At 46.4% G+C, this 60,362-nt stretch overlaps 4 protein-coding genes across 12 annotated transcripts in view; 1 reads left to right on the forward strand and 3 right to left on the reverse strand.

Moving 5' to 3' along the window:
- The window catches only part of SCAMP2 (secretory carrier membrane protein 2), a 22,586-nt gene extending 21,120 nt beyond the window's left edge, over positions 1-1,466 (reverse strand). For both annotated transcript variants that reach the window (XM_034993774.1, XM_034993775.1), the window contains exon 1: positions 1,308-1,466. In XM_034993774.1, the coding sequence (XP_034849665.1) occupies positions 1,308-1,364 (57 nt within the window). In that variant the 5' untranslated portion in view covers positions 1,365-1,466. The remainder of the gene's footprint in view (positions 1-1,307) is intronic.
- Positions 1,467-4,764: 3,298 nt separating this feature from the next.
- Positions 4,765-12,629, forward strand: MPI (mannose phosphate isomerase). Of its 4 annotated transcripts, none has more exons than XM_034993576.1 (8): positions 4,765-4,852; positions 5,340-5,467; positions 6,573-6,773; positions 7,485-7,626; positions 7,970-8,152; positions 10,146-10,319; positions 11,340-11,542; positions 11,900-12,629. In XM_034993576.1, exons 1-8 carry the CDS (start codon positions 4,837-4,839, stop codon positions 12,116-12,118), a joined length of 1,266 nt encoding a protein of 421 aa, XP_034849467.1. In that variant the 5' UTR covers positions 4,765-4,836; the 3' UTR covers positions 12,119-12,629. The 4 variants fall into 4 exon arrangements, with proteins under 4 accessions (XP_034849467.1, XP_034849469.1, XP_034849470.1 ...); XM_034993578.1 differs by having other exon boundaries at positions 8,000-8,152; XM_034993577.1 differs by having other exon boundaries at positions 4,805-4,852; positions 5,361-5,467.
- A 1,024-nt stretch (positions 12,630-13,653) lies between these two features.
- On the reverse strand, positions 13,654-21,809 carry FAM219B (family with sequence similarity 219 member B). Of its 5 annotated transcripts, none has more exons than XM_034993583.1 (5): positions 19,452-20,733; positions 19,155-19,242; positions 18,372-18,449; positions 17,914-17,962; positions 13,654-16,228 (listed from the first exon to the last, which is right to left on the reverse strand). In XM_034993583.1, exons 1-5 carry the CDS (start codon positions 19,663-19,665, stop codon positions 16,064-16,066), a joined length of 594 nt encoding a protein of 197 aa, XP_034849474.1. In that variant the 5' UTR covers positions 19,666-20,733; the 3' UTR covers positions 13,654-16,063. The 5 variants fall into 5 exon arrangements, with proteins under 5 accessions (XP_034849474.1, XP_034849473.1, XP_034849472.1 ...); XM_034993582.1 differs by having other exon boundaries at positions 13,654-16,231; positions 19,452-20,732; XM_034993581.1 differs by having other exon boundaries at positions 16,040-16,231; positions 17,760-17,962; positions 19,452-21,809.
- An 11,301-nt stretch (positions 21,810-33,110) lies between these two features.
- On the reverse strand, positions 33,111-48,462 carry LOC118003100 (cytochrome c oxidase subunit 5A, mitochondrial). The gene is made up of 5 exons (XM_034993856.1): positions 48,239-48,462; positions 39,898-40,014; positions 38,325-38,446; positions 35,522-35,644; positions 33,111-33,277 (listed from the first exon to the last, which is right to left on the reverse strand). The coding sequence occupies exons 1-4, from the start codon at positions 48,342-48,344 to the stop codon at positions 35,531-35,533; spliced, it is 459 nt and encodes a 152-aa protein (XP_034849747.1). The 5' UTR covers positions 48,345-48,462; the 3' UTR covers positions 33,111-33,277; positions 35,522-35,530.
- Positions 48,463-60,362: the final 11,900 nt, after the last annotated feature.

Raw genomic sequence — 60,362 nt, forward strand, 5'->3', positions numbered from 1 at the left:
GTTCAGGATGTTACAAAGACCAAGCTACTAAAATTTGCCCTGAGGGCTCCCTTTGACTAAATATCTTGAGACCAAGAAAGAGGCATAAAATGTTCACTTGGACAGTACACAATTATTCCCTGCTAGTCTCCTTTGTCTTTGCTCTGACCCTTGAAGGAATTCAAGGTGAGAAAGCTCATACTGTGAGTTGCAGGAAGGACCCCTCTAAGTACTTCCCCCCCACCTGCAGGAAACTTCGCAGCTGCCAATGACCAGAATAAAATACAAGCAGGATGAGTTAATGCGCCTGGTGACATCCTGACAGAGCAGAAACCTCGGAGCTCATAAATCACCAGTCAGCACAATTAAGCTTCCCTAGAACTGGTTTTGAGCAGACATGAAACAAGAGGCACAAGAGATCTGGAGCTAACAGGAGCCCCAGCCCTTCATTGTGGAAAAAGAATACCCCTGTACCCTCAGCTAAAAGGCAGAAAGGTTTCGGCTTTAAGTAGGAAGACTTCTTCCGCTATCCTTTGCTCAAAAGATCAGGCCAGCTCACAGGTCAACACATCTCAACTACCCTGCCAACACACACAGGTCCATCAGACCACACTTCTTGTGCTTCACGTCCCGCAGAGCCCCCTCACTTCTCCCTCCCTAACCTGGGCTCTCTCTCCCATCTAGCCAAATCCCAGGCCAAACTAGACCCGTGGCCAAGGTGTGGAATTCTCATAAAGTCCATATTTCAGCGTGCGTTGGCTACCTCCCCACCCTCTCCCAACCTTCCTTTCCTAGCAAATCTCAGTGGGTCTCCTAACCTTGTAGGCTAGTTTGGCTGTTCGGGGGGTGAGGGGAGAGCTGAACTTGGGATCTTCCCACATTTCTCCTTCCCACTAGAGGCTTCCACCTCTTCATTACGTTGTTGTCACCCCCTTTCCTAACGTGACTCAAGGCAGATGTCTCCCCAAGACTGCGGGATGGGGTAGCCACACTTCCCCCTCACTTGAAGTCGCTTCTCTCCCCGACGCTGGGGGTCTCCCTAACCGCGTCTGCTTCAGTCCCCTCCCCTAGCAGGGTCCAGCCAGAGGGGCGACATCCGGGGAGCTAGAGGGTCCCACCACCTCTCCCCAAGCTACAGCGCCCCGCCCCCTCCGCAGTTCCACCTGCTGCTAGTCCCGCCCCCCAAACACTACTATAGGCCAGCCCTCAGAACCCATTCTCCCATTGGGCAGACAGCCCGTCTCTCCTACGCCACGTCTCCCCGCTCCAGCGAAAGAGGCCGGGACCGCGGCCTTCGGCACTAGAGAGAACTGAGTTGGGGGCTCTACCTGGAAGGGGTTTACGTCCACTGGGTCTGCGAAGGGGTTGGTGTCGAAGGACGACATGGCGGTCGGGGGCTGACGAGCGAGCTCCGCGAGCGCTTCTGCCTCCGGGCACCCAGACCCAGCGGCGCTCTCCGTGCAGACCCTCCACTTCCGGGAGCGAGGCAGCCGTTCTGGCGCAGGCGCAGCGCCCTCCTAGGAGGGCGTGGCCCTTGACGTCACAGAGGTCCGTCCCGCCCTCCTGCCCAACCCACTACAGAGCGGCGGGCGGGCGTTCGGCTTCCATCCGCTCCTTACCTATATTTGCACTTCGGGACTAGGGGCGGCGCCCAGGCGAGAGGGAAGTGGAGACGTTCCCAGCAGTCTGAGAGCTTCCAACTTGTGCTGGAAAATTCTCAAGTAAACTCCGCTAAGTGGAGTCGGAAAGTTAACCCTTTCATTTCCCTGGAGGGCAAGTTTGGGAAGTCGCACTGGTCCAGGCAGGAGACTGGAGTCTGAGCCTATTTCGGCGGGAGTGGGGGACGGAGTTCCTGACCCAAGAGGACTTCGCTGAGCTAGGCGAGGGTTCTGGTGGTAGAGCCGAGCAGAGTTCTTCTCGGAAGAACCGACCGTGCAGCTGTCCCACACACGTGCTGAGCCCTGATTTTTTTAGGAGTTGCCCCCTGCTGTCAAGTTTTATCGTTTTAGTGATGAGGATCCCTGAGCCCAGACAGGTTTAGGGCCTGAGCTGGGATTTGAATCTGGACATCAATTATTTGTTAAGGGAATGAGGGATTTCAACAATGCGGTTGATGGCTGCTCCCCACTACCCTTATTTCTTCATGTCTTTCTGCTCTGCTCATTTCTGCTGCCACCGAATCCAGCCACTGCCATTCTTTACCCTGCTCTCGTACAGGGCTGCTAATTGGTCCATTGTTGTTTATGTTGTAAACAGAAATCGCTTTAAAGGGGACAAAATACTATAAAATATAACAATATCGATCGTTTAAAATATTATTATAAAGTAATATGACATTTTATTTTTTTAAACCTTACTGCTTAAAGTCTTTCAATTATTTTCCATAAAGACCCGAATTCTTGTATGGCCTCTAGGTCCTGTAGGATCTGCCCCACCTATCCAGCCCTCCTAGTGGCTTTTCAGTTCCTCAAACTTCCCTTGTTCCCTCCCACCTGGGGGCCTTTGCCCATGAAGTCCCCTCTTCCTGGTGTGCTTTTAGCCTATGCCCTCATCAACCCTAGTTAACCCCTACTTATCCTTTTATCCAAGCTCAGATGCTCCCTCTTCAGGAGTGGCCTCTCCACTCTATAGGTTAGATCACAGCCTTCTACCACAACAAATGCTTATATTACCTTGTAGTTTTGCTTCATAATAGGTATTGTAGATTGTAATTATACACTTGTATTGGTGGTTATTTGTTTATGTCTGTCTCACTCACTAGACTGTAAGCTCCACAAGGGCAGGAGTAGGGTCTGTTTTGCTCATTGTTTTATTTCTGGCCCTAACATAGTACCAAGCACATGATGGGCAATAAGTAAATATTTATTGTTTACCTCATCCACTTTTCTTACCTTCCTCTTTCCTGTCTAAATTCCAACTTCTCCCAGAAGGTTCATATGGCTAGGGGAGTGGGGATGAGGAGAAGGAGAAGTATTCAAAGGTAGCAGGTATGTGAAATGTGCTGTTTGTAGGATTCTTGTATTTTCCATTTTATTATTCCTTAGTGTAGGGTGAAGCTTCCTTTGAAGTGCAGGCTGATTTATCTGGGCCAGGGGACCCTGGGGTAGGTGGATGTCCACAGCCGGGCAGAACATTACAGAGGAAACCACCCCTTCTATCCCCTCGGCATGTGAGGTAGAGACTGTGGGAATTGGGGAAGGGGGAGGGAAGCAGAGTCAGGACTGTAGGCCCTCATTCCACGTGCTTCAGCTGGCTGCCCTCCTGGGCTGCTGACTGAGGTCCGGATGTAAGGGCCTATTTCCAGAGGATTAAGCAAGATTACTCCACAAACAAGGCCCAGCCCAGCCTTCAGCATGCAGAGCTCCAGGTGATTCTCCCTGACTTCTGTGTGTGACATGTGAGCAGCTCAGCCTGGAGGAGCGACTGGGTTTGTGTCTGCAGTACTTAGGGCAGGGAGGATCAGAGGAGCACCGAGCACTGACTGCCTTCCTGCACCTCACACCATCCCATCTCACTCTCCCACACACCTGTCAGGCTGACATTGTTATCTCCATTTTATAGAGGAAGAAACTGAAGCTGAGGTGGTTAAGGGCCTTGCATGTGACATTTGCCATCATCAAGCATCAGTGAGTCCCTACTTAGGTCACAGCAATTCTGGGGCGCCGGGGTGGCTCAGTGGTTAAGCATCTGCCTTCGGCTCAGGTCATGATCACAGGGAGTCCCATATCGGCATTGGGTTCCCTGCTTGGCGGGAGGCCTGCTTCTCCCTCTCCCACTCTCCCTGCTTGTGTTCCCTCTCTCGCTGTCTCTCTGTGTCAAATAAATAAATAAATAAATAAATAAATAAATAAAATATTTTTTAAAATTTTTTTAAAAAGATCACAGCAATTCTTTGCTACTGACTGAGCTACTCAGTAAAAGCTGAAGTTCTCACAACAGCCTGCAAAGTTCTACCCACTGCCTTTCCTTTCTGACCACCTCACGTGTACCCCGCCTCCACACACACGCTCACTCTGCTCCAGCCACATCGGCCTCTCTGCTATTTACTCCAGAATAGGACAAACACATTCCCACGTTCCCACCGTAGAGTCTTTGCTCAAACTATTTCTTTTTATTTTTTTTAAGATTTTATTTATTTATTTGAGAGAGAGAATGAGATAGAGAGCATGAGAGGGGGGAGGGTCAGAGGGAGAAGCAGACTCCCCGCTGAGCAGGGAGCCCGATGCGGGACTCGATCCTGAGACTCCAGGATCATGACCTGAGCCTAAGGCAGTCGCTTAACCAACTGAGCCACCCAGGCGCCCTCAAACTATTTCTTGTGCCAGAACATTCCTCCTCACCTCCAAGTCTGTGCTCAAGCCTCCCCTCCTCGATGAGACTTACCGAGACATTTAAAATTCGGCAAACTGCTTCCCACTCCCACCCACCCATCCTTACTTTTCGTGGAACTTATCTTCCAACATACTATATGATTTACTTATTTATTATACTTATTTGCCCGTCTTCCCTTCATCAGAATGTACGCTCTATAAAGGCAAAGGGATCTTGTTCTCGGATGTATCACCAGCCCGCGACATTTTGCCAGTGCTCAGTAAATCTATGTCCCGTGAAGGAAGGAACGAATGAATACTGAGACCCAGGATTGCGGGCCGGAAGCCTCTGGGCTGCTGGAGGCTCCTCGTGACAGCTGGAGGGTGGCAGAGGCATGAAGAGTCCGAGGAGTGTCGGCACAAGGCGCACGGGCCTCCAAGGAGGCGCTGGAGGAACTACATTTCCCATGAAGCTCTGGGGGCAGAGGGGCCGCGGGTGCTGCCGGGAAGGGCGTACGAGCCAGAAGCCTGGTCCGGTACCGGGAGGATGGCCGTTCAGCAAGGTGGGCTGTCACCTGGGGGCCGAGGAAGGTGGGGGGGGGTCGCGTCGCGGGGACCCTTCCAGACCTGATATGCCAGGTGGGACCCAGGCTTGCGACTCCGCGGAAAGACAGATGGGCTCTGGACAGAGGAGGGGGCACCTGCGATGGGGATTGAGCCGTTTTTTCAGCGCTCGCCGGAGGGTCTTGAGGGGAGGAGCCGCGCGTGGATCACTTCGAGACGGGGTGTCGTGTAATAGGTTCCTCCCGCTCCCTCCCCGTCCCTCCACGCAACTATCTCCCTCACGTCTACGGAGAAGCCTTACTGCCCGCTTTACAGATGGGAATATCGAGGCCTGCGGAGAACTGTCTCAACAACCTACATACTACTTATTTGACTTCGTCCCCCAGACAGAACCCTCAGCTCGTGTCTAGTTTTCCCAAGACCGTAGGGTCAGGCCTCAGGAGTGCAGTGGAAGCTGACCCACGGTCTCTGCCCTCCTGCCCCCAGTATTCCCACTTTCCTGTGCAGTGCAGCACTATGCCTGGGGGAAGATGGGTTCCAACAGTGAAGTGGCTCGGCTGCTGGCCAGCAGTGACCCACAGGCCCGGATCTCAGAAGACAAGCCATATGCAGAGGTGAGACCTGGGTTGGATTTCATTTTATATATTTTTTAAAGACTTTATTTATTTATTAGTGCAGAGCGAGAGAGAGCAAGACTTGAGGGGAGAGGCAGAGGGAGAGAAGCAGACTCCCCGCCGAGTAGGGAGCCCAACATGGGGCTCTATCCCAGGCGAAGACAGATGCTCAACAGGCTGAGCCACCCAGGCGCCCCTGCATTTCACTTTAACAGCAGGTGAGAGGAAAGGATTCCTCCACTCAGAGGGCCTGGGGCAAGTCCTGTGGATCAGCTGGGAGAGGGAGGCCGCAAAGAGGGAGGAGGCCCTCTTGGCTCTTCAGATCCCATCAGGTGATGAATCCAGATGGTAGCACTGAAAGAAGAGAGGTTTTGTCATACTAGGCTGGGATTTCCGGTACCCTCTTTACCCCCAAGAACTCTCAGCATTTACTGAATTTTAATTCAACACTTTTTTTTTTTTTGTAAGATTTTATTTACTTATTTGACAGAGAGAGAGACAGCTAGAGACGGAATATAAGCAGGGGGAGTGCGAGAGGGAGAAGCAGGCTTCCTGCCGAGCAGGGAGCCTGATGTGGGACTCGATCCCAGGACCCCTAGATCATGACCTGAGCTGAAGGCAGACACTTAACGACTGAGCCACCCAGGTGCCCCTAATTCAACCCTCTTTGACAACTAAAACTTTTACTTTGACTAGCTTTTACATTTTAATAGCCTAATATATGTATTTTTCCTGCCCATTTAGGTGAGATAAAGCCAAAGCATAGCAAGGGCTCTACTTCTGAGATTGGAATAAGTGAATATTAACTCTTCTCAGAGCCATTTGAGAGAGCTTTTTAGTGACCTTGACAGTGCAGTTGTCATTCTCATTGGACAGATGAGAAAATCGAGACCAAGTGACCAGAAATAACTAGCCCAGGCCTCCACGGCTGGCTGGAGGCAGAGCCTGAAGTGGGTCTCCAGACTACTGGTGTTCTGGGGTCTGCTGCCTTCCTATATGTCTGTGATGGCATGAGCATTTATACCCAGGCCTGAGAGGCCCATCTCAGGATTCAGGCTGGTGGTGCCAGGTTCTTCTTTCCCTCCCAAGTTTCCTGTTTTTCCAGCTGTGGATGGGGTCCCACCCCCGGGGAGATGCCAAGATCCTTGACAATCGCATCTCACAGAAGACCCTAGGCCAGTGGATTGCCGAGAACCAGGACTGCTTGGGCTCAAAGGTCAAGGACACCTTTAATGGCAAGCTGCCCTTCCTCTTCAAAGTGCTCTCGGTTGAAACGGCCCTGTCCATCCAGGCACACCCTAACAAGGTACAGGATCAGAGTGGGATGGAGAGGTCAAAGTACAGAAGAACTCACGTCAAGGCCCTCCCACTACTTTTACTGCTGCTTTTTACCCCACCCACGCCGCACTCCAGCCCAAAACTAAATCCAGGCCTGACAACTCCCAATTTAGCTCAGGAAGGCTAGATGCTGGTGACACATGCTGGCAGCCAAATCTCAGTGGACAGCTGACCAGTCTGTGCCGAAGGAGCTTCTCCTGGGTTCCCCTCATCCAGCCCAGGACTACTCATATCTACTGTTTCCCCCGCTGGCTCTCTGGGAGAGTTCACCTTCCAGAGCAGAGCAGGCATCTTAGCTGTTGCCTCAGCTCCTAGGCATTTGTCTGTCCAAACTTCTCATTTCTAGAAGGCAGAGTAAGACCCAGAGAAGACAGGGATGTAGCCAAAGTCACACAGCTTGTTCGTGTCCGAGCTTGGTTTGGTGTTTGGGCTTCCTGATCCCCAGTCCGGGCCTCTTAAAGTCTCCGCCAGGTTTGGCCTGTGTTCCTGCCCTGGGTTGGCTAAACCCTGAGTTTCTGCATTATGCCCTGACTGGGCCCATTGCCAAAAGTATGAAGCCACTGCTGTCTGGCGACTGGGGAGGGGAGAGAGCAAGGGCCGGGTGGGACTGGTGTCCTACTAGCCTGCTAGGTGGTGACTGCACCTTGACCGTCCTCCTCTTCCCCTGGCCATCCCACAGGAGCTGGCAGAGAAACTGCACCTCCAGGCTCCACAGCACTACCCTGATGCCAACCATAAGCCAGAGATGGCCATCGCCCTCACCTCCTTCCAGGGTTTATGTGGTTTCCGGCCCATTGAGGAAATTGTGACGTTTCTGACAAGTAAGGTTGGGCAAAATGCTGAGAACATGCATACTGGGCCTACGATGCATGGGCAACCCCAGGCAGAGCTGGAGCAGCGGCAGAGAACAGAGGCTAAGCGTCACAGGAACTGGGGGCCTGGTTGGCCTGATGACTTCTTGAAGTCACTGGGGCGGGCCTGTGAGACCAGGCCCAGGTGTGGTTGCTGAGGCTGGTGGTGAGCAGTTGGTTTTCACCTCAGAGTTTGCTTAGCATTGCCTGGCTCCTTGGTTAGGGGAGGGAGAGGGAGGCCTCCTCCAACTTCCCGCTTCTTCGCGTTCCATCTTGCCCTTCCTGATATGGGCCCTGGCCTGGCCTTCTGCAGAGGTGCCTGAGTTCCGGTTTCTGATTGGAGATACTGCAGCAACACAGCTGAAGCAGAGCATGAACAGTGACTCCCAGTCTGTGGCCTCTGCTCTGCAGAGCTGTTTCTCCCACCTGATGAAGAGTGAGAAGAAGGTGGTGGTGGAGCAGCTCAACCTGTTGGTGAAGCGGATCTCCCAGCAAGGTGGGTGTTGTGCGCCTGGGTGCGGCGCCCTGTCCTGCCTTTTGCCCCAGCACAGACACTAGTCCGTGAGGACAGGCCTCTCAACCCTTTGGCGCAGGCGGAACACCAAAATGGGCCCTTAGATGACTTAGATGGCCTATTAGCAACTGAGCATTTCTTTCTGTCTTTGTGGAGCAGGGCCCTAGGTTGAGTGCTGCTTCCTGACTGGCTCTTTTCTCTAGAGGGCTGGAGACAGATGGGCCTGGACGACTATTAGGAGGTCTTCCACCTAGGCATTCTGAGACTTCCCCAGCCCTACAGTTGCTCCCCATGAATGGATTTGTACTTTTTTTTTTTTAAAGATTTTATTTATTTATTCATAAGAGACAGAGAGAGAGAGAGGCAGGCTCCCCGCTGAGCAGGGAGCCCGATGCGGGACTCGATCCCAGGACCCTGGGATCATGACCTGAGCCGAAGGCAGATCCTTAACCATCTGAGCCACCCAGGCACCCTGGATTTGTACTTTTGGCCTAGAGAGCAGGAAGAGGATAAGGGGATCCTCATCTCCTTTTCTCAAAAGGCCTGAAGCCCAGAAGCCCAGGACTTTGAATCAGTAGATCTCCCCGCCCTTTTTTTTGTTAATACACACACACACACACACACACACGTTTCCTTAAATACCTGCTCTGTGCCCAACCTTGTGCTAACTAAGGAGAGTTCAGGAAATGACTGTGATGGGTGTGGTTGTCACATTTGGGTTGGGAGGTCAGTACAAGCAGTATAAAACAAGGCAGAATGGACTCCAGGTATGAGCTTACGGGGCACATGTGATGAGGCCCCAGCCCCTTCTCTAGGAGACCCTGGAGCTCTTCTGGTTCTCTCTACACATTTCCCCTGCTACCTCTGAGCCACAGAGAATTATTTTATCCAAGCATATCCTTTGTTTTCTTTGTTTTTTTTTTGTTTTGTTTAGTTTTTGGTGTTGTCTCTGCTTGCATGCCTCCCCTTTGGGGCTTCTTGCACTTTTGACAGAACAGATTACTCTTGCCGGGAGTTCCCAGAACCCCCTGTTCCTAAGTGAGGTAGAGCCTTTAGCACCTGTGAGTCTATATCATCCCATGCACACTTGTGAAAACCAGGGTTTTCTCCAGGTCACAGACCTGGCTCTTTGACCTTTATATTCCCAGTGCTTAGCACAGAGCGGGTATTCACGTCTTTGTACGAAGACTCAGAACCACTCTCCAATCCAGACCAGCTGGTTTCTTCACTTTGGCACTGACACATTCAGCTTTCACTTACTCATGCCCTCCCCTCTTCTCTGCACACTCACGAAATTTGAGCTCACCACCCTGCCCTCCCCTAATTTCCAAAGCCTTCCCCCACTACTCTAGCCCAGGCTGAGGACACATTTTTGGTCCTGGGCGTATTCTGCCTCTTGCTCTCTGGGGTGACCAACCAACTCGGTTTGCCTGGAACTTAATGATTTTCTGAGACACAGTACTTTCAGGGCTAAAAAAGGGAAGGGCCTGGGCTGTCTGGGACAGTTGGTCACCCCATATGGAACTCTTGGGTTATGCCCTAAATAGATTGAGCTCTATAGCAGTGGTTCTCAACCAGGGGACACTGGCAATTGTCTAGAGAGACATTTTTTGTTTCCAAACATGGGTTGGGGGTGCTATCTTTTGGGTGGAGACCAAAGATGCTGCTAAACATCCTACAGTACACAGGACAGCCCCCATAACAAAGGATTATCTGGCCCCAAACTTTAGCCCTTTTAGTGGCTGGAATAATGCTGGGCACATAGACAATCAGAATGGGGAAAATGGTATCTGTATGGGCTGGAAGATCAAGGAAGGCTGGCCCCCAAAGGGTGGGGTTGTGGCTAGGAGAACACACCTACCCGTTTCTGGATTCCTGGGGGCAGGGATTTGCCCACGACTTGCTGGCCAAGGTGGGGCTGTGAACACCACTGAGTGTGTTCCTAAGTGGCCTTGGGCTGCTCTGTGACCCTCAGTGGCTGCTGGAAACAACATGGAAGACATCTATGGGGAGCTCTTACTGCAGCTGCACCAGCAGTATCCAGGTGATATTGGATGCTTTGCCATTTACTTCCTGAACCTGCTCGCCCTGAAGCCGGGAGAGGCCATGTTTCTGGAGGCTAATGTGCCCCATGCCTACCTGAAAGGAGGTGAGCCACGTTTTTTTGTTGGTGGTGGGGTTTTTTTTAAGATTTTAAGTAATCTCTGTAACCAGTGTGGGGCTTGAACTCACAACCTCAAGATCAACAAGAGTCGCATGCTCCTCTGACTGAGGCAGCCAGGTAACCCAAGGTGAGCCACGTTTTAACAGTGAGCCCCATTACCAAGCCTTGCTTCCTCATCTAGATAAAAGGGGGAGGGGTCAAAGAGAGACCTTTAAGGTCCCGCCGGCTCTGACCTCCCAGGGTTCCTGGGGTGGGCCGGGTAGTGGCCAGTAGGGATGAAGAATGCCAGCTTAGTGTTAGACACTGCTTGAATCTTCACACGGACCCTGTGAGGTCACGGTACTCTCATGCTCCCCTGTCTGCATGTGTGGGAACAGTCTGAACCCAGGCTACACTGGAGCAAGGCTGTTGTTCTCTCCCCTGCCTCACACTACCTTTGCCTGTCTGTCCTATCTATCCAGAAATTTTTGTGAGAAAATACATTGCCACAGAGAGGTGTCACATTTTTTTTCTTTTTAAAGATTTTATTTATTTGAGACAGAGAGAATGAGAGAGAGAGAGAGCACATGAGAGGGGGGAGGGTCAGAGGGAGAAGCAGGCTCCCTGCCGAGCAGGGGGCCCGATGTGGGACTCCATCCTGGGACTCCAGGATCATGACCTGAGCCGAAGGCAGTCGCTCAACCAACTGAGCCACCCAGGCGCCCAAGGTGTCACATTTTGACTGTTGGCTATTTATCCACTCACGGACAGGATTCTGTGGTAGAATAAAGTCTGGGGAGGGTTGGGGCTCCCCCAGGGGCTAACATGACACCCCCTGACAAAAGTGGGTGACCTGCCACCTGTTTGTGGTATCTCTTAGCCCATTCTCCCAGATTATGCATTTCACACATTTTTGCCTAACTCTGCAGGGGGTTCATGGCCCTCGGGTTAGGAGGCCCAGCCCTGGTGAGCCAAACTCCAAGACATCCTTCATCAGGTTAGCACATGACACCTGTCTGTCCCCAGACTGTGTGGAGTGCATGGCGTGTTCAGACAACACTGTTCGTGCTGGCCTGACACCCAAGTTCATCGATGTGCCAACCCTGTGTGAAATGCTCAGCTATATCCCCAGCAAGGACAGGCTCTTTCTTCCAACACGGAGCCTGGAAGACCCCTACCTCTCTATCTATGACCCCCCCGTGCCAGACTTCACTGTCATGAGGATGGAGGTGAGTGGGGGTGGCGGCGGCTATGGTGGTGGGTGTCTTTCGTATGGCAGGAAAAAGCCTGGCAAGGGCCACAATGTGGAGTACACCTGGAGCTGGGTTCCCTTTCTTTTACGCACTTAAAGGAGGTGGCGGGGGGGGGGGCGGGCCCACACATGTCACAGCCGCAGCCGCGGGGCCTACCCATTCCTCTTTGTACCAGGGACCAGACATGGGCCTCCATGCTGACAGGAGCCTGAGCAGTGGGGGAGAAGGTGGGCGAGCTCTCCCTCTCGCTGCCCCTGAGGTTGTCCTGGCTCCCCCGTGAGCAGACAGGCACAGAAAACGAGCTGCATCATCCTGTTGTTTCTTTCTGCCCAGGTCCCTGGCTCCATCACTGAATACAAGGTCTTGGCAGTGGACTCTGCCAGCATTGTCCTGGTGGTCCAGGGGAGAGTGACAGCCAGCAGTCCTACAGCCCAGACGCCGATCCCCCTGCAGCGTGGTGGGGTGCTTTTCATTGGGGCCAATGAGAGCGTCTCACTGAAGCTCACTGCGCCCGATGACCTACTGATGTTCCGTGCCTGCTGCCTGCTGTAGAGACCATAGCCTTCCTGGCTCTCCTCTGACGGTTACCCTAAATCCTGGCCAGCCTCTTCTCAGGCCCAGCTCTGACCCCATCCCTGCTCTCGACTTGAGTATGCCCTGGAAGAGCGGGGGTAGTGAGCTTGAAGGTTGTGACTCCAGAGCAAGCCTCGGACAAACCATCTTTCTCTTGGGAGGAGGACCCTGGTGAGGACTAAGACCTGACACTCCCTTCGTATCCTCACCATACCTGAGCCAGGCTCTCCTCAAGGCAGGAGGCGGCAGCTCTGTTCCAGCCGACAGCATTAGGCAGGCTGGTAAAAATCTGTGATTAGCTCAGCATCACTCACAGCAAGAGGGTAGGTAATTTCTACGAACAGCGTTTTGGCCTTGGGACTGCCCATTTCCTCAGCTGCAAAGGAGGGGGAAGGAGTAGGCCTGTGGACTAATGTTACTCATTGTCACCCTCTGGCTCTGTCAAAGCAATTAAAGGTCACTTGTGTTGGGCTGCGAGGTAGAGCAGTCAGCCTTCAGCGTTCCAGTCCTTGAAAAGTGGGCTGATCAAGCCCTTCCTGGATGTCAGTTTTTGCTTTAATTGCTGCTTCCAACGGCTCCCCGGGGTGGGTCTGTATGGAGCCTTTTATAGGAACACACGGGAGGGGCAGCCAGCTTCAGATTTAGCGCGGAGCTTGCAGGCTGACCTCGGGTCCTACAGATGTGGAAGGTGAATCTAAAGACAGGTAGTCAGGGCAAGATTCCTAAGTGTTCTCAGGTGGCCTCAGGGCAGGGATCAGCAAGCTAAGGCCAGCAGGCTGGATCGAGCCACAGCCATCATTTACATTCTGTCCCGCAGCTTTCAGGCTGCAGTGGCAAAATGTTACAGATGCACTGGCCCTTCACAGAGAAAGTTTGTCAGCCACTTCTTTAGAACACGTTCAGTCATTATACATACGGGGATTCGGGGACAGGACGACCCCATTTGTGTTGTGAAGAGAAACCTAGCTACATTTTCTAAAATGGCAGAAAGTATATAGGACATCTACTCGCCCTGTGCCTACCCTTTAGACATGGATACACCTCCGTAGGAGGTGGCACAGCTGTCTGAGATCCTGTTACCCCAGACTAAGCAGAGCCGCAGGCTGTTCACTCCTTCCTGTGGAGTAAGGGTTTAGACTGGCACAAAAGGATCTTTCCGGGCTGCTGCCCATTCTAGACCCCCTGCACAAGGGAAATCCAGGAAACTACCTTCAAAAAAGTTCTGGCCAATCTGTTCTGGGTTTTTTTTTTGGCCTCCAAATTTTGTTCAGCTAAAAAACAAAAGATGACCTGGAAAAGCAAAGGGTCTGCCAAAAGGAATGCCATCTAAGAGAAATGCTAAAGGTGTGCTCCCTCCAATGATGCAGGCCTGAAAATGATGCCCACTGGGAATAGCAGGGAGCGGGAGATCCTAGGAGGAATGGCCACAGCTGGGGCTGTTAGGCTTTTCATTTCAGAATCAGAGGGCTGTGGTCTAGGCCTTGCTTAAAATCCTATTGCAACACAGAGACAGCTCAACTAGCATGATTGTATTTATTCTTAGAAACTTCCAGAGCTGTAGAAGCCTAAGCCAAGAGTTCTGTACTCTGTAAACACCATACACATACTCCCCTCTGTGAGGTTAACTGTGAATACACCCCTCTCTCCCCAGGACACTGTCACCTGCAGAATACCTAGCACTCTGAATTAAGGCACTTCGGCCCTAGGCACCTTGATGCCTTTACTGGTGACATTTTAGCCTGGGACCTCTCGCCCCAAACAACAGACCATTCCTACCCTGCCTAGCTGCCCTGTTCCTCCAAATTTCCCCATGAAGATAATGCCTTCCGCACGGAGTCAGCCAGTCCTGGAACATCCTCTCCAGGATCAGTGTTTACTTAAAGTAACAACCATCTGGGGGCCTCGGTCTTGGGGTCCTGCTGCCACCTTCACCCACAGCTGCTGCTAAATGCTCAGGCTGTTCTGTCCTGTCCAATTCCCCCACACATAACGTGGCCCCATGCGGCTTCCTGCTACCACCGCCGTCTCTCTACACTGCCCCGCATCTGTGCCCTCTCTTCGTGTGCACTTCGGCACCTCTGCAGAAACCAGAAAGGCCTGAAAATAGTCTCTATGGAGGGGCGAGGGGTTCAGGATGAAGACGTTCTTCTGTCCTCCCTGCCTGCAGGCATGGGCACCAGGTGCTCGGCAGGTGAGGCACCCGTGTGGCACTGCAGAGTCCCACTCCTGGAACAGTGTGCATCCCTGATTCCCCAGACCCCAACCTGAGGTGCCCGTGGCCTCTGTCCCGTCTCCCTCCTGTGATGCCGCTAGATTCTAAAATGTTAACCACAGCCCCCTGGGTGCCATATATTCTTAACTTTTAGATTTGACAGCAGCACCAAGACAGAGGCCAGTCAAGCACCGACACATTACCCTCGTCGTCTGACAAGGTCTTTCTAACGGACCTTCTCAGCCTCCCAGTCACCTCACTGGGTAAAACAAGAGTCCATGTGATCCCTCATTCCTCTAGAGGCCACAGGACATCAAATAAATCACCAGATCAGGCACTTCCCATGTGGGGCCCACACCCCAATCCTAACTACCACGCCCCTTAGGCTGGGAACCGTGTCCACACTCCTCCAGTCCTCGCCACGGCTCTAGGTGAGGCCAAAAAAAGGAACCGCTGAAAACAATTCTAGAGAGGACTGGAAGAGCAAGATACCATCGGAGGTGGGGTGAACTAGCATGGTCCCTGGGGAGATGATGCCTGTCTCAGCTGTGTTCACGCTGAGGGCTGAGGCTGGGCTGCCCCACAGGGTTACCGTAAAGCCCAATCCTCAGTATCTGCGGGGAGGCCCTTGCTGGAGTGAAGAGAAGCCCTCTGCAGTGGGCGATTATCTCCTCAGGCAGGGGCCCTGGGAGCTGGCACACGTCCCTCCTCCCCATGCTGGCATCCTGACACGTAGGATGTACAGCCCACACCGCTGTGCCATACACTTCTCACCCATCGCTATTCTCAAGTTTCAAAAGCTAAATAGGAAGGCACCTGACCGCTCCCTGCAGCTCCCTCTGCTGGTCACCCAAACCTGCAGGCTTCTGGGGCGAACTCCAGTCCCTTCACCCAAACTTTACACTCAAAGACTGGGTGTTGAACTAGCTAAGACCAAGACAAGGAATGGTAACCAAGGAAAGACAAATAAATAAATATGTACATAGTGGAGCAATTTTTCTCTAACTAGGGGTGGGCTGACCACAGTCACTAAACCCACCCAGTTTGAGCCAGTTGGGGATGCTCTGGGTCCAGGGATTCTGGAAGCCTTGATCCTGCTGTGCCATCAAGCAGCGGGCTGTATTCCCTGCCAGGGCCAAACAGGTGCAAGGGGAAGAGAGCCAAAGGGCCTTGCTTTATGCATTCTTGAGGGTCCCATTGTAGAGCCAGGAAGACGGAGCATTATGGAATTTCTTAAACTGGTCCCAAATAGTTCAGCTAGTTTCCAAAGACTCCCAGCTGCGAGCCATAAAGTGCTATTTTCTGCTTCCATACAACACCGTCCAGCATAGCCCGGGCACAAAAGCTCTTTCTCCCTCCATTGAGCAGGACAAATACCAGTCAAGGTGTCTGCAAGATTTCCTTAGCCAACTCTGTCACCACAAGCATCAGGATTCCTCTGTTCCTGCCCTTATTAAAGTGGTTTTTCCAAACTCTGCTCTAATAGCAGAGGAAAACTGCAGAATTCCACCTGTCACCCTATGGCCCAGATGGGGGCCTCTGGCCTGAGAAGCACCAGGTAAGGCATAACTGCAGGTCATTGACCTTCCCAGAGAGTCAGTGCCGCCAGTGATTCTGGGGCTCACAGCAGTCCTCACTGCACTCTGTGACCTAAGAAGGGCCAACAGCGCTCTGCAGGCATGGTGAGCAGGGCCCATCTTAGGGGGTTATGTCTACTGGAGGGTACAGAAGGAAGAGTCCCCAAGACAGCACCAGCAGCAGGAGCACGTTGAAGAGGCCATAGGCTTGGGAGGAATGAGGTCCAAGTCCTCATCATCTGGAATCTCATCCAGGTGATACCCATCCTGGAGCAGCTGCCGGCTCACATCCTGGTTCACCTGCTAAGAGCAGAAGAGGAGAGAACTATAAGCCAGGTGGCAAAGCAGAAATAACTGCTGCCCAAAGGGCAGACCTACATTCCCTTACCAGAGCTTCCTGTTCACGCTCCACCCTCAGGCCAACTCCACACATCACTGGACTACATGAGGAAGTGCCCCCACCCAGCAATGAGGGGCCCCAAGCAGCCCGAGCCAGTACTGTCCAGGCTGCAGTGTCACTAACCCCCAGGGGAGCTGTTCTCACTAAAGAATCCTAAGGCATCTGATGTAAATATCAGATTCCAGATTACATTTGAAAGTCAATGGCCTGACCCACTGGTCCCTGTAAAGGCTGAAGAATATGGGACAACGATACCAGAACAATGGGGTAGAAGATGAGTTATGTAGGAACAGAGTGGGGAGCAGCTTTGTCCGCACTGCCGGTTAAACACGTTAGCCTTTATGCCAGCAGAGCTTGCTCCCTGCAAAGTGGAACCTGTCAGCCTCGCTTTACCAGTTCCGCTGAGCAGAAGAAACAGGAGATTGGGAATACCATATGACTTTCTCTGGCTCTTGGCTAATTTTTCTTTTCTTAGTTTTAACAATCTCAGGCACCCAGATATTCAAGGAGGATAAAATTTACAAACTGCTTCTATTCTCTTTGGCAGACACTCGGGGTGTGGCCAAGGGTTTCCAGAACAAGGAAAAAATACCAGTGGCGTACAGTCATGTCTCCAGCACTCTGCCTCTATCTAAGGCAGTAAGCTGCACATGACAGATCTTTCCGTCCCTGTGTCTCTGTCTGGGACCGTCACTCTGGAAATGTGTGCAAAAGGCCAGCCCACTGGTATCTCAGTCTGAGCTCTCATTGATGGAACAACTGAAGGAACACAAGTTGTTTGGCCTGGAAGAAAGCAAGCTTGGTGGAGAATGGCCAGGGGAGAGACAGGAATGCTGATCTCAGATAAAAGGCAATCAAAGGGGGCGCCTGGGTGGCTCAGATGGTTAAGCGTCTGCCTTCGGCTCAGGTCATGATCTCAGGGTCCTGGGATCGAGTCCCGCATCGGGCTCCCTGCTCCTTGGGAGCCTGCTTCTCCCTTTGCCTTTCTCTCTCGCTCTCTCATGAATAAAAAAAAAAAAAATCTTTAAAAAAAATTAAAAAAAAAAAAAAGGCAATCAAAGGAAGGGACACTAGAATTACTGGGTGACACTGGAGGGCAGGCCTAGGACCACTGAGTCCATCCTGTAGGAGACATTTCAAATTAATAAGGAAGACTTCTCTAAGAGCTACCTGACGAAGGAATTTGTGTGTGTGTGTGTGTGTGTGTGTGTGTGTTGGAATAAGGGTAGGCAGCAGGGCTTCTTGGAGGGCGTGAGTACCCAGTTACAAGAAGCATTCAAGCAAGCAGAGGCTGGTAAACACTTAGGTGGGATTTTTCAAGAGGATTCCTTTTCTAAGTGGTCACCTGGGCTAGAAGACTTATGAGGTCCTTTCAGCCCTAAGGGTCTATGGTCTCTTGGATTTTCGACAGCTTTCCTCAGACACCTATACCTCTGCTGGGGGAGTAGGGCAGAATAGAAGATTGGAGAACAGACCGGAAGTCTGGCACAGTGCCGTGCATACAGCAGGCACAAGACAAGCATTTGGCAGTGGCGGTGACGCTGCCTGCAGCCTGGCCCCGTGCAGAAAGGCGCTCTGGACTTGCCTCTGCAGAGGAATACCCGGAGGAGTATCTGGATTCCAGCTCCCCATCACTAGGAGAAGAGGAAAACAGTCAGTTCAGGGGGATGCCTGTGAAGCCCAGCTGCAAATGGCAAGGTGGAGAGCATGCAAGGGGGTCTGGAGGACTTGGGAAACAAAGACCATCACAGAACTCAAGCCCAGAATCTGTCATGAGTACCACTGACTCGTTCTATTGGCTCTAGCAGGGACGGGGTCACTGTCACTAACAGTGAAGATATAACAGGGGAGGAGGATTCCCCCACACAAGGTTAGTGTTCCAAATCGAAGAGCAGCATGATCACCTGAGTCCTCTAACCAAGCTATCCTGGGAAGGGATAATGCTCTGAAGACAGCTCTGGAACATGCATGAAGGGTCTTGGAAGAGATCTGCAGTTTTACCCAAGTCACTCCCCAAGGGATATTTTCCAGGAGAGCACTCACCTGTCAGAGTCGAGGGACACCAGGTTTTCATCTGGACTCTGACTAAGGGCAGTATAGCCCTTGTTAAACTTCACTGACCTGAGAGGAGATGGGGAAGAGACCAAGCATAGATAAAGCAACATTTCACAGGGAAAGCCAGAGTTCTTGCTCTTATGGAAAAAGAACTGACTGTAGTACTCCTGTCTTGCCTTCTACCTGTCACACAGCCACCGCTGCCTGCCCTGTATCTGGCTACAGCCCCTGGGAATATGCACTTTCCCACACCACTCCCCCTACTGCTCCTGACGAAACACCTACTCTTTCGAGTAAGGGAAAGCTCCCCCACTTCACCTTACTTTAACCAGAGAACAGAAAAACTGCAAGTCCTGGGGCAAATCTCTTCTTCACCTCTCTTGAGTTTGAGCTCTTATCTATAAGAGGCGCTGGATAAGGTCCTATCCAGCCCTCAGAGTTTACCATTCTGTTGAAAAAGAAACACAGCACTGGCTGTTCCCACACTGCTTTCTATCCTCACTCCTAGGGAAACCAGCCATTGTGCTGCTCCCAGAGGATGATCCCATGCACTGACAAAGCTGTTATTCCAAAGCCCTTTCCTTGACATCATTACATCCTTAAAGGCAAAGAAAAGGTCATTCCTCTTCCCATTTTAAACTAGCGAAAAAGACGGGTTGGCGTCAGGTGAATCACTAGCTCGGTCTTAAAACGTGAGAACTCTTGTCTCCCAGCCCGAGGACCAAGGCCTTTTCTGGAAACTGCTTGCACAGAGGTGGCGCCTGCTGAGACCTTTTCGCTGAAGAGTCGCGGCGGTTCGGCGAGGCCCCCAGCATGCCTTTTCTCCGCAGAACAGCCTTGGCCAGGTCCCGGTGCTTCTCTGGAAGTCAAAGGGCCCGGGTCAGCGGGGTCTTCCCCACTCCGCCGTGTCTCCCAAACGCCAGGAGCCCCCTCTCTCCGAACAGATTTTCGGGGACGCGAGCGGGCTGCAGCTGCCCCTTCGGGGTCGCCCCGGCAGGGCTCCGGAGCCTGCCCAGGGGACCAGGTAGCCCGCCCAGGCAGAGACACCCCCCATCGGGCCGCACTCACGCAGCTTGGCCTGAATGGAAGGCGCGCGCGTCACCATGTACGGTCCCCTCTTCTCCACAACCGCCGGGGGCCGCTCCCCCAAAAGGGGGACTCCACTGCCGCTTCGCCCGAAGGGCAGCCCCGCAGCTCCCGCTGCGCAGTCCGGGGTCCCGCCGGGCCGGGGTCCCGGGGTAGACGTCCGCACCCCGGGCCCGCTGGAATCCGCGGTCGCCATGCTCCCGCGACGGCCCGCCGCGACGCAGAGCCCCGCCTCTTGGCTTACGAGTCGTGGGCGGGGAGGGAGGCGGTCTCTTCCGAGAAAGATGGAGACGCGCAGGCGCGGGCCTCATCCGTCCAAGCTTTCCGGCCCCGCCTGCCGTGGGGATAGCACAATTGTTCCGCACTCCCTGGGTCTGGGTACTTTCAGTTCCGGATTTTGAGATACACCGCTGTACTTATAGTCGGCCGGAACCTGGGCATGTCGAGGCCAGTGCTGGCTCCAGTGTAAAGAAAATATCGATATTTATGCATGTGCGCGCGCTGGGCGGAGCCCTTTCCCCCCACCCCCCGCGGCGCGCACTCGCTCTCCGCATGGGTCAACTCGCCACATCCCGAGCTCCCAAAGGCGAGCCCTGGAGAACCTGGGTTGAACCCAAAAGAGCTGTATGAGGAAAGGAGATATTAAGCGCCCTTCTCCAGAAAAAGAAACAGGTCGGAGAGGTTCAAGGCCTTTGAGCCGGTCAGACACTAGAGGCATTGCCTGGGCTGATCCATCTAACGTCAAACCCCCGTTACTTTCAACACTATTTGGTGCGCGACTCTCTCTAGCCTTCAAGTTTGCACATTTTAAAATGGAGCCAACATCACTGCCCGCCGTATAGCGAAAAATAAGTGCAAAATAGGCTGTGGAAAGAAGGATGAAAGTGCACTGAGTCTGTGTGTGGCAGGGCACGGAGATGTCATGGCTCTTGACTTCTCTGGCCCCCAAGGGATGTGCTTGTGACTGGCTGGAAAGAAGCTCCAGATCCTTGTAGGAATTGCCGAATCTCATGAGGCCGCCAGGGGCTAATTGACTGGCCTCCACAGGGTAGATCAACAATATGCAATTTTGAGTCCCCAGGGCCACCCAAACAGTTGAGCAGTACTATGCCTTAAGCAGGATAAGAAAAAAAATTTAAGACTGGAAAAATCAGAAGCACAGAGGAACGTTAACTATTTTGGTGGATTCCACCCTTTAAAAAAAATTGTTTATTTTAGATAGAGCACGAGCACGAGGGGCAGAGGGAGAGGGAGAACCCCAAGTAGACTCCCTGCTGAGCGCAGAGTGAGAAGCAGGCCGATCCCACAACCCTGAGATCATGATCGAGTGGAAACCAAGAGTCCTTCGCTTAACCGACTGTACCACCCAGGCGCCCGGACCCCCGTTTTAGACGTCCAGAAACAGCAATTTCATATGGCTCAACTTTTTTTTTTGAAAGTAGGCTCCAGGCCTAGGGTGGAGCGCATCTAGGGGTTTGAACTCAGGACCCTGAGACAAAGACCTGAACCGAAATCAAGACTCCACCCCCCTTAATGGACTGAGCCACCCAGGTGCCCCCATTTGGCTCAACTTTATATTGAATCCTCATGACTTCCCAGTGTAGCCGGTTGTTATTCCTATTAGGCAAGTGAGGCTTTGACTTGGTCAAATTCACCAGTTAAGTGGGAACCCTGGGATTTGAATCCAGCTCCCTGTGGACTCCAAAGACATGTTTTTCTCATGGTTATGCTGCCTGTTAAACTGATGGGGACTTCACCAAGGGTCAAAGAAAATGTGACCAGAACCCACACGATGTCACAAAGTCTCCAGGAACTTGTAGCAAGAGTGTGAGTGCCCTCATTCATGCCCCTCCTAGATCTCCCATCATTAATGCTCAGTTAATTACTATGTGATTGAACAGGTTCTGTCACTTACTAGCCAGGTATTTAAGTTCTTTATATCTCCATTTCTTTAGCAGAGAAATGGAGATAATAATAGTACCTATCCAACAGAATTGTGAGGCTAAATTGTAAAGTGCTCGGAATGGCACCTTGCATATAAGAGCTCAAGATATTTAACTTTAATGGGGGAACATGCAACTCTTGATCTCAGGGTTGTAAATTCAAGCCCCTGGGTGGGTGCAGAGATTACTTAAAATCTTTAGAAAAAAAAAAGTAACCTTACAAAACTTAGAGTGTTCTAGGAACTTAGTGTTTATTCTCACTTGGCTTTACGCTTCCCAAGGGCGGACTGCCTTGTTTATTTTGTAACTCTAGTTTTGATCCCTTTTACCTATTTGCCACACCCTGGCAACCACCAATCTGTATCCATGAGCTTGGTGTTTTTGTTTGTTGTTTTTATTTATTTTTAAAGATTTTATTTGAGAGAGAGAGCATGAGCTGGAGGAGGGGCAGAGGGAGAAGCAGATTCCCCACTGAGTGGGGAGCCCAATGCGGGGCTCAATTCCAGGACCCTGGGATCATGACCTGGGCCAAAGGGAGACCCTTCACTGACTGAGCCACCCAGGCTATTTTTATTTTTTTAAGTAATCTCTGCACCCAATGTGGGGCTCAAACTTAGCACCCTGAGATCAAGAGTCACATGCTCTACTAAGCTAGTCTAGTGCCCGTTTGTTTTTTAATTCCACATATGAGATCATACAATATTTGTCTCTCGGTCCAACTTATTTCACTTAGCATAATGCCCTCTCAGGGCTCCATCCATGTTGTTGCAAATGGCAAGATTTCATTCTTTTTATGACTGAATAGTATTCTATTCTATATATATGCCATTTTTTCTTTATCCATTCATCCATCGATGGACACTTAGGTTGTTTCCATATCTTGGCTATTATAAATAATGCTGCGGTGAACATGGGGGGGGGTGCATATATCTTTTCAGATTAGTGTTTTCATTGTCTTTGGATAAATACCCAGAAGTGGAATTGCTGGATCATACAGGAGTTCTATTTTTAATTTTTTGAGGAAAACTCTATACTGTTCTTCATAGTGGCTGCACCAGTTTGCATCCCCACACGAGGGTTCTTTTCTCCACATCCTTGCCAACACTTGTTATTTCTTGTCTTTTTGAGAATAGCCATTCTAACAGGTGTAAGGTGGAAATCTCTCTACGGTTTTGATTTGCATTTCCCTGATTAGTGATTTGAGCACCTTTTCATGTGCCTATTGGCCATCTGTATGCCTTCTTTGGAAAATTGTCTATTAGGGTCCTCTACCCATTTTTTAATTAGAGAGAGTGTGAATGGGAGGGGAGGGGCAGGGGGAGAAGGAGAGAGAGAATCTCAAGCAGGCTCCTAGCTCAACGTGGAGCCCAACACAGGGCTCGATCCCTCTGCCTTCTGCTCTGCCTATCTGTGCTGTCAAATAAATAAATAAAATAAATAATAAAAAAAAAAGAGTTGGACACTTAACCTAGTCACCCAGGGACCCCATTTTCTGTCCACTTTTATTTTTTATTAAAGATTTTATTTGTTTATTTGACAGAGACACAGCGAGAGAAGGAACACAAACAGGGAGAGTGGGAGAGGGAGAAGCAGGCTTCCTGCGGAGCAGGGAGCCTGATGCGGGGCTTGATCCCAGGACCCTGGGATCATGACCTGAGCTGAAGGCAGACGCTTAACGACTGAGCCACCCAGGCGCCCCTGTTCAGCTATTTTAAAAAGTTTTTTTTTTTTTTTAATTTTAGAGAGCACACACACACCCATGAGCAGGAGGAGGGGCAGAGGGAGAGGGAGAGAATGTCAAGCAGACTCCCTGCTGAGCGTGGAGCCCAACGCAGGGCTCAATCTCACGATCCTGAGATCATGACCCAAGCCGAAATCAAGAGTCAGATGCCTGACTGAGCCACCCAGGCACCCGCTGTTCTGCTTTTTAGTTTGATGTAGTTCCATTTATTTTTGCTTTTGTTGCCTTTGCTTTTGGTGTCAGATCCAAAAATCATCAACAAGACCAGTGTCAAGGAGCTTACTGCCAATGTTTTCTTCTATGAGTTTTATAGTTTTAGGTCTTACATTCAAGGCTTTAATCCATTTTGAGTTAATTTTTGTGTATGGTGTAAGATAGTGGTCTGGTTTCATTCTTTTGAGTGTGGCTGTCCGGTTTTTCTCAACACCATTTATTGAAGAGACTGTCCTTTCCTCACAGTATATTCTTGTCTCCTTTGTTGTAAATTAGTTGACCATACATATGTGGGTTTATTTCTGGGCTCTCTATTGTGTTCTATTGACCTAAAATGTTTTTATGCCAATACCATACTGTTTTGATTACTACAGCTTTGAAATATAGTTTGAAATCAGGGAGCAGGTTGCCACCAACTTTGTTCTTTCTCAAGATTGCTTCAGCTGGGGCGCCTGGATGGCTCAGTCGTTAAGCGTCTGCCTTTGGCTCAGGTCATGATCCCAGGGTCCTGGGATTGAGCCCCGCATTGGGCTCCCTGCTCTGTGGAAAGGCTGCTTCTCCCTCTCCCACTCCCTCTGCTTGTATTCCCTCTCTTGCTGTGTCTCTCTCTGTCAAATAAATAAATAAAATCTTAAAAAAAAAAAAAAAAGATTGCTTTAGCCATTCAGGGTCTTTTGTGGTTTCATACTTATTTTAAGATGCTTTGTTCTATTTCTGTGAAAAATGCTGTTGGGATCTTGGGAGGGATTGCATTGAATCTATAGATTGCTTTGGGTAGTATGTACATTTTAACAATATTCTTTCAATCCATGAGCATGGTATATCTTTCCATTTGTGTCTTATTCAATTTCTTTCGTTAAAGTCTTACAGTTTTCAGAAAGTTTTCACCTCCTTTATTCCTAGGTATTTTGTTTTTGAAGCAATTGTAAACGGGATTGTTTTCTTTCTGATAGTTGTTAGTGTATAGAAACAACAGATTTTTGTATATTGATTTTGTATCCTGCAACTTTACCAAAATCATTCATTAGTTCTAGCAGATTTTGTTGGGAGTCTTTAGGATTATCTATATATAATAGATCATCTTAAAATAGTGACAGTTTTACTTCTACTTTCCCATATGGAGGCCTTTTATTATTGGTCTGGCTAGGACTTCCAATACTGTGTTGAATAAAAGTAGAGTGGACATCCTTGTCTTGTTCCTGATCTTACTTTCAGTTTTTCACTTTTGAGTGTGATGTTAGCTGCAGGCTTGTCATCTATGGCCTTTATTATGTTGAGATACGTTCACGCTAGACACACTTTGTTGAGGTTTTATCATATATAGATCTTGAATTTTGCCAGATGCTTTTCCTGCATCTGTTGAGATGATCACATAATTTTTATCCTTAATTTGTTACTGTGGTGTATCAGGTTGATTGTAATTTGCAGACGTCGAATCTCCTTGCATCCCTGGAATAAATCTCACTTGATCATGGAACATGATCCTTTTAATGTATTCTTAAATTCAGTTTGCTAATATTTTGTTGAGGATTTCTGCATCATGTTCATCGAGAGTTAATTTTTCCATCCGTGAGCATGGTATATCTTTCCATTGTGTCTTATTCAATTCAATCCTGCTACTTCCCTCTGAAACTCTTTTCACATCTCACAGGTTTCATACTCTAACCTTTGACTTCTCCCATTATTGGTAGAGCAGATAACTACATGAATCTGCGGGTCTTTTGTGAGGTCCCAGGTCACCAGCTTCTTTCACCCCCACATTAATTCATGTCACTTCCTTCCAGGGAAGATTTATTTCCCAATCCTCACAACATCCTTATGTGGCACTATCATACCCATTTCACATATGTGTAAGGAAAGTGAAGTGAGGGTGACAGGGATTAACCGATCTGCCGAAGACCACAAAGTTGTAGAGGTGAGGGTTGAATCCTTATCTGCTTCAAAAGCCTGTCCTGTTTTTGTACTAGTCAGGTGTGTGCGTTTAATGTTATAGACTGAATTTTATCCAACCCCAACCCCCATTCATATGTTTAAGCTCTAACCCCCCAGTGTAACAGTTGAGAGATAAAGCCTTTAAGTGATTAAATGAGGTCATAAGGGTGGGGCCCTAATCCAATAGGAATAGTATCCTTATTAGGAAGACACACCAGGGATGTACGCACAGAGAAAAAAGCCCCATTTCTTCATTTTATTATTACATTATTGTCTCCCATCAGCTGATGGGTAAATATACAAAGATGCTAGGACATACTGACATCACATCCATCTTGAGGGGATCTAACTGGAATTTCACATCATCTGTGTAGTATTCTTTATAATTTTTATTTATTTTTTAAAAAAGGTTTTATTTGAGAGACAGCACGAGCAGAGGGAGGGGAAAAGGGAGAGGGAGAAGCACACTCCCCGCTGAGTGTGGAGCCCAAGGCAGGGCTGAATCCCAGGGCCCTAAGATCATGATCTGGGCTGAAGTCAGACACCACCACCCAGGCGCCCCTTAATTTTTAATTTTTTAAAGTAATCTCTACACCTAATGTGGGGCTCAAACTCACAACCCTGAGAGTCACACATTACTGACTGAGCCAGCCAGGCACCCCTCATCTGTGTAATATTCTTGCCAAAAATGTTTAACTGGATTTTAATCATGAGGAAACAAGAGTGCAGACTGTAAGGCATTCTACACCACTGGCCTGGACTCTTCAGAAAAACTGACTGTATATATCTTATGGCAAACTTCTTGAAATATATTAACAGTATTGTGGTAATGTAGGAAGAGAAAGTCCTTATTTTAAGATATCTGCTTAAGTATTTAGGGGTAAAATGCCATGTCTGCAATTTACTTTCAAATGGTTGAGGAAGGGGCGCCTGGGTGTCTCAGTTGTTAAGCATCTGCCTTCGGCTCAGGTCATGATCCCAGGGTCCTGGGATCGAGCCCCGCATCGGGCTCCCTGCTCAGTGGAGGGCCTGCTTTTCCCTCTCCCACTCCCCCTGCTTGTGTTCCCTCTCACGTTGTCTCTGTCAAATAAATAAATAAAATCTTAAAAAAAAAATGGTTGAGGAAAAAAGTGTATATATACTAGGAATAAAACAAATGTAACAAACTATTAATTAGTTTTTAATTTTTAAAAATAAGAGAATAAGGAAAGAAAAAGCTCGAGACCCCATTCTGTTAGGGTAGAAGCCCCTTCCATCATCAAGGTTTGGAAGCATATTTTTCTTTAAATTGTGAACATTAATTATCATCTACTTCTTTTAGGTAGAACTAGGGTCCATTAAGCTAAAAGATAACCTATTTTCTCCAGCATAGTAATCAATCAAATTTGACTTATAGACAGTGGGGGAATTGACATGACAAAACAGGCATTTGATAGGAATAAGAGATTTATTAGATTTAGTCACCTCTGCCTCTTAGTAATAGTCCTATGATTCAGAAGTTTGCTTGCTTTGAAAATAATTTCCATTATTTTAGAATAGGGGTTGACAAACTTTTCCTGTAAATGGTCAGATAGAAAATTTTGACTTTGTGGACTTGTGGATATCTATCCCACCTACTCAGCTCTGCCACAGTACTGCAAAAGCAGCCATAGAGACTGCACAATGCAAATGTACTTAATGCCACTGAACTACACACTTAAAAATGGTTAAGATGGCAAATTTTATGTATTGTGTTTTTAGCCACAATTTTTTAAAAACTCAAAAAAACAGGGGTGCCTGGGTGGTGCAGTCGGTTAGGCATCTGACTTCTGGTTTCAGCTCAGGTTGTGATTTCAGAATCCTGAGATCAAGCACCATGCTCAGCATGGAATCTGCCTTAAGACTCCCTCTGCTCCTCCCCGCTGCACTTGCACATGCACTCCACTCTCTCTCAAATAAGTAAATCTTAAAAAAAAAACACAAAAACTTAATGGGATGCCTCGGTGGCTCAGTTGGTTAAGCGTCTGCCTTTAGCTGAGGTCATGATCTCTGCTCAGTGGGGAGTCTGCTTCTCTCTCTGGCGGCCGCTCCCCCTGCTTGTGTGTTCTCTCTCTCTCTCTGATAGATAGATAGATAGATAGATAGATAGATAGATAGATAGATAGATAGATAGATAGATAAATAAATCTTTTTTTTTTTTTAAGATTTTATTTAGGGGCGCCTGGGTGGCTCAGTCATTAAGCCGGCCGCTCCCCCTGCTTGTGTGCTCTCTCTCTGACAAAATCAATCAATCAATCAATCTTTTTTTTTTTTTTTAAAGATTTTATTTAGGGGCGCCTGGGTGGCTCAGTCGCTGAGCCTTTGGCTCAGGTCATGATCCCAGGGTCCTGGGATCGAGCCCCACATCGGGCTCCCTGCTCCACGGGAAGCCTGCTTCTCCCTCTCCCACTCCCTCTGCTTGTGTTTTCTCTTGCTGTCTCTCTGTCAAATAAATAAAATCTTTTTTTTTTTAGATTTATTTATTTATTTATTTATTTACTTGACAGAGGAGAGAGAGAGAGAGAGAACACAAGCAGGGGGAGCAGCAGGCAGAGGGAGAGGGAAAAGCAGGCTCCCCACTGAGCAGAGAGCCTGATACGGGGCTCGATCCCAGGACCCCGGGATCATGACCTGAGCCGAAGGCAGACACTTAACGACTGAGCCACCCAGGCGCCCCTAAATAAATCTTAAAAAAAACTTAAAAAATAAAAACTCAAAAAGCAGCCATAGATAATATGCAAATGAGTATGTGGCAGTGTTCCAACAAAACCTTGCTTACAGGCAATGAATTTTGAATTTCATATAATTTCCTGTCACAAAATCTTTTTACTGATTTCCAACCATTTAAAAATGTACAAAACAACTCTTAGCTTGTGGGCAGGAGAAAGACAAGTGATGGCCTTTGGCCCAAGAGCTATATAGTTTGCCACCCTTATCTTGGAGATAAAGGAGATACACAGTGAGAGCAATTTATTTTTTTTAAAAAAAGATTTTATTTATTTATTTGACAGAGAGAGGGCACAAGCAGGGGGAGCAGCAGAGGGAGAGGGAGAAGGAGGCTCCCTGCTCAGCAGGGAGCCCAATGCGGGGCTGGATCCCAGGACCCTGGGATCATGCCCTGAGCCAAAGGCAGATGCTTAACCAACTGAGCCATCCAGGCGCCCCATTGAGAGCAATTTAAAAGGCAGTGCTCATTTCTGCAGTCTAAGGTACTGTTGTAACAAACTTTAAGGGGTCTAAAAGTTAGCATTTACAATAAACTTCGAGCACCCATCTGTTTCTAGTAGCACAAATGACTTACTTAGGCAAAAACAAAATTTAGAAATCTCAACAGAACTTAAGATGTAAAGAAAACAGGGGCGCCTGGGTGGCTCAGTTGTTAAGTGTCTGCCTTCGGCTCAGGTCATGATCCCAAGGTCCTGGGATCGAGCCCCACATCAGGCTCCCTGCTCAGCGGGAGGCCTGCTTCCCCCTCTCCCACTACCCCTGCTTGTGTTCCTGCTTTAGCTGTCTCTGTCAAATAAATAAATAAAATTTTCCAAAAAAAAAGATGTAAAGAAAACAGTAACTTCCAGCTAGCTACCAATTCTTTCCAGCTCCATACGAAATCTCCAGTGTGTTAAAGAAATGCCAACATTTTCTTTTTTCTTTTCCTTTTTTTTTAAGATTTTATTTATTTATTTGAGAGAGAGAATGAGAGAGAGAGAGCACGAGAGGGGGGAGGGTCAGAGGGAGAAGCAGACTCCCTGCCGAGCAGGGAGCCCAATGTGGGACTCGATCCCGGCACTCCAGGATCATGACCTGAGCTGAAGGCAGTCACCCAACCAACTGAGCCACCCAGGCGCCCCCAACACTTTCTTTACCACCATCTTTCCAATTACCCTCTTGTGACTTTTTTTTTTTTCCTTAAGATTTTTGTCTGTCAGGGTGCCTGGGTGGCTCAGTTGGTTAAGCGACTGCCTTCGGCTCAGGTCATGATCCTGGAGTCCCTGGATTGAGTCCTGCATCGGGCTCCCTGCTCAGCGAGGAGCCTACTTCTCCCTCTAACCCTCCCCCCTCTCATGTATTCTCTCTCTCTCAAATAATCTTTAAAAAAAAAAAAAAAAAAGATTTTTGTCTGTCAGAGAGAGCAAGAGTGAGCAAGCACATGCAGGGGGATCAGCAGGCAGAGGGAGAAACAGGCTCCCCGCTGAGCAAGGAGCCCATTGTGGGACTCGATCCCAGGACCCTGGGATCACGACATGAGCCTAAGGCAGACACTTAACCAACTGAGCCACCCAGGTGTCCCAGGACTCAATTATCAGGACTCCTCCCTCCTGCCTCAATTTCCTAGAATCCCTTCTTCATCACCTCTAATTCAGCCACAAGTTCATTATAAAAGTCATCACCCAAGCTCAAACACCCAAACCATGGAATATTATGCCCCATTAAAAAGCAGGAGACAGATGTGTATTAATTGATACAGAGAACTGTCTACAATAGTATAGACCTAGCAAAGGGGAGATAAACAGGTTTGTAAAACAGCATGCAAAGTATTACACATGCACAAAGGAGAAACATCTGGAAAGATGGGTCATCAGAATACTAGTAGTAGTTGTAACTGGGTGGGGAATTTCAGGTGTTTTATTCTTGTACTTTTATTGTTTCATGAACGTGTATCATCTTTAAAATGAGAAAACCCAGGAGCGCCTGGGTGGTTCAGTCAGTTAAACATCCGCTCTTGATTTTGGCTTGGGTCACGATCTCAGGGTTGTGGGATCCAGCCCCACGTCGGCTCAGCGCTGGGCCTGCTTGAGATTCTCTCTCCCTCACCCCGGACTTGTGTATTGTCTCTCGTGCTCTCCCTCTTCTCTCAAAAATAAATAAACAAACACATACATACATACACACACAAATAAAATAGAGAAAACCGAGTAAAGATATATATACATATATATATATATATATTTTAAAGATTTTATTTATTTATTTGACAGAGAGAGAGATAGCGAGAGCAGGAACACAAGCAGGGGGAGTGGGAGAGGGAGAAGCAGGCTTCCCGCCAAGCAGGGAGCCCGATGTGGGACTCGATCCCAGGACCCTGGGATCATGACCTGAGCTGAAGGCAGACGCTTAACGACTGGAACCACCCAGGCGCCCAAGATATTTTTATTTTAAGGAAAAAAGACCACCACCAAAAATTCCTTAAAAAAAAAAAGTTTAAGACTTTATTGCAGTTGTGCCTAAATATACTTTGGAGATACTCCAAAATATTTATTTACAGATGAAATGACATGATACCTGAGATTTGATTCAAAATATTTGGAGGGGCGCCTGGGTGGCTCAGTTGGTTAAGCTGCTGACTCTTGATTTTGGCTCAGGTCATGATCTCAGGGTTTTGAGACTGAGCCCTCCATCGGGCTCTGCACTCAGCAGGGAGCCTGCTTGAAGATTCTTTCTCCCTCTGCTCCCCCTACCCACTCTCTCTCTCTAATAAATAAATAGATCTTCAAAATATTTGGAGTGGCGGTAAATGAGGATATAGATGAAAAGTGTGTCCATGTACTAATAATTGCTGAAGTAGACCTGGGAATACTACTTGTATCTTTGTAATGTTTGACATTTTCTATAAAAGTTACTCCTCTCTTGCCCTCTGCAATTTCAGCCATTAGCCTACTTTACATTTGCCTCCAAATGGTTCCTTAGAAATCTCGCTTTTTGCTGTTTCAAACCTTAAATTCTTTAGTCTTAGGCTCTCTCTTTTCAGAACTCTAGGCCTATCCTACCCACTGATGCCTGTAATTTGACAGGTCCAGAATCAAATGTAGTTTTGTTTTTTTTTTTTTCTTAAGATTTTAATTAATCTCTATACCTAACTTGGGGCTCAAACTCACAACCCTGGGATCAAGAGTCATGTGCTCCACTAACTGAGCAGGCCAGGTGCCCCAAATGCAGTACCTTCTGAACCAAGCTCCTCTTTTTGCTGACTCCAATTGTCCCACAAATGGTACCATCACTGAAATCTGTAAAATGGCCCTCCTAAGAGTTCTCATTCCCTCACTGATTTAGTAACTACACCTAAATAATGTGATTCTCAAAGTCATCTCTTCCCATTTTTATAGCTACCACCCTGATTTAAAATCCTTATTAAGTTATAACTACACCAGGGCGCCTGGGTGGCTCAGATGGTTAAGCGTCTGCCTTTGGCTCAGGTCATGATCCCAGGGTCCTGGGATCGAGTCCCACATCAGGCTCCCTGCTCCTTGGGAGCCTGCTTCTCCCTCTGCCTCTCTCTCTCTCTCTCTCTGTCTCTCATGAATAAATAAATAAAATCTTTAAAAAAAAAAAAGTTATAACTACACCAGATAGCTTCCTAAATTGTGATCCTAACTCCAATTTCTTCAGGCTCCAAATCTGTTTCTCCTATTTACTGCTCTATTATCAAGTACCTGGCACAACGCTTGGTATATAGTAGGTATTCAATAAACATGGCGTGAAAACCATCATAGTACTCATTTCTTACCCTTGTAGATAGTTGTAAATCTATGTTCCCTCCTCAGGCCCCTCCTATGATTGTAAGAGCAGAAACCATTTCCATCATTTTGCATTCCTCCTATAAGGTAAGAGCCCATGATACTGACATGGTCCTTTTTCAGCTAGTAATAGTAAATCCTTTATATCTGGGGAATTGAAAAAGCAGATTTAAAGGTGATTATGTATGCACATAGGGGAACTATCAAAAAAAAAAAAAAAAATCCCTCCTCCCCAGTGGCGCAAAGGCCAAACATGTCATATAATAAATAAAACTACCTTTTAGATAAAGCTGTGGATAAACAAACACCCCCAGTCCTTTAGGCTTCAACTTAAATGTCATTTCCTCTCTCACAGTACCCATATGTATGTTCAAGAACTTTAAAAATCTCTGCCATAATGTCCTTATATAGGTGATTCTTCTGTTTACATCCCCCCACCCCATCTCTAGGATTTGGGAGGCAGACCTACGATGATGTCATCCCTAGGGGGAAGCAACCTGAAGAGAATCTGGAGGAAAACAGAGCAGTGTGAATGGGACATTGTATTACATGGAATGAGGGAAAAGAGCTGCCTACAGAGGGGTCAAACCTAAGAACCATACCTATCAGCTACATAACTGAATAAACGTATGTGGCTGTTTTAGTTTATTTACATTTCTACTTCTTAAAAGAGGGGAGGAAAACTTTTTGGTAGGGAACCAGTCTTTAATAAAAGGTTGTGTTGATACCTTACCAAAACGGATTTTACTAACATTTTCTTACTTCGCTTTAAGAGAAAAGACATCTAAACCTCAACCTAATATTAATCCTATTTCCTGACGCTGCAGTCTGAATGACTATACTAGAAGTCACTCAGACCTGGAACCTCTTTCTCCAACAGCTGGTCTCCAATAATATGGGACTCCTAAACTAAGATGGGATTTGTGTATTCTATTAATTCTCTCAAGAAGTAAACCCATTTCTTTAGTTCTTGAAGCACTGAAAATCTATCATATAGATTTTCATATATCAAATACATCAGTATTTGATGTCCAAGGCTAATACTGCGCTGCTAGAGAAAAACAGGTAGGGAAGGAAAAGGTCACTAAGAGAGAAGCTGGTACCACATAGTACATCCTCAAGACTATCTCAATAACCACTTTTAAATTTATTTCATGTGAGATGGTTTCCAGAGAATTAAGGCAGTTTTCTCAGCACATAGTGGCAACAAAACCATGAAATCAATGGCTCTATGAGGGCTCATTTTCTGCTTTTCAAAGCAAACACATGGAACAATACCTAATTTCAGTTCAAACTCATTTCCCTTTTATTCAAGTCCAAGTTACCATTACATGGTTTGGTACTCAATAAAGGAAAACTTGTTCAAATAAGGTAATATGTTATCATCAGTATTTCCAGGTGATTGTTTACAATCAAGTAGCATTATGAATAAATCCTTGAGAAGCCCATCTGTAAGAGAAAACATGAAGAATTAGCCAGAAAATAAAGGAAAGGTAGAAATCTTATTAAGAATAACCTTCTTTATAGCAACAGCCCAGAGAAATCACTGCCTCTGTGTAGCCTTTTCTGTTCTGACTTAATCCTGCCTATAGTTAACTCACAAGGGTGTAGCTCTGCGGCTTTTTTGTTGTTTATATGCCTAGTACTTACTGGGGTGGTCCTCTTTTCCAATCATAAAAGTGCTGGGGAGTTGCCCTTAAAAATTTTTTTTTTTGAAGAAATATGTCATCGCAGCTAGAATATATCCTAGGTAACAAAGATCTTCTGGACTCCTTGGAATACTACTTGATAAAATAAAAATTAAGCTGAAGTGTTTACAGATATCCTTGTAAGAGTCCATTATGAAATATGAACCACACACAAGAGCTTCAAAAATATAAGGAGGAAATCTTCTATTCTGAATGCCTAGTTTTCTCACAGAAATCATTAGTACACACATTAAAAAAAACCTCATGTATTACAAAGATGAGCTAAATGACTTCAGGGAGGTGGTGGTGGTGGTATGGGGGTGGACAAAGATAAAATCAAGACTTCTGCTCCAGAGCAATCTTTAACCAGGCTCACTGGACCTTTATCTTGTGAGGGATCTGCTATCAGCTCCTTCAATAATTTTGGGTGCACTTTTTTTTTTTTAATTTTATTTTATTATGTTAACCACCATACATTACATCATTAGTTTTTGATGTAGTGTTCCATGATTCATTGTTTGCGTGTAACACCCAGTGCTCCATTCAATACATGCCCTCATTAATACCCATCACCAGGCTAACCCAGCCCCCCACCCCCCTCCCCTCTAGAACCCTCAGTTTGTTTCTCAGAGTCCACAGTCTCTCATGGTTCGTCTCCCCCTCCAACTCCCCCACCTTCTTTCTTCCCCTCCTGCTATCTTTTTTTTTTTTTTTTAACATATAATGTATTATTTGTTTCAGAGGTACAGGTCTGTGATTCATCAGTCTTACACAATTCACAGCGCTCACCGTAGCACATACCCTCCCCAACGTCCATCACCCAGCTACCCCATTGAGTGCACTTTTATTGAAACCTTTATAAGATGGTTTAGTTCCACTATTTTAAAAATGAATGTCCTCTTACTCTTATGCAGCAAATCCTCTAAGCCTCATTGTTTAACACTGAGAAATGCATATAGCCTTAGTAAATGCCTACACAGGATGTGTGGCATAGTAAGAGCAAAGGACTCTGGGCTGGACTGCCTGGCTTTAAGTGTAGGTTCCAGCACTAGCTATATGACCTTGGACAAGGTGCCTCAATTTCCTCATTAAGAAAATATTAAAATGGGAATAATTATAATAATAGTAACTACCTCAACGCATGGTTTATGAGGGTTAAATGATTTATAGAGCACTTAAAACAGTGCCTGACATAGAAAGAGTTATATACGCTATATGTCTTTAAATAAAATAAAAAGAAGTCACTGCTTACATATTTTCTGTTTTACAAAGGATTCTTGGGGCGCCTGGATGGCTCAGTCGTTAGGCATCTGCCTTCGGCTCAGGTCATGATCCTGGAGTCCCGGGATCGAGTCCCACATCGGGCTCCCTGCTCGGCAGGGAGTCTGCTTCTCCCTCTGACCCTCTTCCCTCTCCTGCTCTCTCTCTCATTCTCTCTCTCTCAAATAAATAAATAAATAAAAATATATATAAAACCTAAAAAAATACAAAGGATTCTCTGCACACTCCTCACTACCTAGAAAGTCTTGTGGCTGGTTCTATTACCTGCGTTCCCACAGAGAACAGGTATCAAATAAGTTTTTATTATCAGTGAACATTTATTGACTGTTAAATTCTAACGTGGGCACACAAAAATGAATGCATCAAATTAATAAAACCCTGTTAAAATAAACAGATGTATAAAAGCTTATGTGATGAACACCTTGTATGCAGTGGACTACCTTTAGTTTGGGTGAGGTAAAAGGGATGGAATTTTATGTTTGAAATATTTAATATAGATTTTTAAATAAGGAGGCTTTCTCTTGCCTTTACACCAGTAAAAGAACAGTTATAACTAGAAATGACAATTCTAGTTCCTTAAACTTACCATCATTAGTACTCTCTAAATCTTTATGTTCATGGCCTCTAAGGAGGCCATTAAAAGGTCTTACTCTGAGAAATCGAAATGTCATTTACTCCCCTCTCTGGATTCATTTCCTGCCTTATTCAGTGGTATGTTGCTTACCCATGGGGTTTATACTTTGTCAAGGCCCAGTTCCTCTGGAGTGGAGATTCCCAGTTCATTTAAAGTTGGTCTAAGTTCTTGGATGACATAAGGGTAGATTTCCTTATGAGGTCCTGCTTTGTCCTGATGGCAAAGAAAATATTGACATTTAGCTCTCTGAAAAGCTGTCTCTATTTAAAAAATGAACTTGAGAATGCTTTTAATTACATATGCAGAGGTTAGTAGCAGAGAATACATGTCACCTACTTTTAACATATTAGTTCAACAAACAGAACAACTTATGTAGGCACTATTCAAAGTAGGTTTTTAGGCACCTCGAGAATAACTAAGACCGTTAGATTAAATCCAAAAAAAAAAAAAACCAAACCAAACCAAAACATTTTAAAACCTCAAGTTACTAGAAAAGGTGGTGATGACAGAATTTTGTGAAGATAATTAAACATGCCCAGCAGCAACAGGAATAATTAAGTTAACACAAGAAAAGTTTTTAAATCTGCTTCCAATTTGAGATCGTAACTGAATTAAGTACTGGTGCTGAATGGATTGATAGCCTACAGAACCCTTAATTATCTTACCCACTGTAGATAAAGTAATGTCACACTTTCCCTCTTACAGACTTGAATTTCTTTCTTATAGACCATGTCCCTTTGTGGAGAGCTATACTTGAAGAATACTTATTTCCAGGGCAAAAGAGTTTTGACAAATACCATAATAATATAATTATACCTATTTTTTCACAAACTTCCTCAGGGACAAATATTAAAAAGTAAAGTGGGGGCCCCTGGGTAGCTCAGTCAGTTAAGCGCCTACCTTTGGCTCAGGTCGCAATCCCAGGGCTCTGGGATCAAGCCCCGTGTCAGGCTCCCTGCTCAGCAAGGAGTCTGCTTCTCCCTCTCCCTCTGCTTCTCCCACCCCTACTCGTGCCTCTCTCTCTCTCTCAAATAAATAAGTGAAATCTAAAAAAGTCAAATGGACTAAGAGAGTGCCAAGCTGCTATTCTTCTGCCTTTAACAAATTCTAGGTCTCTTTAATTGCATTTTTTTAAATAAAGATTTTATTTATTTGGCAGAGAGAGAGAGACAGCGAGAGAGAGAGAACACAAGCAGGGGGAGTGGGAGAGGGAGAAGCAGGCTTCCCGCTGAGCAGGAAGCCTGAAGCGGGGCTCAATCCCACGACCCTGAGATTATGACCTGAGCTGAAATCAAGAGTCAGATGCTCAACCAAGTGAGCCACCCAGGCACCCCTTAATTGTATTGTTTTAAATTATAAAATTGTTTAAAATGCAATGTATTAATTTTTCATTACAGAAAAACCAGGAACCATAATCAAAAGAGGAGGATAAATATATATCCTCCTACATTTTCATCTATGTATTTTTTTAAATGATTAGTTTTAATAAACCATGACTTTTTTTTTCTTTTTTTAAGATTTTACTTATTTATTTGTCAGAGAGACAGCGCGCGCACAAGCAGGGGGAGCAGCAGGGGGAGGGAGAAGCAGGCTCCCCGCTGAGCAGGGAGCCCAACGCGGGGCTCGATTCCAGGACCCTGGGATCATGACCTGAGCCGAAGGCAGCCGGTTAACTGACTGAGCCACCCAGGCATCCCTCATCTATGTATTTTTTTTTTTAATAAAATGGGGTCACACCATAAAAATCATTTTGTAATTTTCTTCAGTTAATATAGTATGAATTGTTGGGGCGCCTGCCAGTTCAGTCGGTAGATTATGTGATTTTTTTTTTAAAGATTTTATTTATTTATTTGACACAGAGAGACACAGCAAGAGAGGGAACACAAGCAGGGGGAGTGGGAGAGGGAGAAGCAGTCTTCCCGCAGAGCAGGGAGCTTGATGTGGGGCTCATCCCAGAATCCTGTGATCATGACCTGAGCCGAAGGCAGATGCTTAACGGAGCCACCCAGGCGCCCCGGAGTGTGTGATTCTTGATCACAGGGTCCTGAGTTTGAGCTCCACATTGAGTGTGGAGCCTACTTAAAATTTAAAATAATAATAATAATAACACACTATGAATTGTTTAATGTTGAATACATTTCCACAACATTAATAGATAACCTCTTCTGGGAAGTCCCATCTTTCTTAAATCACTAACAAATTTAACTTCATACCACAAAGAGCACAAAACCTTCGTACATCCTTAATTATTTCAAGATAAATTCTCAAATGGAATTGCTGAACAAAGGGGTATCAAGCAAAAAAAAAAATTTTTTTTTAAGATTTATTCTTTGACAGAGAGAGACACAGCAAGAGAGGGAACACAAGCAGAGGGATTGGGAGAGGGAGAAGCAGGCTTCCTGCTGAACAGGGAGCCCGATGCGGGGCTCGATCCCAGGACGCTGGGATCATGACCCGAGCCGAAGGCAGACGCTTAACGACTGAATCACCCAGGTGCCTCTCAAGCAAAAAATTTTTAAAAGATTTTATTTATTTATTTGACAGAGAGAGAGGGATAGAGCAAGCACGAGCAGGGGGAGTGGCAGAGGGAGAGGGAGAAGCAGACTCCTTGCTGAGCAGGGAGCCCAACTCAGGGCTAGATCTGAAGGCAGATGCTTAACCGGCTGAGCCACAGGTTGAGGGCCTTGAGGCACCCCTCAAGCATGATTTTTTAAAACCTTGCATAAATTCTGCCAAACTGCTCTCCAGAAAGATTGCAATTGCAATGCACATTTCCTATAGCTATAAGAACTAATTTTAGGTATTTTAACAAATTCAAAAACACAGGATATGCTGATACCTAACAAGAGCCCACCCACATCCGGAACAACTTTAGCAGTGATATTTCACTGACCTTAACAACCTCTAGGATGCGAACTGCACTAGCAAAATCATTTAACCGTCTGCATGCCCGTAAAGCAGCATCAATGATTTTGGGTTCTGGAACCAGATCATAGCCAACGAGCGTGTTCATCCCTGTCAAAATAAAGAGGAGCCATATCAACCTGGAATATCCTCATATAAACTACAATTTAATTATCTACATTTTTACTGAATCATAGACATTTGATCTTGTCTGTCTGAACCTCTATTCTCTTGTCTATAAAATTAAATAAGAGAATCTACTTTTAACAAATTCTAGATAGTAAGATCATAGTGGATCTTCCACAGTGAACTAGTGGAAAGAACTATGCAGTAGCATGCAGATTGAAGATAAACAAAACAAAAAACCCCAAAAAACAAAAAGAAAAAAACCACAAGAGTTTTCTTAAATGCTAATACTATTTTCGTATTAGCTGGCTTCTTTTCTAACAAGAGGGTCATTTTCAACTCATATCCTTAACTCTTAGCACAATGTATATACTTTGGTTGCTTTAAAATAGATTTGATTGGAAAATAATCTAAAAACAACCCAAGAAATGCTTAAGGAGAGTTAATGAAGTCCAAATGAGGACATTACGGAGATATAGAGAAGCATTAGTGCACATTCAACCAGAAAATGACTGGGCATGATTACTTTCAGCTCTGCACAAAATGACACATCATAAAATTTAAGATTCTCTTAATGGGAATGCAGAATTACTGTTCTTTTCATTACTGCTACTCAAGATTACTCAGTAAGAATTTTCCTGGTTGAGGCAAAATAAGAGTCATTATTATATTACTGCAGATGAGTCTGAAGCACTTAGGTGTACTGCTTTTAGTTATTTTAATATAAACAAAAGACACAGTGACTACTATGCTAGAATATAGTCAGAGACTGAACTCCTGGTCTGAGACAAATTACGTACACTTAAAATTAGTTATCTACTTGACTAATAGACTGGTTATCATTAATGTTACCTACTCATGTTCAGTGCACATCTGCAAATTAGGAAAAACAACTTCTAGGTTACTTAGACTGAACACTAATTCAGGGCAAGACAAATCATAATTCGAATAAAAATAACAAAAAACCCAAACTAATACCAAGAGTTGGGGGGAGAACCAAATGACTACTTGCTTAACTTATCTAAAAGGTACAAAACTGTTAACTCTTGCTCATATTGATCTATCATTATAGCAGTGGTTTTCAATAGGGTGATTTTGTCCCCCAGCAGACATTTTTGGTTGTCACACTGGGGGTGGGGGTGGAGTGAGATGGTGGTTCGCACCTAGTAGGTTGAAGCCAAGGATGCAGCTAAACATCCTACAATGCAAAGGACAGCCCTGCAACAAAGAATTATCTGGCCCAAAAAGTCAATTGTGCCTGCTTTATAAGAAACACTATGAAGGCTATAAACTTTCCCAACTGCAAGTTGCATGACAATACCTAGTTTACATGAGGCATATTTTCAAAATAGCTGCTTTCAACACAATAGTGAAAGACTACAAAGTAGTTGCCAATTCTATGCCAAAGTAGACAAATATGCCTATGTTCCAATTACCTTTACGCAATTCCCAGGCATCAATATCTGGCTTGTTGAAGTATGTCACCCAGCGAGCATCAAACTCCTCATCTGTCTCATGTGACCCATGGGAGTAGCAGCGAAGTGACTGGACAGCTACAATGAAGAAAGAACAATGTCTTCAATGTACAGGAAGAAATAATACTTGACATATCCTATCAATACATTAAGGTTATTTGTTTGCTCTTTTTAAATTGTGTTAAAATATGTATGTACAACATCAAATTTACCATCTTAACCACTTTTAAGTGTACAGCTCAGGGGTGTTAAATATATTCAATGCATTAAATTCTGAATCAACTATATATATCATGGTAGGAAAATTACTCAGCAGGTCAAGTAAAACAAATCTTATGTATTGATATGAAAAAAATCTTAAAAACAAAGCAAAGAAAAGCAAGTAGAACAAAAAGTACTACGTGTTTTTTTTTTTAAAGATTTTATTTATTTATTTGTCAGAGAGAGAGAGCACAAGCAGGGGGAGTGGCAGGCAGAGGGAGAAGCAGGCTCCTTGCTGAGCAAGGAGCCCAATGCGGCACTTAGGGGGGCCTGGGTGGCTCACTCGGTTAAGCATCTGCCTTTGGCTCAGGTCGTGATCCCAGGGTCTTGGGATGGAGCCCCATGTCGGGCTCCCTGCTCAGCAGGAAGCCTGCTTCTCCCTCTCCCACTCCCCCTGCTTGTGTTCCTGTTCTCGCTATCTCTGTCAAATAAATAAATAAAATATTTAATTAATAAATAAATAAATGAATGAATAAAATCTTAAAAAAAAAAAGGAGCCTGATGCGGGAGTCGATCCCAGGACCCTGTGATCATGACCTGAGCTAAAGAGATGCTTAATCGACTGAGCCACCCAGGCATCCTATTATGTATGTATGTTCACTTTTTCCCCCTAATGTGTAATGTAGCTTCAAATTGTTAAAAGTGGTCATCTTTGGAAGGAAAAACTATTTCTTTATATACTTCCATAATGTCTGAATTTTTATGATAAGCACAGTATTAATTCCTAGTTTTTTAAAAAAATGCCCATTCCAGTTCTTAAGCAAATTTATAAGATGTATTTTTGATAAATTAAAAAGAAATCTTATGCTTGCCATTAAATTATATTCCAAAATAAATTACACAACTTGACAAAGCAACAGTAATTTAAAAAATTGTTTTATCAAACTATAGTCCCCTCCCTGCAAATTCTGATAAATCCCCTAAGAGGAAACATACCCTCTCACTTACACCCGATGAAAAAAACTGCTCTGTAAGATACCTAAGAAGTGATAGTTTTAAATATAACATTATATATAAACAACAACACAGGACACACTGGGGAAAGGACAGTCTAATAAATGGTGTTGGGAAAACTGGACAACTACATGCAAAAGAATGAAATGGGACCACTTTCTTACACCACACACAAAAATAAACTCAAATGGAATAAAAACCCAAATGTAAGACTGGAAACCATAAAATTCCTAGAAAAAAACATAGGCAATAAGTTCTTGGACATCAATCTGAGCAATATTTTTTTGGATCTGTCTCCTCAGAGAAGGGCAACAAAAGCAAAGATTAACAAATGGGATTGTATAAAACTAAAAAGCTTTTGCACAGTGAAGGAAACCATCAACAAAAGGAAAAGGCGGGGTGCCTGGCTGGCTCAGCCATTAAGCGTCTGCCTTCGGCTCTGGTCATGGGATCGGCTCGGGTCATGGGATAGAGCCCCTCGCTGGGCTCCCTGCTCAGCGGGAAGCCTGCTTCTCCCCCTCTCACTCCCCCTGCTTGTGTTTCCTCTCTTGCTGTGTCTCTGTCAAATGAATAAATAAAATCTTAAAAAAAGAAAAAGGAAAAGACAACTTACTGAATGGGGGGAAAATATCTGCAAATGATAAAACTGGTAAGGGTTTAATATCCAAAATATATAAAGAACTCACACAACTCAGTATCAAAAGAGCAATCCAGGGCGCCTGGGTGGCTCAGTTGGTTAAGCTACTGCCTTCGGCTCAGGTCATGATCCCAGGGTCCTGGGATCGAGTCCCGCATCGGGCTCCCTGCTCAGCAGGGAGTCTGCTTCTCCCTCTGACCCTCCCCCTCTCATGCCCTCTCTCTATCTCATTCTCTCTCAAATAAATAAATAAAATCTTTAAAAAAAAGCAATCCAATTAAAAATGGGCAGAGGACCTGAATAGACATTTCTCCAAAGAAGATATACAAATGGCCAACAGACACATGAAAAGATGCTCAACATCACTAACCATGAAGGAAATGCAAATCAAAATCACTATGAGATATTACCTTATACCTGTCAGAATGGCTATTATCAAAAAGGCAAGAAATAACAAGTGTTGGTGAGGATGTGGTGAAAAGGGAACCCTTGTGCACTGTTGGTGGGAATGCAAACTGGTGCACCCACTATGCAAACAGTATGGAGGCTCCTCAAAATATTAAAAATAGAACTTCCATATGATCCAACAATTTCACTTCTGGGTATTTACCCAGAGAAAACAGGGCGCCTGGGTGGCTCAGTTGATTAAGCGACGGCCTTCAGCTCAGGTCATGATCCTCGAGTCCCAGGATCGAGTCCCGCATCAGGCTCCCTGCTCAGCAGGGAGTCTGCTTCTCCCTCTGACCCTCCCCCCTCTCATGTGCTCTCTCTCTCTCAAATAAATAAATAAATAAAATCTTTAAAAAAAACACTAATTCAAAAAGATACACGCACCTCTATGTTCATCGCAGCATTATCTACAGTAGCCAATAGGGGCAAATAGGGATTAAAAAAAACAAAACAAAAACAGGACACATTTAGAATTCTGCTCCCTATATGGGGCGGCTGGGTGGCTCACTTGGTTGAACATCTGACTCATGATTTCAGCTCAGGTCATGATCTCAGGGTCCTGAGATGGAGCCCTGAATCCCCTGAGTCCTGTGATCCATGTCTGGCTCCAAGCTCAGCAGGGAGTCGGCTTGAGATTCTCTCCGATTCTCTCCCTCTGCCCCTTCCCCACTCGTGCTCTCTCAAATAAAGAAATAAATCTTCTTTTTTTTAAGATTTTATTTATTTGTCAGACAGAGAGAAAGAGCGTGCACACAAGCAGGGGGGAGGGGCAGGCAGAGGGAGAGGGAGAAGCAGACTCCCCGCTGAGCAAGGAGCCCAATGCAGGACTTGATCCCAGGATCCTGGGAGGGAGGGGAGGGTGGGGAGGAAAGGGAAGGGAGAAAAGGAGGGGGAGGGGAGGGGGAGAGGGAGGAGGAGAAGAAGGAGTCGCATGCTTTACAGACTGTGGCAGCCTGGGACCCTACCCTATACATCCTTAATGCAATAACTGACAGGAGAAAGAGCAGAGAAAAAAGAAAGAAAACAGAAAAAGATGAAAAGGTGAAAGACTAGCAATTCTGGAAATGGACTGTTACTGCTACATCAAGTGGAAAGATTCTCATTTAAATTACCATTTGAGCCTGGAGCCAAATACCTGCCATTAAGTCACAGAGGACCACAACACAAGTTCCAGTCTTCCCAGAGACATAAATTATCTCCATTATTCAAGCCCAGAATGAAGAACATGTGCATGAATGGGCTGGAATTGGCCATGCTTTAATTTCTATGATAAGAAAAAATAATGTATCTCTAGACTTCAATGTCTTTTGTAAGTACAAACATTTAATCAAAAGTATGTGGATATTTAATAATGCTTACAAGACTAATATTCACATTTAATATATCAGAAAGTACAGGTCACAACAACCTTCCAACCCACTGTTACCAAAAATTTATAAGCTACCTTTTTCAAAAACTAAAATTATCCTTAGCTTAGGGGTAGGTGGTTGGCTCAGTAGGAAGAGCATGTGACTCTCTGATCTCAGGGAAATGAGTTCGAGCCCCACATTGAGTGTAGAGATAAGTAAATAATTTTTTTAGAATACTTAAAGCACAGTATAAAATGTTATCACTTTTTAAAAAAAGATTTTATTTATTTATTTGACAGAGAGATAGAGAACAAGCAGGCAGAGAGGCAGGCAGTGGGAGAGGGAGAAGCAGGCTCCCCACCGAGCAGGGAGCCCAATGCAGGGCTCGATCCCAGGACCCAGGGATCATGACCCGAGCCAAAGGCAGCCGCTTAACCGACTGAGCCACCCAGGCGCCCCGTTATAATCACTTTTGAAGACTGTTTAGTGCTTTCTTTTCTTTTCTCCTAAAGATTTTATTTATTTGTCAGAGAGAGAGACAGAACATAAGCAGGGGGAGCGGCAGGCAGAAGGAGAAGCAGGCTCCTGCGGGGCTCGATCCCAGGACCCTGGGATCAATCTGCTGAGCCACCCAGGCATCCCTTTACTGCTTTCTTATCAAGTTAAACACACACCTACCATACTGCCCAATAAATCCACTTCTAAGTGTTTACCCAAGAAAAATGAAATAATATGTATTCCTTCCCCAGGGGTAATTATTACATGTACCTTTTCTACCACCCAGAAAAGTGTTTAATACCCATTTCCTTTAGCTCACTGCTGGGCATGATTTCACTAGATGACTAGCAGCTTTGTTTTGTTTTCTAACCAAAGATAAAGATGACCAGCAACTACAAATCCTAGGCAAGGAGAATGATGGGTCACCTTCAATAATTTGTTCACTTTCCTTCTGGAAGTCCCAAATTACAAACTGGTTCTGTTACCATAAAAACTTTTATGAAACAACTATTTGTAATACCAAGCATGCACTGGGAACATACATCCCCCTTCCAGCATGGCAAAATCAGACTCTCCCACATGGTTTAATTGTATTACTAACGGTGGCGCCGGGGTGGCTCAGTTGTTAAGCATCTGCCTTCAGCTCAGGTCATGATCCCAGGGTCCTGGGATCGAGCCCCACATCGGGCTTCCTGCTCCGCGGGAAGCCTGCTTCTCCCTCTCCCACTTCCCCTGCTTGTGTTCCCTCTCTCACTGTGTCTCTCTCTGTCAAATAAACAAAATCATAAAAATAAAAAAATTGTATTACTAACTTCAGTAAGGGGTAGGAGTAGGATCTATTCTCCTAGCTGTGCACATGCCCATCATATATTTAACACTTTGATTTTTAGGTGAACTATATAGGCATTCTCTTTCTCCCCTACCAACCCAACTTAGCATTTTCACTTAGGTCTGAGTTTGCAAGGCAAAGTATTTTGAAAACAACAGCTCAGTGCTTTCATACAACCTGAAGGTTCCAGAGTAAGGAAAGAGAAGTGTGTGAAAAGGGACATTTCTATAAACTCAATCTAAAAGCTCTTTCTAATGCTACTTTTTGGTATTCAGTTAAGCACGCTGTTAAAAAAAAAAAAAAAAAAGGGGGTGCCTGGCTAGTTCAGTCAGTTAAGTGTCTGCCTTCGGCTCAGGTCATGATTGCAGGGTCCTGAGATCGAGCCCCCCATCAGGCTCCCTGCTCAGCAGAAAGCCTGCTTCTCCCTCTCCCTCTGCCCCTCCCCCCTGCTCATGCTCTCTCTCACAAATAAACAAACAAAATCTTTTTTTTTTTTTAAGATTTTATTTATTTATCTGACAGAAGAGAGACACAGCAAGAGGGAACACAAGCAGGGGGAGTGAGAGAGGGAGAAGCAGGCTTCCCACGGAACAGGGAGCCTGATGCGGGGCTCGATCCCAGGACCCTGGGATCATGACCTGAGCCGAAGGCAGACGGCTAATGACTGAGCCACCCAGGCATCCCCCAAAAATAAAATCTTTAAAAACAACAACAAACAAAAACCTAACATTCTTAGAAAAATTAATCCCTTTAGTTTAAATTTAGTTAAATTAGATAGCTTTCAACTTAATAACTAATCGGCTCGGATAAAGCCCCCCAAATGAACATTTTGGTGTTGGTAATTCTAGGAGAAAGGGAAAGAAATGAATAATGCAGAGGGCACATGAACAAGCTCAAAGGCAGGATGGTTGAAGTGCAAGCCTGAAGAGCAGCCATGGACTTTGGGGCCCAAAGTCTGGAAATCTAGAAGTATAGGAGTAGTGCAGAAAAGAAGGTTGGAAGGTGATTAGAAAGTGCTACCTAAATTTAGCCCTATGGCAAGAAAGGGAAAGAGAAAACTTCTCTCATTCTTCCTGGGTTATCAGGGTTAGGATGTAGGCGCCAGGTTTAAGGGTTGACTAAAGAATTTAACCACTATTTTAAAATATTTTACATCAGCAGTTATTGGAAAACAATTGTTTCAAGTTGGAGGCTCCTGGAATTTGGGTTGTCACTTAACTAGAGCCAACTTGAGGCCCCTCAGGTTAAACCCCTCCAGAGTTCTCCCTGTCCTTTTTTAAAGATTTTGTTTATTTATTTGACAGAAAGAAAGAGAGCACAAGCAGGGGGAACAGCAGGCAGAGGGAAAAGCAGGCTCCCCGCTGAGCAGGGAGGCCGATTCGGGACTTGATCACAGGGATCATGACCTGAGCTGAAGGCAGACGCTTAACCAGCTGAGCCACCCAGGTGCCCCTCAAAGCTCTCTTTCAAGGATACTCTCATTTGGCCTTGAATAGCCTCATCCAAAAAATTTTATTCTTTTTGACTTTCAATTTATAAAACCTGTTCAGTTTTATATGGATAACAAATCCTAACCTGTAATTTGCAAAAATGAAATCCACTATAATAAAGCAAATACATATATAAACATTTGTGCCAGGCAAGATGCTAAGAGTTACATTATTTCATTTAAGCCTCACAACTACCAAAGATCCTGATTTTAGAGATAAGGCAACTGAGTTTTAGTGTTAATTAACATGTCCAAGGTCACACAACTAGAAAGTAGCTGACATAAATGTAACCAACACGACCTCCTTGTAGCAAATATTTACGTCTACGGTACAAACACCTGAAATAAAGATTTTTGTTTATAAATTATACCCAAGAGTGGGAATAGAACACCTAGGAGATAAACCAACATGTTCAAACTCATTAAGAGGAATCCCCTTAATCTATAGTGTGCCAAAATTCTCTGCCTTTTCCCCAGCCTGCCACAAAATGTAGCAATGCTTTTGGAGAGGTCAGAAGAAAACTCCCCAAAAGGTATCTATATGAAAAAATTGTAGTACTTTAGCATTTTAGATAAGGAAAAAAACAAAAAAACCATAAAATTTGACAAACATCAGGATGGGCCAAAAATAACTAAAGCTAAGAAACTGAAAATAGTTCCACCACTAGTAAAGGAATCAGTTTCCCAAGACTGGCCTCAATTTCCTCCTTTATAAAATAAGACCGTCTTCACGAAGTGCATGCCAGCCTTACTGTTCTACGATAAATGAATGAAGAGAAACACATTTCTCAGGTTCTGAAGGGTGTAGTTACAACACTCAAGAGAACAACCTTACTAGTTTTGAGTTTGCGTTCCTACGTTTAAATCTGCATGCTTAGGGCCTAAATTTCACATGGCAGCATATACTACCATCATGGACCAAGATCAAAGTGCAGTTACACTAACTAAAGGTACAGTGCTGGACACAAAATCTCCCCCCACACACAGGGGGAAGGCACAGTAAGAAAGAGGAAGCAGCAGCACAACTCATACTCCAGCAGTCAGGTTTCTGACCGGAAGCAAAAAACAAAATAAAGCTTCCCTTAGGTCTGTAGAACCCAGTATTCCTAAGTGTGTGGGACCCAATTTTCGGAAGAGTTATATTCTTATTCTAAGACCTATCAATATTCAGGCTCTCTTCCAGACCTCAGGAAACAATCCTACATGGAGATCTATCGTAAAAATGGAAGGACTGGAACGTGGCACAGCAGTCTCTGGAACGACAGAACGATCGGTCTTTGAAGGTGACATACAAAACGCTGAGAAAGGCCTGATAAAAACGTATACTGTGTCCCACAAGGAAGCATTTGGTGTCCGCACAACACACTATGGGTGTCCAGGTCTCCGGAAGGGCCACCCCTGCCCCTACACCGATCGCGACGCGCCGGGCGGCTCAATGTCACCTTCGCCGACGCGCTGTAGGCCGGCGGCGGACACTCCCAGTCAGGTGGCTGCAGGGGTCAGCGCCGGGGCACGGTCACGGCCTGGGGACCGAAGGGGGTCCAGTGGGCGCGGGAGGCGCGCTGCGCCCCTTCCCTGGGGCCCACACCAGGTCCACACCTGATCGGTCCGCGGTGCCCGCACCAGGAAGTCGCGCTGGCGGAGGACGCGGGGGCCGCGTCTTCGAGTCCCCCATAAGTGGAGGTGGCGGGGAGGGCGGCCAGCGGTCACCAGGTTCGTCCGCCCGCCCGCAGGGCAGGGGCTAGGCCGCGGGGCAAGCCTGCCCTCGAGTGGCGGCGGGGGACCAGGTCACCGCAAGGACACGCGGGCGCTAGCAGTGGCGGCGGGGGCCTTACCGGCGGCGGGGCCGGGGACCGGGGTTGAGCACAGGCGGCCTCGAGGGCTGGCACGGGCGGCTGCGGCTGTGGCTACAGCGCAACGGCGGAGAGCGGCGCCGAGCATGACGGCGATGGCGGCGCGCAGTCCAAGGCTGAAGAGAAGCCGGGTGTGAACTCACGGGCCGCTCCGGAGCTCGCGGGGGCCGGACTCACGCACCGACGCACGGCGGGCGGAGCGTGAGGTCCCGCCCACTGCGGCGCTCGCGCCTTGGCGGGCGTGGGCACCACGCGGACGCTGGCGGGCTACGGCGGCGCGCTAAGGACAAACCATTTCCACGCTGTGCCCGCCCCACCCCGTCCCGCCCCACCCAGTGTCTGGTTGCGGCCTCCGTGGAGCCGGGATGTAAAGTCGGTGAACTTCCCCGCGGGGGACGGTATAGTGGTTCAAGTCCGGCTCGAGAAACGATTCCATCAACCCAAGATGGGAGGAATAAGGGGCTCCTGGCGGGCTCAGTCGGTAAAGCAGGCGACTGTTGATCTCGGGGTTGGAGCCCCACCTTGGTCTTAGAGATTACTTAAGGAAATAAAGAGATTTAAATGGGAGTGTTCACAAAAATAGCAACGACAAGTTATAATAAAAAATACCTTCTTTGTTTAACCTCTTCCTTTCCCTGTTGGAGCCTAAAATAAGAAAATGGGTGGGTGCCTGGGTGGCTCAGTTGGTTAAGCGACTGCCTTCGGCTCAGGTCATGATCCTGGAGTCCCGGGATCGAGTCCCGCATCGGGCTCCCTGCTCGGCAGGGAGTCTGCTTCTCCCTCTGACCCTCCCCCCTCTCATGTGCTCTCATTCTCTCTCTCAAATAAATAAATAAATAAATAGATAGATAGATAGATAGATAGATAAAATCTTTAAAAAAAGAAAATGGGGAAAAACACAACTGCGTACTTGTCAGGGATCTTATTAGTAACTATTCTTAGATCACAAATCCGCAAGCATTAAAAAATTAGTTCAGCCACTTCACTCTACAGATAAGGAAACAGGCTCAGAAGGCAGGCTGCTTGCTGGCAATCAAGGCTCTCAAATCCTCAGTTCTGAGGACTTACCTGGATATTTGTCGTATGCTTACTTATGATTTCAAATCCATGTTTTGAAAGCTTGTTTTGGACAAAGTTGTCCGTGGCTTGAATTTGTTTAGAATAACTTATTTTAATGAAATTGCTTTGAAGTTGGATATTAAGATTTTCTAATGGAACAGATGCATCTGGAGCAGAAAAGACTTTTAGGTTGTTGGCAGCATAGTAAGGGCAGTGGTGTCTATCACATGATGGACTTTTAAACTTTATAAAGAATTTGTGAGGACTTATCAAGAGCATCCCATCTGGACAAGACTACCCTTTGCTATTCTCGGAAGAACTTGAGACACTTGCTCCTGCCATGGCCAGGCTGGCTGCTCTTGGTTGGCAATGGTATTAACCACACAGCAGTCTCACGTAGGTAAGGGACATCTGTTCCCGCCTTGGCAAGGCTACTCCTTGTAGGTAGTGGCACAAACCATGTGATGTTCCCTGGAGTAATAACCTTTAAAACAGCCTACTTTGGTTACCAACACCAGTGCCTTGGCCTGCTTGCTCTGTGCCCCAATAGTGAGGGATCTAGGCAGGCAGCTGATATCCAGCTTTTAGTTGGAAGGACTGACTCTACCAAGAACCAACTGGTAGAAAGATACACCGCAACTAAATTTGGACTTTATTTCTTTCATCACTTTGTCTGGGGAATAGTAGTGTAATAAATCTGTCACTGGTTTAGAGTATGTTATTTTTTATTGACTCCATAAGAGACATTACCCTGAATGCTATTGGCTTGTGAAATATTATTATAAATTATAATTAACACAGTGAACCTGTGTTAAGTAAATTATTGGCAAAAACAGTCTCAGTCTCTGAGCATAATTTGCCTCAAATAAAATAGTATTTTTGGCCAGATGCCTGCCCCAGTCCCTACAGGAGGGCTCCTATAGCAGACTGCTCTGAAATGGGGTTGATCACATTCCAAGGCTCTTAACATCTAATCTGGCCTTATTAACTACATCCTGATTTTGAGCTCCTGGCCAGTGGGGCCACTTCCCCAGTCCTGAATTACCACGCTGCCACCCAGAGTTAATGAGATAGTCTCTTGTCTTGGTATCCTTCATTCTCTATCCCTGGACTCACTGAGGAAAGAAAAAATGGACATTCAGGCTCCTCTTCCTCACTCCAGGCCCTTTCTCCTGGGTGTGAGCATCTGCCTTTCTCTTTTCCCTCCCTAGCAGTATGGCTTTAGGGGGTATGGTCCTGGCTGGCAAAAGGGTAAAAAAGCTTTTCTTTTCAAAGCACCTGCTCTCACCTTCTCCCACCAGCCAAACCAAAGGACACTTGGAGAAGCTTTAACCTCATTACCTTTCAATTAGTATTCATCAAATCAAGAGCTGGAAGCTCAGGATGAGGTCAGGGCTCCCATAATTAAGAAAGTACTGGATGGGGTATATTGCACCTGAATCCCAACTGGTCTCTCCACTTTACCTCCAGTTCCTTAGATTGACTACTAGAGTGTTATTTAATACAATTAGGGCTATAATTTATTATGTGTCACTGCATGCTGCAAACTATTTTTTTATTTATATTTTTTAAAATAAATCCTACCACCGACGTGGGACTCAAACCTACAACTCCAAGATCAAGAGTCACATGCTCATGTCCACAATAGCCAAACTATGGAAAGAGCCTAGATGTCCATCAACAGATGAATGGATAAAGAAGATGTGGTATACACACACACACACACACACACACACACACACACCCCATGGAATATTATGCAGCCATCAAAAAATGAAATCTTGCCATTTGTAATGACCTGGATGGAACTAGAGAGTATTATGCTAAGCGAAATAAGTCAATCAGAGAAAGACAATTATCATATGATCTCACTGACATGTGGAATTCGAGAAATAAGGCAGAGGATCATATGGGAAGGGAGAGAAAAATTAAACAAGACAAAACCAGAGGAGACAAACGATAAAAGACTCTTAATCTCAGGAAACAAACTGAGGGTTGCTGGCGTGGAGAGGGGTGGGAGGGATGGGGTGGCTGGGTGATGGATATTGAGGGGGTATGTGCTATGGTGAGTGCTGTGAATTGTGTAAGACTGATGAATCACAGACCCGTACCCCTGAAACAAATAATACATTATATGTTAATAAAAAAAAAAGTCACATGCTCTATGGACTGAGCCAGCCAGGCGCCCCTGCAAACTATTATCCCATCTAAGCCTCATAACAGCCTTGTGAGAGAAGTATTTATCCCTGTTTTACGGATAAAGGAATAGACTCAAAGGGCACTTGCCCAAGAATCACACAGCTAATAGATTCTTAGATTTGAGACCAGGTTTGTTTGATTCCAGAAATTGTGGGGTTTTGCCCCACCACCCCCAAAGATAGGCTTTGATAGCTTCTCAGTGAATTCCAAAGCCCCTGCTACCTTGGGGGCAGTTCTCAGCCCTCATCACCAGTATTCGTTTTCTGTTGCTGCATAACAAGTTACCACAAACTAAGCAGTTTAAAACAATTCCCATTTATTATTTCCCAATTTCTGTAGGTCAGAAGTCCAGGCATGGCATGATTGGTTCTCTGTTCAGGGTTTCACAAGACTGAAATCAAGATGTCAGTCAGGTCTGAGGTCTCATCTGGAAATCAGAGTCCTCTCCTTTGCTCGTTCAGGTGGTCGACAGAATTCGGTTCCTCACAGTTGTAGGACTGAGTGCCCTTTTTTTTTTTTCCTGCTGTTAGCCAGGAGCCACTCAGCTCTTACCACATGGCCCCTCCATAGGCCCTCTCACAGTACCTCAGCTTACCTCTTTTAAAGACCTCAGCTTACCTCTTTTAAAGACCTCATCTGATTAGGTCAGGCACATCCAGAGAAACCTTTCTTTTGATTAACTCAAAGTAAACAGGTAAGTAGCCTCATCTTGGAAATAATATCCCTTCAGATTCACAGATTCTATACCAATTATACAAGGTATGTACACCAGCAGGGACGAATCTTAGGGGCTGTCTTTGAATTCAACCTACCACACCACCTAGGTGGCGGGGGGGGGGGGCTGCTCCTTCCCAAGTTTGCCCCCAGCTGGGCCCCCAGACCCCAGTCCATTCTGTTGCTTCTGGTGGGTGCACCTTCCCAGAACAGTTGAGGCTAGACATCCTGGCTCTTGGTCCAAGGCCATCAGGGTCTTTGGTCTCTTCCTATCATCGTCTGCCCTGAAATCCTTTTCTGTCCCTCTGGAGGAGCAGCCACTGGGCTCCTGATGCCTCAGGAATGTCATAGCCACCAACTGATGTGCCCATCAGGTTCTGCTGCAGCCCAGAGCCTTCATCCTGGAAGAGCTGTAATGAGGCCCTTCTGATGTGTGCAGAGGGGACAAATGATGGTACTGAGGAACTTGTGAAGATAAAGGCACTGTTCCACCCTGGGAATTTCTAGTAAAGGGAAGATCACAGTCCAGAAAAGCTCTTATTTTCTCCAGTGGGAATGAAGTGTGTACTGGGAAAAAGTGAATGCTGCCTGTCCAGGCTGAAGTCGCCCTTGAGACCAGTAGTCTGACTGATCCTACATTGCCTCCCTTTCCTTAGGCCCTCCTTGAGCACCTCCAGTGATGAGGATTCCACTGCTAGGGGGATAGGGGTGAATGAGAGAAGGCACCTGAGAAAATGACGTTCTTGCTGCTACTGAATTATCGCTCTGCCACATACCCTTAGACAGGTTACTTCACTTCCTTGAGCCACTTTCCTCATCTATAAAATGAGAATAATAATGGAAGTTACCCAATAGGTTATAGGGCAGATTTCATAAGATTCCATGTAGTGCATGGAAAACATGGTCCTGGCAGGCATACGGTTAGGTCTCAATAAATGGTGACCAGAAAAAGCATTTTCCTGGGCGCCTGGGTGGCTCAGTTGGTTAAGCATCTGCCTTCGGCTCAGGTCATGATCCCAAGGTCCTGGGATTGAGCCCCACATCGGGCTCCTTGCTCTGTGGGGAGCCTGCTTCTCCCTCTCCCTCTGCTGCTCCCCCTGCTTGTGCTCTCTCTCTCTCTCACTCTTTCTCTCTTAAATAAAATATTTTTTAAAAAGGTATTTTGCTGTTGTAAAATTATAGTTCTTTTCCCAGGGCAGGGCAGCTTGTGATACGGGGGACAAGGCATGGAGGTGATATGGATAAATACACCACCTTGGTTGCCTGAGAATCAGGGAGAAGGGGTGGTAGAAGGAAGCAGCCTTCAAAAGTAATCCTGTGGGGCTACCATTAGGAGGCTTGCTTTGTTTATTTATTTATTTATTTAGGTTTTATTTGTCAGAGAGAGAGAGAGACAGAGCACAAGCAGGGGGAGCGGCAGGCAGAGGGAGAAGCAGACTCCCCACTGAGCAAGGAACCTGATGTGGGACTCAATCCCAGGACCCTGGGATCATGACTTGAGCCAAAGGCAGACACTTCACTGACTGAGCCACCCAGTCATCCCCATTAGGAGGCTTTAATGATCCTTTTTCACAGTGTAGTTACTTATTTCTACTAAGTAATTTCCTAAAATATTTCTTTGTTTTTAAAGATTTTATTTATTTATTTGACAGAGAGACACAGTGAGAGAGGGAACACAGGCAGGGGGAGTGGGGGAGGGAGAAGCAGGCTTCCCGCTGAGCAGGGAACCCGATGTGGGGCTCGATCCCAGAACCCTGGGATCATGACTTGAACCGAAGGCAGACGCCTAACGATTGAGCTACCCAGGCGCCCCTAAAATATTACTTTTTAATTAGAAAATCATTAAAAGATATAAATTTTATTGAGATATGACTTACATACTATAAGATCCCCCTTTTTAAAAATTTTTTATTGTTATGTTAACCACCATACATTACATCATCAGTTTTAGATGTAGTGTTCCATGATTCATTGTTTGTGCATAACACCCAGTGCTCCATGCAGAACGTGCCCTCCTTAATACCCATCACCAGGCTAACCCATCCTCTCACCCCCCTCCCCTCTAGAACCCTCAGTTTTTCTTTTTTTCTTTTTTTTAAAGATTTTATTTATTTATTTTTTAGAGAGCGAGCGAGAGAGAAACAGCATAAGAGGGGAGAGGGTCAGAGGGAGAAGCAGGCTCCCCCCTCAGTTTGTTTTTCAGAGTCCATCGTCTCTCATGGTTCGTCTCCCCCTCTGATTTCCCCCCCTTCATTCTTCCCCTCCTGCTATCTTTTTTTTTTCTTAACATATATTGCATTATTTGTTTCAGAGGTACAGATCTGAGATTCAACAGTCTTGCACAATTCACAGCGCTTACCAGAGCACATACGCTCCCCAGTGTCTATCACCCAGTCACCCCATCCCTCCCACCCCACCCCCCACTCCAGCAACCCTCAGTTTGTTTCCTGAGATTAAGAATTCCTCATATCAGTGAGGTCATATGATACATGTCTTTCTCTGTTTGACTTATTTCGCTCAGCATAATACCCTCCAGTTCCATCCACGTCATTGCAAATGGCAAGATCTTATTCCTTTTGATGGCTGCATAATATTCCATTGTATATATATATATACCACATAAGATCTCCCCTTTTGAAGTGCACAGTTCAGTTGTAATATATTCACTCTGATGTGTAATCACTATCACTAATTCCAGAATATTTTCATCACCCCAAAAAGAATCTCTCTACCCAATGGCACCCACCAACCCTATCCTAAACAACTACTAATCTGCCTTCTGTCTCTGTGGATTTGCCTATTCTGGACATGTCATATAAATAGAATCATACAATATGTGTTTTTTTGTGTGTCTGGTATCTTTCACTTAGCATAATGTTTTCAAGGTTCATCCATGTTGTAGCATGAATCAGTACCTCATTCTTTTTTATGGCACTTATACTCCATTATATGGATATACCACATTTTGTTTACCCATTCATCAGTTTATGGACATTTGAGTTGTTTCCATGTTTTGGCCATTAGGAATAAGGCTGCTATGAACATTGTGTACATGTTTTTGTATGGATGTATATTTTCAGTTCTTTTGGGTATACCTGTAGGAGTATCATATGGGCCAAATGGTAACTCTATGTTTAACTCTTTGAAGAATTGCCAAATTATTCCAAAGCAGCCTCTACCACTTTGCATTCCTGCCAGCAACATAATGCAGGTTGCAGTTTTTCCACATCCTTATACCTTTTTATTTTTTTAAAAAAGAAAGCAAAGTCTTTGTAGCTGATTGAGCTGGAACCCACACCCTCAGTTTCCTTTCTGGAAACAGGCCCAGGGCAGGGAAACTCTGAGTCTATTAGCTGCCCATCCCCCTCCGCCTCCCAGCTCCTGGAGCCCAGTCTCTCTTTCCCAGAACCACCTCTAGGAGGCAGCTCACAGTAGTTCTTTAACAGTTAAGTTTTCTCTCCAGAAAAGGGTTCAAGTTGGCTGAAGGGAAAGAGAAGGGGATTTAATTTTATGTCTCTTCTACCAGTCTGAGTGCTGTTCTCTATATTTTAGCTCAGGGAATAGTCAACCCTGATTAACTATCAAAAATCATATGAAGATCTAGGGGCGCCTGGGTGGCTCAGTCGCTTAAAGCATCAGCCTTTGGCTCAGGTCATGATCCTGCGGTACTGGAATCCAGACCAGTGTTGGGCTTCCTGCTCAGTGGGGAGCCTTCTTCTCCCTTGGTCCCTCCCCCAGCTCGTCCTTTCTCTCTCTCTCTCTCTCTCTCTTAAAGAAATAAATAAAATCTTTAAACAAAAAAAAATCATGAGGATCTTTTTTTTTAATTTTAAAAAGATTCTATTTATTTGACAGAACAGAAGCAGTCTCCCTGATGTAGGGCTCAATCCCAGCACCCTAGGATCATGACCTGAGTCAAAGGCCGACACTTAACAGACTGAGCCACCCAGGTGCCCCCATATGAGGATCTTATTAAAATACCTATTTCCGGGCGCCTGGGTGGCTCAGTTGGTTAAGCGACTGCCTTTGGCTCAAGTCATTCTTGGAGTCCCGGGATCGAGTTCCGCATCGGGCTCCCTGCTCAGCGGGGAGTCTTCTTCTCCCTCTGCTCTCCCCTCCCTTGTGCTCTCTCTCTCTCAAATAAATAAAATCTTAAAAAAAAACCAAACCGATTTCCAGGTCCTTCTTAGGAGATTCTGATCCTGTTGGTTTGGAGGTCAGCCCAGGCAATCTGTATTTTTAACAAGTGTCCTAGGTTGATTCTGCTGATGAACCACGGTTTGGAAGCAAGATATTATATCCTTTATCCCACAGTAATCTGGCCCATTTTGCAGATGAAAAAGTTGAGGCTCGAAGAAGAATTAACTTGTCCCAAATCACAGCTTGAGTTTCTCCAAAGCCTATATGTTCAATGTGACGCCAGGCATTGTATTTGGTAGCACAGGCCTGCAGAGTAGGGAGCCTCTCACAATATAGGACTGGAAATTCTGGTAACAAGGACCTTGGCAAACACCCTACCTTCCTCTTCCCTATTTCCACTGAACGTGGTGAGAATACGTATTGTATTTGATTCAAAGGCTGTTATACCAAAATACCACAGGCTGAGTGACTTAAAACAACAGAAATTTATTTTCTCACAGGTCTGGAAGTTTGAAATCCAAAATCAAGATACCGGCAGGACCATGTTCTCTCTGAAGGATCTAGGGAAGAATCTGTTTCATGCATTTTTCTTAGCTTCTATTGTTTGCTGGCAATCCTTGGCATTCCTTAGTTCGCAGCTGCGTAACTCCAATCTCTGTCTCCATCTTCCTGTGTTGTTCTTCTCTCTGCGTGTCTGTGTCTTCTCTTTTTTAAGGACACCAGTCATACTAGGTTAAGGACCCACCCTACTTCAGTATGACCTATTCTTACATATTAATTACATCTGCAAAGATCCTGTTTCAAAATAAGGTCACATTCACAGGTACCAGAGTTAGGGCTTCAACATACCTTTTGGGGGGACACACTTCAACCCACAATATCTATCATAATCAGCAGGTGTGACACAAAACCCAAATCCTCATGCTGGACATACAAATCCAATCACTATGGTGGTGCTTCCTTTCTAAAAGCAGGTAGAACCTAAGGGCCTAGATGGGAAGAGAAGCTTGGTGGACATAGGGGAAGATTTGGCCACCATCCTTGACAGTTAAGGACTTTGATGTGGCATCACAACAGTTCATAAATCTGGCTCAACCAGACTTTATTCATTCAGTCAACAGCTCTGTGGGCTTCCTATGTGCCAAGAGCTGGGTAGGGAGCAAGGAAGGCAGGATCCATTCAGTCACAGCTTCTGGTTTATTGGGGGTGACTGACAACCAGAGGATCATACTAATGAGGGCACAATTACAAACTAAGATCTGTGCTCTAGGAAGAAACCTGGTGTCCCCAAGGAGACCCTCCTGTGGCTATATTTTCTCCTTTCCTCCCTTCCTCCTTTCCCTTCCCTCCCTCCCTTGCTTTCATCAATTATCCTTCTCTTGGGAGACCTGGAGGTGTTGCAACATCTCAGTGAAATAGAGGGGACTAGAGCATCCCTAGCAGTGTGGGCATAGCAACAGCCCAAAGTGCAGGATTAATGGGGGTAGAGGCTGGGAGATGGCGGGGTGAGGAGGTTCCTGTTAAGGGATAAGTGTGGGAGAGTGTCTTACTCAGGTTTTTCCCCTACTGTGCAGTGAACATGCCTGGCAGATTCATGGCCAATGGACAACAGCTCCTAAAGCTTTTACCAGTTTGAAATTGTGGACCTCTTCCCCTCCAAAGGCTTTATAGTTTGGCCCTTACGAAGCATGTCCCCTGGGATGCCAAGAAAGCAGGCCAAGCCCTGGCCAGGTAGGGTTAATGCCGCAAGGAGAAGCCCCACTCTGATCTGGCTGTAGTGGCAGTGAAATCCTACCTAGCCTGGGTAGCTCTCAAATCTGTCTCCATCTCCCTCTCTACTACCACAGTCCCATGGTTCCATTGATGAAGGATAGTTGGAAGACAGGTAGGCAGGGACAAGCCCCCCCCCCCCCCCCCGGAAACCATCCTTGAAAGGATCTTACACCACCCTGGAAGGAGCCCTCCACCCTTGCCCATGTTGATAGGTAGATGACAAAAACCTGATTGGATGACAGGTGCAGGGAGGGTTCATCAGATGAAAACAGCCCCCGCTAACAGGCCCGTAAAAACCCCTAGGCTTAGAAACTCTGGTGGCAACCCTCTCGGGTCCTGTCCCTCTTTGGGAGCTTTGTACTGTCTCTCAATAAAGCTGCTTGCTGCCCACCACTCTGCCTGATCTACCTCTTCATTCTTCGAAGCGGCGTGACCAAGAGCCACCGGCACCGAAGAAAAAGAAATCCTGTAACACCATCTCATACCTCCTTGTGTCCTTGGGGATCCAGTCAGGCCCCTTCCAATCCACTGCCCACTTACACAGGTGTCAGAGGGATCCTTTACAGATGCCAATCAAACTGGGGCACTCCCTGGCTCCCACTGGCCTCCCACTTACTTCAGGGAGGCTACCAGGACCTGGCTCCAACCTGGTACTCCAGCCCCACCTGCCTCTTGCCACGTATCCTTCAGATACTTGTGGCTGCTGCAACACCAGGCACAGCATCACCTCTCTGTGCTCTGCCGGGAACTGCCTGTCCAGTCCTGTTCTGCTGGCTTCTGATCCTCGGGGAACCACCTCCATCAGCACCTCTGGGCGCATTAAGTGCCCCTTCTCAGAGCTCCCACCTTCTCCCACTATCATTGCATTGTATTGTAACTTTCTTTTCTTTCTTTCTACTAACTGGGACATCCTTGAGCAGGAACAATGTCTGATTCTACTGTGATCTCCCACCCCCCGCCACCCTGCCCCACCGTGTGCCTAGACTAGGATCTGGCACAACAACAATGAAGTCCCTTAAGGCCCCACTGGAGATCCACTGCCCATCTGACCACGAGCTCCGGCCTTGGATTATATATACATTTATATTCCCAAATGGATTTTGATTGTGTGACCTGACAATTTTATGGGTGTGAGCCTTCACTTCCACCCCTAGCCTGCAAGTGCCCCAAGACAGGGCCCAGAAAGCTCCTGGATAGAGGTCACTATTGGAATGATGGGGTCTCACAGAGCAGCTTCCGCTCCCTCCCATTCTGCCTGTAGTCAGTGAGCCATCTCTGAGGTGCTCCTGTAGCCACCCCCCCCACCTCACTTATTCCAACACTTCTCAGGTTCCCACCTCAGTCTTGGGGGTGGGGGTGGATAGGGATATCAGTCACCTTCCTTCGGAGCCTGCTTCTGGGTCAGTAGGGCCAGAGGATCAGTAAGGCCGGGGTAGGGTGCTCATGGGTGCTGGGTTCTACTGGCACCACGAGCACCTATCAAAAACCTGGGAACTCAACCTGCTGGGGTGGAGTGGGGGTGCAGAAAGGAAAGTGTCTCATAACCTGCCTTCTGGCATGGGAGGCGGAAGCTCAGCCCATCAGGGCAAGTTAATGCTCTGAAGGTGGGGAAACAAGCCCTTCTCCTCCCCATACTGCAGGATCAATTTCTAGGCAGGAAAGGGACTTAATCTGTTCCCTACCATCAAGAAAAGAAAGCCTCTGCAGCCTCCCCTGACAAGCTGCTGCTTGCATGTCCTGGTGACTGGGCAATCAGGACTTCAGATCCTGGTTCTGGAAAGTTGGCCCTTTTCCAGAACCAAGACCAGTCTTCTATAAGCATCTACCATGCAGGACCTCTTCCGAGTTTTATCATTTACTTCAGATGCACAAGCCCAGGACCAGCCCAGGGCACCTTAGCTGTCAGGATAGTGCATTTTTGGGGACCTAGGTGGCTCAGTCATTAAGCGTCTGCCTTGGGCTCAGGTCACGATCCCGGAGTCCTGGGATCGAGCCCCGCATCGGGCTCCCTGCTTGGTGGGAAGCCTGCTTCTCCCTCTCCCACTCCCCCTGCTTCTCCCTCTCCCACTCCCCCTGCTTGTGTTCCCTCTCTCGGTCAAATAAATAAAATCTTTAAAAAAAGGATAGTGCATTTTTTCCAGCCTTCTTGGACCACCCATGAGAGTCGGACAAGCACACACAAACCCCTTGGCCCTTCGTAGGGACTCATCAAGAACAAGAA

The sequence above is a fragment of the Mirounga leonina genome, unplaced genomic scaffold, assembly GCF_011800145.1.
Source record: "Mirounga leonina isolate KUSES-001 unplaced genomic scaffold, KU_Mleo_1.0 Mir_91, whole genome shotgun sequence".
In the NCBI taxonomy this organism is placed as follows: Eukaryota; Metazoa; Chordata; class Mammalia; order Carnivora; family Phocidae; genus Mirounga; species Mirounga leonina.

What these genes read in the sequence shown, in the direction of transcription:
- MPI (XM_034993576.1), top strand. An exon ending in AATTGTGACGTTTCTGACAA is followed by an intron (nt 7,627 to 7,969) that starts GTAAGGTTGGGC and finishes GGCCTTCTGCAG; the next exon opens with AGGTGCCTGAGTTCCGGTTT. An exon ending in TCACTGTCATGAGGATGGAG is followed by an intron (nt 11,543 to 11,899) that starts GTGAGTGGGGGT and finishes CTTTCTGCCCAG; the next exon opens with GTCCCTGGCTCCATCACTGA.
- LOC118003100 (XM_034993856.1), bottom strand. Translation starts at nt 48,344, where the DNA reads ATGCTCGGCGCCGCTCTCCGCCGTTGCGCTGTAGCCACAGCCGCAGCC. An exon ending in GGTCCCCGGCCCCGCCGCCG is followed by an intron (nt 40,015 to 48,238) that starts GTAAGGCCCCCG and finishes TCTTCATTGTAG; the next exon opens with CTGTCCAGTCACTTCGCTGC. An exon ending in GCATCCTAGAGGTTGTTAAG is followed by an intron (nt 35,645 to 38,324) that starts GTCAGTGAAATA and finishes CTTTGCCATCAG; the next exon opens with GACAAAGCAGGACCTCATAA.
- FAM219B (XM_034993581.1), bottom strand. Translation starts at nt 19,665, where the DNA reads ATGGCGACCGCGGATTCCAGCGGGCCCGGGGTGCGGACGTCTACCCCG. An exon ending in CGCGACTCTTCAGCGAAAAG is followed by an intron (nt 18,450 to 19,154) that starts GTCTCAGCAGGC and finishes ATCTCCTCTCAG; the next exon opens with GTCAGTGAAGTTTAACAAGG. An exon ending in GCCCTACTCCCCCAGCAGAG is followed by an intron (nt 16,232 to 17,759) that starts GTATAGGTGTCT and finishes TTCTGCTCTTAG; the next exon opens with CAGGTGAACCAGGATGTGAG.